The 72,089-nt window shown below is 43.2% G+C and overlaps 1 protein-coding gene across 4 annotated transcripts; it reads left to right on the forward strand.

The window, feature by feature from the left end:
- The first annotated feature begins 1,889 nt into the window (after positions 1-1,889).
- KCNJ16 (potassium inwardly rectifying channel subfamily J member 16) lies at positions 1,890-56,302 on the forward strand. 4 transcript variants are annotated; one of them, XM_069952656.1, is made up of 2 exons: positions 1,890-1,911; positions 53,623-56,302. In XM_069952656.1, exon 2 carries the CDS (start codon positions 53,678-53,680, stop codon positions 55,064-55,066), a length of 1,389 nt encoding a protein of 462 aa, XP_069808757.1. In that variant the 5' UTR covers positions 1,890-1,911; positions 53,623-53,677; the 3' UTR covers positions 55,067-56,302. The 4 variants fall into 4 exon arrangements, with proteins under 4 accessions (XP_069808757.1, XP_069808755.1, XP_069808756.1 ...); XM_069952654.1 differs by lacking the exon at positions 1,890-1,911 and adding an exon at positions 21,598-21,681; XM_069952655.1 differs by lacking the exon at positions 1,890-1,911 and adding an exon at positions 26,994-27,079.
- The last annotated feature ends 15,787 nt before the right edge of the window (positions 56,303-72,089 follow it).

Consider the following 72,089-nt stretch of genomic DNA (forward strand, 5'->3'; position numbering starts at 1 on the left):
GTTTTGTTTTTTTGCTCTTTGTTTTCTGAACAATATTGTGTTGTTTATCATCCTATACAAAATTTGTTATTTTCTGGTAAAAATTGATGGCTATTCTATTTTAGCTTATTCAAAGCAAAGTCACGCAGTTGTTGTGGGAACAGCGAGTAATCTAACCCCATTGTGTCTAGCACTACTACACCATGATTCATTCCACACTGTACTATTAGATTTGTATAGAACGCTTCATCTGACAGACGTTCCTATGTTCCCTTCATAGTTACATCTGACAGCGAGCTTGACATGACTGTCACATACTTTAAGTCTGTCTGATAAGCCTCACTGACTCAGTTATGTTCTGTTATATAACCAGCCTCATTTTATGCCTGCTTTGTCTCATAACTACATGGCAACCTAGAAACATACAGCAATGATGGATGTGGTAAAGGTCCAGTGATCAAGAGACACTCAACCTGTCAATCCAACATATATATATATATATATATATATATATATATATATATATATATATATATCTCACCCGCTAACAACTCATATCACATTTAGCCTACTGACATTGCTCATAGGCGGGACAAAACTGTGTGCAGGTCCCGCCCCTGAATATCAACATGTGTAAATAAGGGCTCAAAGGTCGTCCACTCTTACAAATGATGGGCTGGGGGTCCTGGGATTGGGTGGAATGGGTATGTAATGTCTTTATGACAACCAGCACAGGAGAAGTCTACATCTTGTACTGTACTTCTCAGGACAGAAAGGTGACAAAGAGGCACGGACAGTGGACTCTAGGTTTAGCCCCGACCACTGTCCCAGCCTCTTTGCCATGATCTGCCCTAAGAGGCAGCAAACAACTGGGTGACAGTCCCTGGCCTGGATAAGGGAACGCAAAACTAAAACAAGACGTACAAACACAATAAGAAGGGTTAACCAGTCCAAGTCACAACCAATGGCAGCGCAGTGCCAAAATTCACTACCAATATCATAAGGAGTTGACACATTTATAATAATTCTCACATTTATAACCATAGCAATAATGTAAAAGCATTAGAGTGGAGTGAACCTCAAGAAAACTTGAATTAGTCTGAACCCTTATTCTCAGCATTTGATTTGCGGTGGCTGAAGAATTTGGATGCCGCCCTAGGGCTGCCTGGAAAACAGCCATAGTCTACATCCATGTTATCCAGGACTCCCTACAGCTTCATCCAACTTCTGCACCACTAGTAATCAAATGCAGAGAGTTCGGATCCGGACCAAGCCAAGTGTGCTATAAGTTTGCTCATCTCTAAAAACCATCCTCACTTTGAGGGTCATAAGTAATCCTTTTTTAGGCGAGACCAGTGTAAATTTAAAAGAGAAGTCCTTTCTAAAAAATTTGTCAGCCGGCAGGGGCAACATAGTAAAGAATCACTACTTACCTCTCCCCGTGGCTTTGCAGCCCTGTCTCACCTCTCCAGGACAGCTGCAACGTCACAACCTGGTTGACTGGGGGAAGGGGGGGGACACTGATTGGATGATGGGACAATCAATCAGCAGGGTCAGGTTTTTTCCCCCGAGTTGTGGGAGTCTGTGATACAGTGTGTCGTGGGCATGGGGAGAGGTAAGTAGTGATTGTCTATTATGTCCCCCCCCCTCCCGTCCCTGATTTCTGCTTTTATGTGTATCTGTTTCCTGAAAAGTTGTCACCTAATATGGCTACAAATATTGCAGGGATGGCATATATGTCTATAAGTCTGTGTTTTATTGTAATCCATAGACTAAGCAGCAATCTCTTTTTGCAGAATTATAGCTGCTTCCAAGTTATTTCAGAGGTCAAAGTCTGAGCCAAGTGCCGAAGCGGAGCGTACCTGCTGGAGGCATGTGTAATAATTACATACAATTCACTGCTGTTTACATGAGGCCGATCTGCAGATACAGGTACAGGTTTATGGTTATTAACAGACCATTGTAATGTAGAAATGCTAAGAATAGGTTCCTCAATGTCAGATAATGTCATTTATGGATCTGTGAGTCTCTGGTTCCTGAGTGTCTGTCTGAAAGCATTTATTGCAGATGTAGCAGAGCTGAAAGTCATTTAACCTTTTAATAGTGCTGGGTTATAAAGGATTTTTACTGCAGTGCGGAAATCAAAGCTAATAGTATTAATTCATATCCACTACAAAGTACAAACAAAGGCAAAAAGAAGAAGTCATTAGGTGCAAAAGTGCCTACATAATACTGCCTACACCCAGGGCCGTATTTACCAATAGGTCCGGTGCCTAGGGCAGCACATTTCAGGGGGCAGCAACTTTTTTTGTTGTTTTTATTTTTTTAGTCTCCCACCTCCCGTTTACGAGACGATTATCATTCGAAAAATCGTTAAATCGTTCAGATAATCATTTTGTGTAATAGCACACAACGATTAAACGACCAACAAGAAATCGTTGGTCGTTTAATAGAATTCGGACCTATTTTTATCGTTTGATCGTTCGCAAACCTTTCGGTGTAATAAGAAGTCATAGCTGAAACATACGCAATAGTGACGACAAAACGACCGCAAGAACAATCATAAGTAACGATTGGGTCGTTTGCCATAGCGTTTTGAGTTTATCGTTAGTCGTCTAAAAATCGCTTGGTTTAATAGTACCCTTAATCTGGTGTCTTTTCGAGAGGAGGGGGGGGGGGGTACTTTTACACTGGTCGATTATCAGCCATAGGAGCGCTTCTAGCAACACACCTTGCCAATAATCAACCTGTGTAAAAGGGACTTAAAGGGAAACTATCAGCAGGTTAGACAAATCTAACCTACTGAAATCTCCCTATTGCACAGGAGACGCTGAGGATGAAGGTATGTGTCTTACCTCCATCCTCTGAGTTTGAGGTGTAATCCTGCATCTGATACGGCCATGCTGAGGATGGAGGTAAGACGCATACAGACACACGTATTAACAGCTACTGCTGCCCTCTGCATTCACCCCACCACAGGATTGGTACCACCACCATACCAGACATGACCAATACCGCCATACTGTGACAAGATAACACCATCATACCAGACATGACCAATACCGCCATACTGTGACTGGATTACACCATCATACCAGTCTCCCTCACTCTACTGTGTAATCACGCCTGTGCTGTCTGTTCTTGTCATAGATAAATGGGTCGCATTAAAGTCAATGCAAACAACGGACATTGTTCACACAGTGTATTGAACAACGGTCGTTGTTGTCATAGAGAATTATGTTGCATTGAAGTCAATGCAGACGTCCGTTGTTCGCACACAGTGTATTGAACAACGGCTGTCGCTTGTTACGGCCATGGAAATAATTAATATGTCAATTATTTCTGGCCATTGTGCATTAATTTCAATACAGATTTTACTATAACAATGGCCGTTGTTTGACACTCAGTACTTTCTCTCCTTGTCCGTATTAACACAGTACATTGTTGTCTATGAGTGCCAAACAACGACCGTTATATGTCCCTTTTGTGAACAGAGTCTAACACTGTAATAAAATGACAATAGTTCTCCTGACTACACCACTCCTTTACTAATACCTCTTATCAGGAAATTTCTATTCAGGCAACTGCAAGAGCAGTGTGGACGTGAATCAATACACGTGCCTGAAAATATCCCAGTGAGTTATCTATATCATGGTACTGTACTATTATACAACGTCGTCCCGTGTAATAGAAGGCAATGATCAGCCGACATGAACGATGTCGGCTGATCGTTGCTGTCGTTTGTCTTTCAACATGTTGAAAGACAAACGACAATGATAGCAGCGATCTGCCAGGTGACAGTCCTAATATACCTATAGCACAAGCTGTTATAGACAATATAACACAAGGCGCTGTTCTCCGCCCTTATTTTCTACACAACAATATTAGCTCAGCTACATACAGTATTCACATGTGGTAGTGGTAACTTGCTGGAAGAACACCAGTGCACAAGCACCTTCATGACCTTGTGAAAGGAGCGGCTGGTAAATTCCGGCTTCGCCTGGTGTGTAATAGTTGTTCTAACACACAGTGAATTGCAGGTTGTTATGTTAACCTGTTTAGGGTATTTGTTACAGGCGGATGAAAGGATAACACTGTGAAGGAGAGGAAAATATGTGCATAGGGACACTGACCAAGCTTGCCGTATATAGCGGATGTGTTACCTATGGTACCCTGGCACATTGTACCCTGTAAGAAATTATGGGAAAACAATAGAATAAATTATCTTAGTGGATAAAATATCAGGATTGGGGATTTGATGACACCTAGCATTGGGAGGAGGGGGGGCGTCATTGTTAATTTAGTTGTGGTTACGGTTGGCATCCGCCATGGAGAAGGTAAGAATCTACGCCTTCCCTGTGGCATACGCCAGGGGCATAACCTTCATAAGAGTCCCCCAATGTGTTCAAGTTGTAGGCTATGGTCACACATAGTATTTCCACCAGTCTTTTGGTCTTCCAGGAATGGAACTGACAGGGCAAAATTATAATGGAAAGATTTGCCCAGTTTCTGTGTTTTTACAACTCCCTCCTGGTGTTGGTTGAAAAAGACCAACGGAAATACTATGTGTGAACACAGCCTTAGGCCATGTGCAGACTACGTAAGAGACCGGCCAGGTCACGGAACGGCCGGTCTCTGAAAAGATCATCCTGGCCGGATGAATTTTGCAGCTGCAGAGTTCTGATGCAGGCGTATCTGTGCGCGCCCGCATCTGAGCTCTCCCCCTGCTCACTATGAAGCGTGCGGCAGGGTTTTCTGCGGCCGCTATTCCATAGAAGACAAGGCAATTGCCGATTGCAACAACGGCTGTACTTTTATGAAAATATACATTGTGTGAACCTAGCCTTAGGGTGTAATATTCACGTCACTGATTTTTTTTTTTTGCTATTTGTTACACCATCGGCCTCTGTATTACCATAGAGGAGCGGACACACCCTGACAATTGTTTCCGCAGTGGTTTCTCTTCAAATTGTAACCAGACCTAAAATTGTGGGGCCTTCGAGTCTGCGTATGAGTTATGAAGACTTTTACAGCACCCTTTAGTTGAAACCTATTTACAGCCCCCTGACTGACCGACAATGCTCCCACTTAGCTGTCCACCCACTGAGCCTACTGACAGCCATTGCTGCAAATCAATATCACATTAACACTTATGCAATGTGCCCATCAAACACGCTACAAGTGTGCCGATCCATTAGCTTCTCAAATCGCCTGTCTTTTCACTATTTGAAGTCATTCTAATAATGAGGGTGTTATGTAAAAGATGGAGGACTATAGAACTGGGTTAAGGGGACAGAGCTGACCGACTCCTCCGCCGCTGACGTCTGCCTTTATTTATGGTCCATTTTCACAATAGGGAGACGTTTTTTCTTTTTTCCACCTTGGAAGCTCAATATTGATTTCTGATCTAATTTCCTCTTATTCCAATTTCAACAAAATGTATCATGGAGAGAAGACGACCTTACGCAACTTACCACTCAGTACTTGCAGCATATAGCCTTGTTATTATTAGGACAGGACATGAAGATCACAGAATATCGGGAAGAACATACTAAAAACCACTAGTGTTAACATAAATGGGCAAACTACAACAACAACCGACTTTCTACAGTGGCTCAGACTGGTTGATGAATCTGGGGCATCTGTAGACTACTCTAGTCTAGGTTTGTAGAGTCTAATTCTAGTTTGTTTACACCAACTATTAGCTGGTTTACTATAGGCATATGTATTTTACCTGAATTTAGGTCCATTTTTTTTTGGACCACAGCATTTTACTTTAGGCCACACCCTTTACCCATACATGCTCTGCCCCTTTCCCAAAAAGCCACACCCACTTGTCATACACAATGCATTTTTCTGCATTTGTTTGGCATACACAGTGTAATAAATGTGTCTCAATTGCTATGTGCCACAATTCTGGCGTACTTGGAGAAAAAAAATTTATTGGTGTGATGGTCATAGTAAGGGTACCATCACACGGAACGATAATCGGTCGAATCGGCCCTATCTGGCCGATTATTGTTCCGTGTAATAAAGACAACGATCAGCCGATGATCGTTGTCATCGGCTGATCGTTGATATAGGTTCTGACCTATAATCGTCGGGCATCGATGTGTAATAGCGGTGCGCAGCTGACGATATGCAAAGAGGAATACATACCTATCCAGGTTGCAGGGCTCCTCTTCCTCTGTGCTTCTCCCTGGGTCCCGTGCGCTCCAGCTTCACAGCGGCTTGTCTCAGCTGACCAGTGATTGGCTGAGCCGGCCAGTGATTGGCTGAGCGGCCTGTCAGCTGAGACAAGCCGCTGTGAAGCTGGAGCGCGCAGGACCCGGGGAAAAGAACAGAGGAAGAGGAGCCCTGCAACCTGGATAGGTATGTATACAGCTTTAGGCTATGTTCACACTACGTACGATTCCGGCCGTAGTTCGTACACAGCCGTACATGTGCGGCTGAAACTACGGTCGTGGGAAAAATCGACATGCGGCCGGATGCGTACGAACCGCAAACATACTCATATAGTAGAGTTATGCTTCCCTAGCTTGTTTCGAAGCGACCTGAAACATGTCATTTACTTGGAAATCTTCGCCCAGCCCAATAAACCACATACCTTCTGGATCGAACCTTCTGGATCGAAAAATCAAGTTCAATTTGGCTGAAATAAGTACTTTGTACGGGACCGCATGGAAATCCACGGCCGTGAGTTGGAACATTTCCGTCCTCAAACAACGGTCGTGTTCATTTTTCACGGCGCCGTATACGATCCGCCCATAAGCTCATACATTGTGTGTACTGTGTGGCCGTATATGGTATACTTTCAAGGGAACGGCTGATGGACTTGCCACTCCAGTCACTGATTGGCTGAGTGGCCAGTCCATCAGCCGGGAGAGGCCATTTCCCCCTGAGTCCCGTGACGTGATCACAACTCAGGCACGGGGAGAGGTAAGTTCCTACTTCTGATCAAATTCCCCCCTGGCCCTGCCCGATTTAAAAAATGGCTGGACCTCTCTGTTACAGGAAACCTGTCCCATGAAAATGCTTTCTACACTATTGGACACGTGTTATAGAGCAGAAGGTGCTGAGCAGATTGATATATCACACAAATGTCAAAGGTTTTGATTGATTTTGATAGATAGAGCTAGGAGAAGTGAGTGGCTGAGCACTTCACTCCCTGGCTTCACTGCTTTGTCCCTTTATTGAAGAAGACAAATAGTAAAGAACACCAAGACCCTGTCTGTGTGACATGTCAAAAGTTTTTTTTTTTTTCCCTGAACATAGGGACTACAAAGTACAAATATTAATATCTTAATTCTTCTCAATGCCAGGCTGTTCCCTTGTTCCTGAAGCCTTTTCCACCCATCTCACATTCTCTCCTTTTTCTATAAACCCTTTCGAGAGGAGTGTCAAGAGAAGGTCAATGGGCACCAAGGTTGGAAATTTCCTCAGCTTTATTTTCGAGCTGCCTTAATTCAGTATATTCCTTGGTACTGGCACAAGGATATCGTTTTTCATTTTGCTTCTAACAGGAAGACTTGGTCTACCACAATAAAATCAAGCCTCTTATTTGCAGAATTCCCTCATCGCATTCCAGCTTTTAGAAAGCAGACAGGTTCACCAACCCAAGGAGGAAAACTTGAGCGCGAGTTCGCCGAGATAGACAAAACAAGGAGATGCTGAGACCAACTGGAGGTCTGACAATTACCTGATAGGAGAAAAAAGAGAGGAAGCTAGCGCGACTTAAATGAATGGAAAATTCTCATGCTGGCCTACATAATGCTAATTTCATTTATAAGGGCTCACTTTCCCAAGGTAGGAAAATTAATAGCTGCCAAGAGTAATAAAGCCGGTAGAGATTATTTTTCTTCTTCTCCTTTTTACAGAGACAAGATGGATGGAAACCTTAAACTTATGCACAGTTTAGAAAAGTGAGGTATCAGGTTAGCTGAAGAACATGTTATTAACCCTTTGTTAGGCAGGTACGCCATGAAAAGTCTAGTCTATCCACTGGAAGGCTTTTGGTACATCTTACCAGGGTCAGGGTCAGAATGCAGCTCCTACTTGACTCCTTTCTCATTAATACTTGGAAACTGTTCACTAATATAGTACTCCAAAAGCACAGCAATTCCAAGGGAAAGGCCTAATGTTCCTGCTGCTCTTTTCCCCTTCAAGAAAATGAAATATGAGAGAGAACGTAGTCCATTGTGCCCAGGAAAGATTTTTGGGAAGAAAGGATATGCAAAATAGCTCTCACACCTCTTGAGCAAAGAGATGTCCCTTCAAGTCAAGTCTTGCTCAGTCAAGGAGCCTTAGGGCCCTATTCCACGGGAGCGATAATCGTCTGAATCGGCCCCACTGGGGATTTTATGCCAAGCCAAACAATCTCTCTAAAAGGAAAGATTTTCCATCTGCATACAGCTGTTTCAGCGTTTTTGCCCCTCATCAGTGCAGAGCAGGGTGTTGGCTGGCTGGTGAGAGGTCTATCGACGTGGGTCAAAGGGGTAGTTACTCTCCTTAGGGAGAGCCCGTCATGAAGACGTGTGGAGACTTACAGACCATTGCTGCTCCACTGAGAATTCTGGGAAGGAAGTTGTAATGATCTTGTAATGAACAGAGCTACTTATTAAAGGAGAAGTCTGGCAAAAATCTTTATTAAAGTATTGCCCCCCAAAATTTATACAAATCCCCAATGTACACTTATTACGGGAAATGCACATAAAGTACTATTTCCCTGTACTTACTACTACATGAAGGCTTCACTTCCTGGATAAGATGGTGATGTCACTTCCTGGATAACATGGTGATGTCACTTCCTGGATAACATGGTGATGTCACGACCTGACTCCCAGAGCTGTGAGGGCTGTGGCTGCTGGAGAGGATGATGGCAGAGGGACACAGGGCACCAAAGGGACACTGAGCATTTCTCTGACGTCATCCTCTCCAGCAGCCACAGCCCGCACAGCTCTGGGAGTCAGTTCATGATATCACCATATTATCCAGGACGTGACATCACTATATTATCCAGGAAGTGACATCACCATGTTATCCAGGAAGTGACATCACCATGCTATCCAGGAAGTGACATCACCATGTTATCCAGGAAGTGACATCACCATGCTATCCAGGAGTGATATCACCATGTTATCCAGGAAGTGACATCACCATGCTATCCAGGAGTGATATCACCATGTTATCCAGGAAGTGACATCACCATGTTATCCAGGAAGTGACATCACCATGTTATCTAGGAAGTGACATCACCATGTTATCCAGGAAGTGACATCACCATGTTACCCAGGAAGTGACATCACCATGTTATCCAGGAAAAGAAGCCTTGATGCAGTAATAAGTGCAGGGAAAAAGTACTTAATGGGCATTTCCCGTAATAAGTGTATATTGGTGATTTGTATAACTTTTAGGAGGCAATACAATACTTTAATAAAAATTTTCGCTGGAGGTGTCTTTTAATTCCTAGAATGAATCTTCTCATCACCAAACACATTGTAAAACATTTTTACCCTCGATTCACACGTTGTAAGAGTGCGGCTGTATTTGCGGCTGTAATTGTGCGGCGGTATTTTTGGTGGTTCGTGTGTATGCTGGGAAGTATAGGATATGCGGCTGCACAGTGCACACTATGTATGAATCTACGGCCCTATCGTAAACGGACCCGTAAAAAATGAACAAGACCATTATTTGCGGCTGGACATGCGGCCGAGGATTGACAGGCGGTCCGTACGGAGTACTTCAAAAATAGCCGGCAATGATGCCGAATGCCGATGCCTCTAATAGTTACTATATTAAATTAATCAAAGACATTTTATTTGTAATCAAGACACTTTCGTTGATCAATAATTTATTTCTAACGAATCCATCATTTTGCAATTAAATATACTGTTAAAAAAAATAGATATATAAATAAATGTATATTTATCTATATATTTATTTTTTGACAGTATATTTAATTGCACAATGATGGATTCGTTAGAATTAAATTATTGACAAACGAAACTGAATTTATTTCCAAGAAAATGTGTTTTATTCATTAAATATTAATTAGTACAGGAAGCTCTATAAGCCGGTAATTCATATGCCGGCAATAGAGCATTCTGTACTAATCATCACTTTACTTTAATGAAAACATCAAATGTTTCTTCTAATAATGTTATTGTCATAACATAATTAGAAGAAACATTTAGAATTATATGTGCGCTCAGCTGATTGGCTGTTCGGCTGAGCGCACATATAATGAGCCGGTCCGCAGTACAGTGACTTCATTGTGCTGCGGACCAGCGAAGAGGACACATCGGGGTGAGTATAGAGCTCTCCCCACCCCCTCCCCGGCACTGCACCCCTCCCAGCAAGGAAGGGGGGGTCAGTTAACCCCTTCCTTGCTGGGATGGGTGCAGTCTGACATCAGTCTGGCCCCCAGGGGGTTAAGGGGGATGCAATACATCCTCCCTTAACCCCTTGGGGGCCAGACTGTAAGCAGCGATCTGTAAAGATGCTGCATACTGTAAGGTGCACAACACCGCTCACAATGATGGGTGTTGTGCTCCTGTTTGTGTGTTTTTTGTGTGTTTCTCCCTTTTTGTTTTTCAGATATCGGTATCCTGTGGATTACGTCGGATTCCGTGGACTACGTCGATGACCAGCGGTTGTTCTTTGAATTTTTTAAATAAAATGGTCAATGAGGGGTGTGGGGGTGTTTTTATTTGAATAAAAAAATTTGTAAACTTGTGTCTTGTCTTTATTTCTTTACTTTTTAGACTTAGTAGTGGAAGCCGTCTAATAGATGGAATCCATTACTAAGTTGGGGCCTAGTGTTAGCCGGTATAAAATGGCTAACACTAACCCCCTATTATTACCCCAGTACCCAATGCCACCAGGGGTACTGGGAAGAGCCGGGTGCCAGTGGTCCCGGAGCGTCAAAATTGGCGCTCCTGGACCGGGCGGCAGCAGGCTGGTAAGATTTAGGCTGGGGAGGGCCTAAACCAATGGCTCTTCCCACCCTGGTGTTACCAGGCTGCTGTCGTTTGGTTTTTAACCCGGCTGGTTATAAAAATAGGGGGGACCCTATGCGTTTTTTTTTAATTATTTATTTATTTAAAAAAAAAATTCGCATAGGGTCCCCCCTATTTTTATAACCAGCCGGGTTAAAAACCAAACGACAGCAGCCTGGTAACACCAGGGTGGGAAGAGCCATTGGTTTAGGCCCTCCCCAGCCTAAATCTTACCAGCCTGCTGCCGCCCGGTCCAGGAGCGCCAATATTGACGCTCCGGGACCACTGGCACCCGGCTCTTCCCAGTACCCCTGGTGGCATTGGGTACTGGGGTAATAATAGGGGGTTAGTGTTAGCCATTTTATACCGGCTAACACTAGGCCCCAACTTAGTAATGGATTCCGTCTATTAGACGGCTTCCACTACTAAGTCTAAAAAGTAAAGAAATAAAGACAAGACACAAGTTTACAAATTTTTTTATTCAAATAAAAACACCCCCACACCCCTCATTGACCATTTTATTTAAAAAATTCAAAGAACAACCGCTGGTCATCGACGTAGTCCACGGAATCCGACGTAATCCACAGGATACCGATATCTGAAAAACAAAAAGGGAGAAACACACAAAAAACACACAAACAGGAGCACAACACCCATCATTGTGAGCGGTGTTGTGCACCTTACAGTATGCAGCATCTTTACAGATCGCTGCTTACAGTCTGGCCCCCAAGGGGTTAAGGGAGGATGTATTGCATCCCCCTTAACCCCCTGGGGGCCAGACTGATGTCAGACTGCACCCATCCCAGCAAGGAAGGGGTTAACTGACCCCCCCTTCCTTGCTGGGAGGGGTGCAGTGCCGGGGAGGGGGTGTGGAGAGCTCTATACTCACCCCGATGTGTCCTCTTCGCTGGTGCGCAGCACAATGAAGTCACTGTGCTGCGGACCGGCTCATTATATGTGCGCTCAGCCGAACAGCCAATCAGCTGAGCGCACATATAATTCTAAATGTTTCTTCTAATAATGTTATTGTGATAACATAATTAGAAGAAACATTTGATGTTTTCATTAAAGTAAAGTGATGATTAGTACAGAATGCTCTATTGCCGGCATATGAATTACCGGCTAATAGAGCTTTCTGTACTAATTAATATTTCATGAATAAAACACATTTTCGTTTAAATAAATACAGTTTCTTTGTTCAATAATTTAATTCTAACGAATCCATCATTGTGCAATTAAATATACTGTCAAAAAATAAATATATATATAAATATACATTTATTTATATATATATTTATTTTAACAGTATATTTAATTGCAAAATGATGGAATCGTTTACATTTAATTATTGAACAATAAAAGGGACTTTATTAGACAGAAAATGTGTTTTATTAATTCAATATATTAACCATGAGAGACATCGGCTATAGTGCAGAGGATCGCAAACCCCGGTAATAGCGATTCATGTAAACTGTGTTCCCTGCTTTCCCAGATGCATCCAGAGGTGTTTGCATCACTTTCTTAACATTTTATTTGTTATTTTTAGTTGAACCAGATTTCCAAGTAAATGACCGTATGTTTTGAGCCGCATGTCTATTTTTTCCCACGGCCGGAGTTTCACCCGCACATTTACAGCCGCATAAAAAATACAGCCGCACAGTTACAGCGTGTGAAACCAGCCTTAAAGTTCATGTAGCAGATGGAAAGGACCACACTGCAGTTCTATGTTTTTATTACTACATATGTTTACTGACAATCAATAACCATTTGTTGCATTCAGAAAGATTATATCTTATGTACATAAAAGAGCACTAAAAGGCTATGTTCACTCACTGTACAAACAACAGTCATTTAGAGTGAACGGCCATTGCTAAATGCTACCTACAGGTGGAATTAATAAACACGATCATTAATTTGTGCTGTACACAGCGTTAAACGACAACCGTTCATGACGTAATGGCCGATGTTTGTACAGTGTGTGAACTTGCCTTATTTTGACACCTATGTAGAAGGCCATACCTGCTATAATTGAATCAATGCAGCGATACTGAGAGCTGGCATCACTGTAAGCTTTGAAGTATTTGAGTCTAATAGGCAATGTCTGGAAAAAATAGCCAAAGCGGTGCAAAGTGCAAATACAGGCAGTCACAAACTTGTAGGTGAGAAAAAGTGCTTGTACTCACCGATCTGCTGCATAAAATGTTCATTTATTCTGAAAAATCTTCACATGTGAATTGGGAGGGAGGAGAGCACAGATGCATCCAGGCAACAGCCGTTTTGTGCAGATTGCACTTGTTCTGACCAGGGACCCTATAAGGACTACTATAAAACTGCCCCTATATACAGGAATATAACTACTATATTACAGACCTAGAGACACAGAAGTGGTTTACAACAATGCCTCTCTGCTTCATTAAAAAACAAATGCCAGAATGTTGGTATGTAATTTGATCAAACCATATTGCCTCATGTATGGCGTGCAATTCTTCTGGCACACATGAGTCTCTTCTCTAACACAACACTGTGCCGGTCAACCCCGCAAGGTAAGCGCCAACAGGGGAGGGGGGGCACAGAATGGCCCTGCAACCCCACTGTCACAGAACCAAGCCCCATGGGCGCCACAGGCGCTGGCCGCGGAGAAGGCGGCCACCAAGCAACACGAGTGTGAACAAGGTCTTACAAGGAAGGAGTGCAAGCCACAAAGAAAAGAGAGAACTTTTAAAATACAGGCCTAGAGAAACAGAAGTTGCTGCACTTCACACCCATGGCTTGCATTAGTGCCTCTCGGCTATATTTAAAAACCAGCACCAGAATGTTGGTATGTAATTTGATCAAACCATATTGCCTCATGTACTGCGTGCAGGTCTTATGGCCCACAAGTCCCTACTTTAACATAACACTGTGCTGGTCAGCAACCGCCAACCCTGCAAGGCAAGGGCCAACAAAAGAAGGGGCCATAGAATGGCCCTGCAGCCCCACTGTCACAGGACCAAACCCCATGGGCCCCCCACACTCCGCAGGTGCCGCCGACACAGAAGGCGGCCACCAAGCAACACAAGTGTGAACTAGTGTGTGCCAGAAGACCTGCATGCAGTACATGAGGGAATATGGTTTGATCAAATTATATACCAACATTTTGGCGTTGGTTTTAAAATATAGCTGAGAGGCATTAGTGTCAGCCATAGGAGTGAGGTGCAGCAGCTCCTGTTTCTCTAGGTCTGTATAACAAGTATAATACTGCCCCTATATACATTTTTGGGTCTGGTCCTGTGATATAGGGGTCGCAGGGCAGTTCCATGGCCTCCCTTCCCTGACTGTGCATGCCTGCGGGGGTGGTGGTCACTGACCGACACAGTGTGGACTTAGTGTAGGGACCCATGTGTATCAGATACCTGCACGCGGTACATGGGGCAGTGTGGCTTGATCAATTCATACACAAAATTCTGATGTTTTATGCAGCCGAGAGGCACTAGTGTCAGCCATAGGTGTGAGGTGCAGCGCTCTTTTCTCTCCTATATTGCATTTTGCTTTCTTTCTTAGTGTTTTGCACTCCTCCTGGTAAGACCCACATGACCGCAATCAGCAGGAGACACCTGAGTGCACATGCTTTTAATCCCTCCTGTCTTTTCCCATTCTATCTGCAGTAGCTATGGTGAGCGCAATACCTCATCCAGACTCGTGCTGTTTGGGGGCGACCTTCTCCGCAGGCGGTGCTGGCCGGGTTCTGGCGTGGCATTTTTGGGTCTGGTCCTGTGATATGGGGGTCCCAGGGCCGTTCCATGGCCTCCCTTCCCTGACTGTGCACGCCTGCGGGGGTGGTGGTCACTGACCGGCACAGTGTGGACTTAGTGTAGGGACCCATGTGTATCAGATACCTGCACGCGGTACATGGGGCAGTGTGGCTTGATCAATTCGTACACAAAATTCAGATGTTTTTTATGCAGCCGAGAGGCACTAGTGTCAGCCATAGGTGTGAGGTGCAGCGCTCTTTTCTCTCCTGTATTGCATAAATACTATAATACTGCTCCTATATACAAGAATATAACTACTATAATACTGCTCCTATATACAAGAATATAACTACTATAATACTGCTCCTATATACAAGAATATAAATACTATAATACTGCTCCTATATACAGGAATATAACTACTATAATACTGCTCCTATATACAGGAATATAACTACTATAATACTGCCCCTATATACAGGAATATAACTACTATAATACTGCTCCCTATATACAGGAATATAACTACTATAATACTGCCCCTATATACAGGAATATAACTACTATAATACTGCTCCTATATACAGGAATATAACTACTATAATACTGCCCCTATATACAGGAATATAACTACTATAATACTGCTCCCTATATACAGGAATATAACTACTATAATACTGCTCCTATATACAGGAATATAACTACTATAATACTGCTCCCTATATACAGGAATATAACTACTATAATACTGCCCCTATATACAGGAATATAACTACTATAACACAAGCTTCAAAGAGACTGGTTACCTTTCTGTTGCTTTCCTACCTGGCTTGTGCATTATATAACTACTATAATACTGCCCCTATATACAGGAATATACAGTAACTACTATAATACTGCTCTTTTATACAAGAATATAAATACTATAATACTGTACATGCCTCAGTAAAATGTGGTTGGCTGGTCCCTATAAACTTAATAACCGCGTACCTGATGATTATATAATCCATTAGCTTGTGATGTATCATGTTTCCTTTGCTGGGACAATAAACCATTCATCTTTTTGGTATAATTCTATATTTACCGTGCTGTAGGTTCACTTTGTGCTTTGCTAAGCAGAACATCTCTCCCGCTGATACTGAGCGCTATGAGCCAGTTTCCTTGGAGAACACTTGAACATGTCACATCATCCACATACAAATTTTTTTGAATGCGTCATTAACCCATTGTGAATACAAAAGATGGCTAAAAAGAGTTGCACGTAACACAAGCAATCTACCTAAAGAAAGGAACAATCACCGGTGTAGTTAGCAATCTCCTAAAATGAGTCACTTTTTCTGGGAATATCAGAATAACATGGTGTGATATAGGGAGGGCTGAAATTACTCCATTTCAGACATTTCCATATAATGGAGTAAGAATGCTTTTACCCCTCCGCCGGCCTACTCTCCAGCTCCCGCCGCCCTTCTGTCCTCCTTCAGCCGTCCTATCAGCAGCTACTTTACTCTAATTTTACAATTTTCTGTGTCAAGTGTTAAATAAATGTTCTATAAAATCCCCGTCCCTTCTGCGTGAGTGGCTGCTCTAATGGTTACATAAATCACATCCTACTTTGTTGAGTTAATTTTACTAGCTTTAAAAGGCAACTCCAGCCCCAAAAAAAACAAAATTGTTCGATTTTACTTCTTTCAGAAAGTTATAAAGATTTGTATTTTACTTCTATTTAACCCTTCACGTCAGCAATACATACATATACATACCCCATGCAGGAGCCTATATTTATGTTCCTGAAAGTAAGAGGGGTTTGATGTGTGCGGGACCGCTGCACTGAGAGCGGTCTCGCACACATCAGTGTCCCTGGAGCCGGACATAATGACAGGCAACTGCGATTGCGGCCTTTAAGGTAGTCAGTGACAGGAGAAGCCACTGTCACTGACTGATTGGGAACCCCAATCCCAATGGCTTGTACCGATGGACGGGGAAAGCCACTTATCTCTGTACTGTCCGATCGGCCATCTATGTATCTCAGGCAGGCTCTATGCATAGATCGCCGATAACACCGATCTATGCTATGTTACGGCATAGCATAGATCAGTATATGCAATCTATTGATTGCTTGTTTTACAATTAATAAAAGTGTTTAAAAAAAAGGGGTAATAAAAAAGTTTTTTAAGTATTTAAAAAAACCATGATGACCCCAGCAATAAAAGTTTAATATACCTCCTTGCCCAATATAAAAAAAAAAATAAAATAAATAATAAACATATTATATATTGTAGCGTGCGGAATTGTCCGATCTATTCAAATAGAACATTATTGTTTTCGCACGGTGATTGGCGTAAACGAAGATGAAGGTTAGAGACATGCCATCCTCTTGAGTGCCCTGTGCCCACTAGGGAGCTATCAGCAGGTTAGATTTGTTTAATACGTAGTTCCCTTTAACCCCTTTATGACCGAGCCCATTGATGCACGGATGTCTAAATTAGAGATCATGGAACAAAAGATGACACCCCAACCAGCCCTGTAGGTGGAAAAATAAAAGCGTTATGGCTCTTAGAAGGTGGGGAGGAACATTGCATATAATATGACCCGGACATCGGTGCATCAATGGGCTCTGTCATGAAGGGGTTAAAGGGGAACTATGAATCTAACCTGCTGATAGCCCCCTAGTGGGTACAGAGCACTGTGGAGAATGGTGTGTCTCTTACCTACATCTTTGGCATTGTTTCCGTGCTGTTTATTCTGAAATTCTTTGCCTGTTAGGCCGTCACTGCTACTGTCCCTGGCCAACCCCCTCCATTGATAATCATTAGAAGTAGTTGGTGAGCAGGGGCCGTAGCCCGCCTCCCATGCACCCGCCTCGCCATGCACCCCCAATGCTTTTAACGGCTTACCGGCAGACAATTTCAAAGCTAACAGCATGGAAACTGCACCAAGGATCAGGATAACAGACATGCTGCCATCATTATATGTTTATTTTGGTGGATGGTGTTTGGTTTAAGGAATTGTTTATCTAATAGTGTTTAATGCAACTGGACCAGGGGTTTAGTATAGTAATGGTAAAGAGAGTGTCAGTAGGTATCTGGTGCTATCTCAGGGTAGAATAACCTAGTGACAGAGAAGCTGAACAGAATGATGGATCACTTACATTGTTCTGTGCAGCTGATCCAGAGATCTCCTCCTGAATAACATGGACAATAAGTAGTCCTCTCCATTATGTGCATGAGCCCAGAAGTTCTTGATATTCAGGAGAAGCAGAAAACTCCGCCCACCAGCTGCTGATTGGCAGTTATTTATCCATGCTGCGTATAGGTAGTCAACTGTCAATCAGCAGCTGGAGAGCAGGGGGAGGGGTGTGGCAAAAATCCTATTCTCCTGCATATTAGGAGAACGGCTGAGCAGAATGATGTAAGTAATACACTGATCTGTTCAGCATTTCTATCACTAGTTTTTGCTGCCCTGATTTCAGGTGGAATAAATTTAGATTCCCTTTAAGTATAGTGTACAGGTTCAGAATATAATTGGTGTTATTGATCTTAGTGCTAATATTAGTGTTGTTTAAAAAAAATATTGGAACATATAGTGCCAGTGTTTTGTCTGGTGAGAGTGAGGCTGGACCAGCTAGTACCATTAAGGACAGGGCCGGCCTTAGGGTAGATGGCACCCTGTGAGAAATTTCCTTTCCTGGCGCCCCCTTTGACAGATGATGCGCCCTGTGCCGTCATACAGGTCGTACACCCCTAACACCGACCCTGATTGTGGACTTTGGGACATGTATTTATTGTACAGTTATGTTTTATTTATATTGTTATGTTATTGTTTATTATTGTTGTAATGTTTTATATTTTTAAATAAAAAATCTACAGGATGTAACTTAGGATCAGTACAGGATCAGTAATGTAAGGTATGTACACAGTGACCCCACCAGCAGAATAGTGAGTGCAGCTCTGGAGTATAATACAGGATGTAACTCAGGATCAGTACAGGATCAGTAATGTAATTGTGGTGACCCCCGAATGATGTTGTAGAGGTGGGATGGCCGGTCGCTTGCTAGGTGTGTGCCGCCACTTCTTGTGGTGGATGGCTGAGGTACAGCCAGACCTTAAGGGTTTTGTCACGTGACGCCAGTGCCTGGTGGGTACACAGGTGTAATGGCCACGCCTGCTTTTAGGCTATGTTCACAATACGTAAAACTACGGCCGTAGTTCTTGCCGCAGAACTACGGCCGTAGTTTTGCGGTGTGTAACATAGTCTTATTTTCAATGGGATCCCGGCCGGAGCGTACACACATCGTATGCGCTCCGGCTGGGATCCCATGCGGCGCCGGAAAAAAGCCCTGTCAGCTCACACAGTGAAGCAAGCGGCTCCGGGCACTTGCTTCACTGTGCGCTATGGGAAGCTCTGATGCGGGCGCACACTGATGCGCACGCATCAGAGCTCCGCGGCTGGGATGATCCGGGCCACGGAGCTGGGATGATCCGGGCCACCCGGGTCACGGAACGGCCGGGTGTTCACGCAATGTGAACATAGCCTTAAGGTGTAAGGCCGGTTTTACCCTTATCCCCTGTGGTCTGTGTCACAGATGGCCAGAGCGATGTAATGACCCTCCCGAATAGTGGTAGGACCCGCCACCCACAGAAAGGGGAAATGTCCCAAGGTTGCGGTGTAGGTACTGTGCAGGTGGCAGTGAATAATCACAGACTCAGTTGATAACGTTGACTTGGTTTACTTATTGTTAATATGCAGCAGGTAATACAACGAATCTTGACATCCAAGCAAAGAGGAAAAATGAGGGCACTCACCATATAGCGTGATCTTCTTTCTTTATTTCAACTTTATACGTGCATTAAAAGTGCTGGACTCATCGGGCTTACCAGGTCTGGCGTCCGAGGTAAGCCCGATGTGTCCAGCACTTTTAATGCACGTATAAAGTTGAAATAAAGAAAGAAGATCACGCTATATGGTGAGTGCCCTCATCTTTCCTCTTTGCTTGGATGTTAGAAATCGCTGTGTATTCCATTCAGTAGTGAGCACCAACCAGTGATCCACTCCCCTATCCCAATCCACTCGTGGGATCCTACATCAGAAGCCGTAATAAAACAGTGCCGGTGACTGTGTTTCTCTCTGACTGGGTGTACAACGAATCTTGAAATATACTTGATACAGTTCCAATAAATACTGGAGTAGGATGTAGTAAAGTTGATAAGGTTGTACTGAGGTAGTAGAGAGGAGGGTGCCAACCCAATTAGTAATGTGCTCTGCTGGGAGGTTGGAGTGCATAGAAGAATACTTTTAGAAGAAGAAGTAGAAGAAACAACAACCTGTGACTGTGTTTTGACCTTTTCCTATAGTCTTCACACCACCTGATGCCCACTAGCTTTGGCGAAACCGTACCAATGGGTGACACAGGCCCCAGACCCTGTTACCTGGGATGAGCGGAATGATTAGGATTTCCTAAGTACACCCGCGCTGCGAGATAGAGTTCATAGACCTTTAGTAACTTTGCTCCACCCGAATCAGTTCTTAGCTCTTTGGCGGATACTGTCCTGCACTGTAGTGACTCCAAGTCCTCGGCATGGGTTGAGGTTATCTGCTGGCTAGTCCCCTCCTGAAGGGCATAACACTGCATCACCCAGCTTGTATGGTGCTTCCAGAAAGTGGTTTGTAAGAGCTGACTTTTCTGCGTCCTACCCATACGGAGTACTGGCTAAAACTCACTTGTAGAGGGGACCAGGCAGAAGGCCAGGGCCCAGGTAGAACCACAGTGCAGAGCTATCTGAGCTGCGTCCTTTCTCCACCAAAGCTTGGCTAAGACTCCTACTTCACCCAAGGGACTAACTTCCTAACCAGCATGTAAGATGGGCTGTGGTTGGGTGGAAAGAGTGCAATAGAGAAGGGGAAAGGAAAGAGAGGATAGGAGAGAAGAAAGGAGAAATTCTACTGGTGAACAGAATCTGGGACTCACACAAACAATAACCCTTTAAGACACTCCAGCTGTGCAGCTTCTAGACCTTAGTTATACAATACAGCGACATCTAGTGGTCATCTTTGGTAATACTGTAGCTGCAACAAGACCACTAACAAGTATAGACTTTTACGAGGGGTGTGAATAGAAGCAACAACCGTGGTGGGACACCACATAGTGTATGTACACAGTGACCCCACCAGCAGAATAGTGAGTGCAGCTCTGAAGTATAATACAGGATGTAACTCAGGATCATAATATAATGTAAAAAATTAAGGATGTAATCCAACTTTTCAGTACATAAAGGTGCGTTTACACGAAACGATAATTGGCCCGATCATATGATTAACAATGTCGGAGTAACGATTTTTTTTCATAACGATCAGCGTTTAGACGGTATGATACATCGGACGAAACATTCGCTTTGCGATCCTTTTGTGATCGCTTAAGCCTATCTCACACATTGTTTAAATCGGCGAACGACTGTTTACATGGAACGATCTGTGATTTTTTTGTGAACGACGAACAACAATTTGAGAACATGTTGAAAGATCAAAATGAACGATTTTGTTACGCATAAACGCACTTTTAGTTTTAGAAGTTATCTGGAAAATTGTGTTCACAGGTGGACATAGACTTTAAGGAATTGTTGTTATTCTATGCTTAAGTATAGGGTTTCTTTCAGCTCAATATAAGTTATTATAGCTGTGAAGTCAGTGCTTGGTTGGGTAACACAACAACTTATTGTGTTCCTTCTCGCAGAGCAGGTTACACAGCAGGAATACAAATAAGTGACACAGATCGACTGAAACGTCCCCAAGCATTCAGCCAGATCCCAATCACTTCACACACAGATTATCAGGGTCAGATGGGTTTCGAGAGTAAATATTTAACCCAAATTCCTGATTGTTAACTATACTAACAAGGAAGAGCCATTCCTGCGGTATAACAAGTACAGGTGAGCGCTGGGGCGGCCAGACCGACATCAAGCAACCCCGAGTAACACCAGGTAAGAGGGAGATCTCATCAGTTATACAACTGGGGGGACTGTGCCCACTGATCCGGAGTAGGGCTGTGTTCACACCACGTTTGGAGGGACTGTTTCAAATGTCCTGCAGAAATCTCCAGACCCAAGTGTTTGTCTATACTGCTGGATATGTCGGCCACTGGCCCCTATGGAATATACTATTTATTTAGTACTTTGTACAGTTATAGTGAATTGTGCAGTTAATTCTGCTTTGGATTTTGCACATATATAACATGGCTGCTGCAGATTTCATCCTTCAACTTTGCAAATAGTTGAAATCTACAATGAGTTCTGCAATGTAGATGGTGACATGTTGTGAGTAGAGATGAGCGCAGCTGGAGCATGCTTGCGTCTGACCATTTGCCATTTGAATACCGGAGGCTGAAGAAGTTGGATGCCGCCCTAGGGAGTCCTGGAGATGTGGATTTGAATGCCGAACACTCGGACTCGAGCATGCTCCAGTTGAGCTAATCTCTAGTTGTGAGTTTATAACCTTGAATCACAGGTACATTTTTAAACAAATTTTGCACAGTGTGAACAAGGTTCGTTGTTGGATGGCTGGAAGTATAATCTAGAGCGAGTCTGTTATTTCAGGGAAATATAACATCTACTTTGTTATGCAGTGAGGTGAAATATCAGCCCTTGGACTATAGTGGTGCTGTTTCCTAAGGCTATGTTCACACTACGTATGAGACCGGACTCTAAAAAGATCATCCCGGCCAGTACTGCAGTATTACCGGCCAGATGATCTTTAGTGCCGCTAAGTTCTGATGTGGGCGCATCTGTGCGTGCCCGCATCAGAACTCCCCACTGGACACAATGGAGCGTGCGGCCGGAGCTGCTCGCTCCACAGTGTGCACTGGCAGGGTTTTCTGTGGCCGCTATTCACTGAATAGCAGCTGCAGAAAACTGACATGTCAGTTCTTTACGGTCCCGGCGGGAGTGTATACTATGTGGCAGCACTACGTAAGTTCCGTGGGAATCACAGCCGTTGGAACTTACGCAACTTACGTTGTGTGAACATAGCCTAAAACTTATCCCCCATCCAGAATGTCTGGTCTTGGAATTCGACCTCTGGAACCCCCCCCCCCCCCCCCCCACACACACATACATTGTAAAAAAAAGGGTCCCTGACATGTTATAGTGTGTCAGCGTGCGCCATGCATTGTCTATAGGAGTGCTAAAGATACCTGATTGCTGTGTTCTATCCTGTCAATTAATGCTACAAAGCTGGGTGACAACCAATAGGCCCATCTCTACAGCTCTCAGTGCAGTTGTCACTTAGCTCAGAATAAGCCCTTCACACTAAAGCTAGAGCTAAATGGACATGTTGACCCCAACATGGGGTATGTGGTCAAAGGTCGCCATGGCACGGTCTTTGAATGGTGATGCATCCCTGCCAATAAAAGTGAGTTTGGTCTTATTGTGACCCAAGTGTCTCTGGCTGCAATGAGATTTTCATCCGGGATTTTTAGTGATCATCAGGTTGTAGTCACGACCTGATACAGCACAACCAGTGGGAGATAATGGTATTGGCCGAGCATCTGACGTTACCCGGTGTCCATAGCTTTAATTTGCCTGGTTATATAGTGATCAGACTGCAAGTAACCTATTACTGTATGTTCACTAATCGTTTACAAGGAACGATTATCGTTCGAATATTTTGCAATAACGATCGCATTTTAACAATAATTGGCTTGTGTAAACACAGAGAACGATTAAACGATGAGCAAGAAATCGTTCATTGTGATCTTTTAACATGTTCTCAAATCGCCATTGGACGTTCGCTAAAAATTTGCAGATCGCTTCGTGTAAACAGTCTTTCATAGATTCACCCTATGTGTGAGATGGGCTTTAGCGATTTTAAAAACAATCGCAACAAAGATTTTTCTATAAAAACTAAATAGTTGCTTCAAAATCGTTAAATGATCAATTGGGCGAATTATCGCTCCGTGTAAATGTAGTAGAATTCCACATTGTTCCTTCATTTGCTGGAATCAGATGGAGCAAACAATCCTAGTAATGATCGTAACTAACGACGATTCCAGGTTAACAATAATTTAATTTGCAATCATTTATCATTCTCTTCTCATCATCATTTTCCGATGTAAACCCGTCAATGATCAAACTACAAACGAAAATTTTTTCGTGTGTCATTGATCGTATCTTTTCAGCTGATCTCAAAATCAGTGTTAATCGTTCCTATGTCTTTCAGTGTAAACGCTCATCATTCAGAGTATATAGATACGAACACAAGTACGAATAAACAGTACATAGATCCGAACGCAAATACGATCACATTAACGACTTTTTATAACTATTTATCCTATAGTCTAAACACCTATTGTTTAAAAGAAAATATCTTTACATGTTTGCTAAAAAAGTGTGCAAAAGGACACTAAAGGCACTATTACACACGCAGATTTATCTGACAGATTCTTGAAGCCAAAGCCAGGAATGAGGAGAAAACTCAGTCTTTCCTTTATGACCTGTTCTCTATATATATTCTGTTCTTGGCTTTGGCTTCAATGATCTGTCAGATAAATCTGTCTGCGTAATAGGGCCTTTAGCCTTTTTTTGTTTGCTGTATTCATAGGGGAATCTTCCGATATGGCAAACTTATCCATAGACACCAACTCTGCGACTGAGGACAGAAAAGTGTAAATTTAGGTAGTTTCCATCAAGGTTACAAAGTGTCCTCCGTCATAGATATACTGCAGAAATATCCAACATGGTGCCCCCCAATATATACGCTTACCCCTGTAGACACCACAATAATGTGCTTTACAGGTGAGCTGTACCGTCCTCAGGGGGCATCCACACAATCCTGGATATACAGGGACGAGGTATACGTCTGGAAATTCCCCCCACCCCCTCATTACCTGGGTTTCTAGTCATAAAATTCTATTCTTTATATGCCTAACAACCTGTAATAAAGGCTATAAACATTTCAGAGGCCTATAGGATGAGAAAAGCCATTGTTTGCCACTGGCATACACAGTAAATAACCCTTCTCAAGCATTCCGGCTGGACTATCAGATTGTCACTTCACCCCATGTTTGATAAATCTCCCCCACTGTGTAAACACTCCGGCCGTGATTCCATAGACGGCAGCACAACGTAAGTTTCCTATTAATCACGGCCGTTGTTGCAAATCGGCACCAACGGCCGTGATTATTAGGAAACTTACGTTGTGTGAACATAGCCTAATGCAGCACAGCAGCCATTACTAGCTTTTACAGGAAAAATAATCCTAGGCATAAGATAAGAGTGCAAGTCCTTTAATCTGGCATCTAATAGTTCAATGCCTGTAACTAATGCCGCCCTGTCATCTAGGTCACAAAAAGATTGAGCAGAGGTAAATTTGCTTAGTATTCCTCGCTTGCTAAGAAACCTGTCACTTGTTTACAACCATCTCCTTATCTGCCCACAAAGAGAGGATAAGGGTACTATTACACCAAGCAATTTTCCGACGACTAACGATTAACGATAAACGATCTTAAACGACCGCTAAGGCAAACGACCCGAAATCGTTTGCCCAAGTACACGAAACGATGATTGTTATTTATAATCGTTCTTGCAGTCGTTTAGTCGCCGCTATTGCGTACGTTTCAGCTGTGAATTCTTATTCCACTGAACGATATGTGAACGATGAGCGAACGATCAAACGATAAAAATAGGTCTGGATCCTATTAAACGATCAACGATTTCTCGTTGGTCGTTTAATCGTTGCCTGCTATTACACGAAATGATTATCGTTCAAATCCGAACGATTTAACGATTTTTCGAACGATAATCGTTCCGTGTAATACCACCCTTAGAGTATGTTCACACTGAGGAATGAATTCTAAACAGAATCCCGCCTGCCTCACTGTCTCAATGTTATGTATAGGGCGCTGCCACTCTCCACTCATGGCGCGGAGAGCATAACTTTGAGACAGTGAGGCAGACAGGATTCCAAGTGGAGTCCACAGCGGGTTGGGGGTCTGACAACTGGGACCCGAAAACGGGAACAATCATCCCCCAACTAATGGAGCGCTCACTGTACCTGCACTCCATTCATTCGTTATGGAGCTGCCAAATCTTTCTGTGTTTAGCGCTTAGATACATTTGGAATCCCCATAGGGAATGCAGGATGTGGTGCCTGCGCAGGTGCAGTGAGCTCTTCATCCATTACAAAAATTATGTCCTTGTTGTTTGGATCAGTAGGGGTCCCAATGGCTCCCCTTTAAGAAGTCTGGGATGGCTGGGCATTGGCTGGAGAACGCTTTGGCAGGAGCCTGCTCTTTGAAGGGATAGACCAATCTTGGGTATTAAAAGCCTATCCACATTCTGCACAGGATAGGGTGTAACTTAAGGGTCCTATTACATGAAACGATTATCAGCCATACTAGGCAGATTACCGGGCGGTCCATCCAATAATCATTTCGTGTTGAAAGGCACCGATCAGCCGACATGCACAATGCCGGCTGCTCATTGTCTTTCAGCATGTTCTAAAATCCTGATTTCACCAGCGCAGTCTTCTGCCCGTCACTCCTTGTAATAGGTGCGATCTGCTGCTCTCTTCTATGGGCCACCTGGATCGACCCTGGGCAGCCCCTCCCGCAGCTCCCCCCCCCCCCACTATGTGTGCTATTACAAACCCAGACAGTGAGCAGGGAACGAGGAGGAAGCGATCGCTGACCCTCAATATCGGGCCCAAACTCTCGAGAACAGGAACCCAGAAATCCCCATCGAATGGATCTGTATTTGTACCTCCTGTTATATGACAGTAGAGTACAGTAGATGACATACAGTATGGTAGCCATCCCACTCTCTATGGTAGGTGGAACAAACTATTTCCAAATGTCCACCATCAGAGTTATAATGTGGTCAGTGACTAGAACAAGAAGTCTCTAGGCAAAGGCAGTAGTCAGTAGACCTTCTCCTGAAAGACAAATAGACAAGGTTCCATTGCTGAAGCCCCAATTCTTTACATATCTATTTCACTCTCTCGCCATCTTTTTTTCTTTGTTTTGCTTCTTAAGTGCAGAACAAAAGTCATTGTTACTTGGGCAAACAAGCTTTACAATGAGGGGCGGCCTTAGGTGAGCCACACAAATATTTGCTCATTTCCTATAACGCCTGGTAACTAGACTCACGGAACACGTTGGATGACTTTCTCTTCTGTAAGGTAGTTAAGTCATGCGTTTGTTCCCATGCATGCTGAAGAGGAGGACAGGAGCAGCGTGGAAACTGGCAAATATTTACAACAGTGTTGGGTCCAGCGTTGGGTGGGACACTTCTGAGCTATGACCTGGAGGAGGTGTGCTGGTCTAGTTCACAGCTGATCATGTGGTCATGTGACCCCGAACTTATTCCTCAGGCTGTGGACTATAAGGTGAGTGACTCCATATACAAGATATATGATCTGCAGTGGAATAATGACAGTCTGAGGTTTACAGCTTACAGATGGTTGCCTCGGGTGCATATGTGGTGTAGCCGTATACACATTATCAGCTACTGGATGAAAACAAAAGGGTTCCCTTCACTGAAAGCAAGAGAGGTTTTCGTGTATTATTGAAAAGATTTATGAGAAAATGACAAAAACCTTTCAATAGGCAATGATAATAACAGCTCTTGAGCTACTCTTAGGCTGTGTTCACACATTCACTCTTTTGTTGTGTTTTTCTGCTTACACAATTAGTCTTGAATAATACTTGATTATGAGGGCTTAGCAATTTGTCTACATTGACTTTATGGGCTTTCTCGTGTGTTCAGCATTACCAGGCTTCATCATGTGATCAGCATTACCAGGCTTCATCATGTTGCTGATCGCATGATGAAGTCTGGTAATACTGATCACATGGCAAAACTCAGTAAGTCATCCTAAAGAGACTCTTTCAGCAGGTTTATGGTGTACAATCTCAGGGTAGCATGAACTACTGACAGAGAAGCTGAGCAGAATGATGTATCACTTACATTGTTCTGTGCAACTGATTCAGAGATCTCCTCCTGAATAACATGGACAATAATTATTCATCATTATCATCATTATGTGCATGAGATCAGTATTCCTAGATATTCATGAGAAGCAGAAAACTCCGCCCATTAGCTGCTGATTGGCAGTTATCTATCCATACTGTGTATAGGAAGTCAACTGTTAGTCACCAGCTGGAGGGCAAGGGATGGGTGTGTCAAGAATCCTATTCTCCTGCATATTAGGAGAACGGCTGAACAGAATGATGGAAGGAAAACACGGATCTGTTCAGCATTTCTGTCACTAGTTTATGCTGCCCTCATGTAAGGTAGCATAAAATTAGTGACAGATTCCCTTTAAACACAACTGCAGATCCAATATACTCAATTATGTAAAGAAATGCAACAAAACTGCAAATGTGTCAACACAGCCTAAAGAGTGGTAGTAGAGTCGTGTCCATGGGCCCTGATGTGTAAATCGTTAGATCGTTTGAATTTGAACGATAATCTTTACATGTAATAGCAGGCAACTATTACATGACCAATGAGAACCCATTGATCTTTTGATAGAATCTGGACCTTTTTTTATTGTTAATCGTTCATAAATCATTCATCGTTCAGTGTAATAATGTGCCGTTCACTCATTCTCTAGTCTATCAGCCAGGAAAGGACGAGTGCAAGAATGACGGTAAGCAACGATCATCGTCCTGTGTAATAGGGTGAACGATTAAGATCGATCGTCATAGTGATCGTTTGAGATCATTTATCGCTAATCGCAGAAAAATCGTCCTGTGTAATACCACCCTAAGAATTGGTTGCTATTGGCACTATTAATAAAAACAGAGTTGTATAGGTACGTGCAATTTTCCGAAATATGCTGAAGATAAACCTATTGATTTGTCTGCTGCTTCAGCACTGATGCTCCGGTGGTCCTCACTGATTGCTGCAGACATCACCCCTGAGACCAGCGCTGCATTGGTTGGGGTTATATTGTGAAAAATATCTATACTTATAGGGCCATTTCTAATCTCTGCAACCCCCGCATCCCCAAAAAATCTGTTCCGATGCTGCCTTATGTATAACCTAATCTAACTTGTCCTTCTCCGCTGTGAATATGATCCCTTCTTCATCTTTTTGCCAACTGATGAAATCACTTTATTCAGATGTTGCAGCCAATTCACTTAAACACAGGAAAAGTTCAGACAGATAATTTTTCGCCGAGCGCGCTCGCTCTTTTTCATGTATGCGGCTCTTGATATTTCCATTCCATTGGATAGCGTCCAAGCCGGATAGTGTGGGCTCAGCCTGATAATATTTGGGTTATAAAACAGTATCGCTACTGTACATAAAAGAGCGTACAGATAGTCTGGACAAGCTTTGGTCTAGCTCGATATGTTAACGTGTCAGCAACTCCGCTGTACAACAAAGACCTTGTAATCCAGAATCCAGATAACAGTCTGAGCTGCTTAAATTAATATTTTTTCTAATATTTTGGGGGGATTTTTTTTAAATGGCTTGTGACAACACAGGCGAAAATCCTTGTTTTCAGTAGTAAATTGCGATATATTTGCAAGTGAACTGTTTGCCATAGTATGTATTTATTTTTGTATTGCCGCTGATGAAAGAGACTAAAGCTGCCCATAAATATTAAAGGGGTACTCAGGCGAAAATCTTTTTTTTTAAGTTAATTAGATTTGTAATTTACTTCTATTTAAAAATCTGAAGTTTTCCAGTAGATGCTGTTTGTCATGCAGGAAGTGGTGTATTCTTTCCAGTCTGACACAGTACTATACTTGGGTCCGACTGGCATTTTATTGCAGTGGCTGAAGAAGTTGGAAGCAGCCCTACGGAGTCCAGGAAAACATACATACAGCCTATGGCCAATGACTGTATCCATGTTTTCCAGGACTCCCTAGGGCTGCTTCCAACTTCTTCAGCCACCAGTATTCAAATGATAAACAGTAATCGAACTCAAGCACGCTCAAGTTGCTCTCATCCCTAGTTATGAGGGCACTGCATGGCGGTATTAATATTTTTGATAAAAATTCTGCTATATCTGACAACCCCAACTCCGCTCCATCTTCATTATAATTGCTATGTTGTGCATGACTCTGGTTGTTTTACTGCTGTCTTCGTCTTAGTTTTATAGGAAATAGGAGTAACTTTCTAAGTTTACTGCTGCGTGTGACACGTCTTTATAGTGACTTAGACTTTAGAGAATTTAGATTTAAATGGGAAGGTCAGAAACAAGGAAGGATTATGCTGACGAATGAACTACCAAGGTTCATAATGGTTCACTATAATAACATAAGTGACGAATGAAGCCCCGCTCATCATGATTCTTATTTATCGCATTCACCACAACCTGTTTCAAGACTGAATAAGGGCCGCATTAGACGGCCCGATCACTTGCACATTCTGCTAGATCAGCGCTCGTTTACTGGGCCTATTACATGGCTCGATTATCGTGCAGTAAGGGCTGTATATATACAGTATATATATATATATATATAGTTAGCAATGACTGTGCAGCTTTGCCTGTATATATAAATAATAAATAATAATAATAAATAAATAAATAAATAATAGACTGTATACATTACCTCTCCACGCTGTGCCGAAACAGCCTGATTCAGCATATTATTGCTTTGTGTAACAGGGCCCTTAGGGTGCGTTTACACTGAGAGATTTATCTGACAGATTTTGGAAGCCAAAGCCAGGAATGGATTTGAAAAGAGGAGAAATCTCAGTCTTTCCTTTATGTCCTAATTCCTGTCTATAGTCTGTTTCTGGCTTTGGCTTCAAAGATCTGTTAGATAAATCTGTCTGTGTAAACGCACCATATGTCTCTTTATCTATAACAAATGGGAGAGGCTACTGATGTGCTAGATTGCATCACATGGCTTTCAGCTTGCTCCGCCAAAACATAATTGGAACGGCTCCGGACAGCTGATTAACACACATTACAATGTTATATAACTTTGTAATGTGTGTTAAGGGGGGGGGAAGCCGGAGTTGTCCTTTATTGAAGGGACCAATCCGGTTGTACTGCCTGTGCACTGAATAAAAAAAGATTTTGAGCAGAGCGTCATTCATCAGCAAATATTTCCCTATATCTGATTATTGTAGTGGATGATCTGGTACCGTAGCTCAGCACGCTCCGCCATCTTGGTTACTTTTGAGTGCTTATTAGTGTTCTGCCAAAACCAAAGACGGTAAGGGGTTACTCTAGGAGGAGCTAAGAGACTCAAGAAAAAATGGTGGAAGCATAGACTCAGTAACAAAAATGGCTAAAATACAGATGGAGCATGGTCTTAAGGTATTCTAACAAAGAAAATTGTACTCCGGAATTAGACCGGGATAAGGTGCAAGCCCAAAGGTCTATAGAAGTATATGTATGTGCAGATGTTTATACTGCTGTCCTATGAGGGTAATCCGACAGGCATCCACAAGTTGCCGCATCGCTGTCCATTACTGCTGGAGCTGTGTACGAGGGCAGACCGGCCAGATCTAGATGAAGTCGCCTCAGTGTTTGTGGTTGCACAGTGACATGTCTTATCAGCCTATTCATCTCTGAGTAAAAGAAACAACTTGTCTTAAGTGGTAAAGACATGGTCGGTTTATGACAAGAATTGACTTTGTTAGTAGATGTGTTCTGTGTCTGTAGCCAGTAAACAGAGTGCGATACATGGATAACACTGGAAACCACCTCTGACTGGTCTACTAGTTTACTCGAACTGGAGAGAATAGAACGGCTGCACATCCCATCTATGGCTGATACTAATGCCGCTAGGCCTATATTAAAAATCAACACCAGAGTGTCTGTATATGAATTGATCAAGCCATATTGCCCCGTGTACCACCGCGCAGGTCCTCTGGTCCACACGGGTCCCTACGCTAACTCCACACCGTGTCGGTCAGCGACCGCCAACCCCGCAAAGCGTGCACGTGCAGGGAAGGGAGGCCATGGAACGGCCCTGCAACCCCAATGTCACAGGACCAGACCCACTCTACTAGTTTACTGATACTATATATATAAACTTGTGGCCAGAGGTGCAATACTGCCTCCAGCTACTAGAGAGACTGGCAATGGCTTCTTGCTGTCAGTCAGAGCACAGCAGCATTAAACTACAAGCGTTTATCATGAACACTTACAGTTAAAGGGTCAGATACCAACCTGGGCCAGCAAGCTCCCTCATTGCATGGGCCCCATAGCTGTGGCGTGGTCTGCCTTCATGGTACCCACACTACTGCTCCTGATTTCTCAGACTACTGATTACCAGACTGAAAAGAATATGGTACCTCACATCTGTTACATCACAAAATTGCTGATAAATTCTTTTCCTAGCATATAAGTGAAAGGTCGCTGAAGGTGAACTTTGTATTCCAGTTCTATGCTGAACTGTCATTATAGCTTGGGTCCTGTAGGGGTCACTCTTAGAGCTTTTCTATCTAAAGACTTCCTGGTAACCTGGGTGACCTGGGAGCAAGTAACATCTTGCCTTATTAAATGTACCGGCATTTAAAGGGATTTCTCGCTGGCATGGGTCTGGCATTTCTATCGCCATGGCAGTCAGCTGTTACCTACAGGAAAATTACATGGGTCCAATGCAGGGAAAATGTATTTATGAATGGCTGTCCTTGCATGGGGATAGCAGATACGCTAGATAGGGAGCAACTCTTACAAGTTCTCCATCCTCCTCTATGACATTCATATGCCCTAACAGGGTTCAAGGGTTGACTTGGTGAGATAGACCTTTAAGTGTCAAGGATGGAGATGTAACATCAAATTATAATTCGGAATTGATATCTTAATAAGCTACTGTATACTCATCATTGCGTATATACTGCTTTGGCTGTAGGCAAGGACTACATCCAGGACCCATTCATGTGTATGGTCAAGTTGTGCGTCACCTACACCCCCAAAGGGACAGGAAAAACAACCAATGCAACTGTGGCACAACACTGTAGTGTTCTGGGAAATAGAGTAGGGGGCCCTCCTGAGGTCTCCATACACATTAGATGGTCAGCAGTTTAGCCAAGATGTCTAATATGTATGGTCAGCTTTATTGTCTAAGGTCTAAAACCTCTCAGGTCATGTATGGTAATGAATTCTGGAATGGAAGAGTTCAAAAAAAGGGGGAAATACTGTATATTCTCTACCCATAAACTCTGCTATTGGAGGAGAGTCAGGTTGCTTTGTTTACAATGGATGCTCCGACAGTCCTATGGGTTAGGACCCTATTATGTCAAATGATTAGCAGCCATACTTGTCCAATTACCGGCCGTTCCGAATAAGTGTTTGGTGTAATAAGTCATGTTTATGTTGCGTTTACACGGAACGATAATCGCTCCGTGTAAACACAGCAAATTATCAAATGATCAAGCGACGAGCGAGAAATCGTTCATTTTGATCTTTCAACATGTTCTCAAATCGTGGTTCGCTAAAAATTTGCATATTGCTTCATGTAAACAGTCTTTCAAAGATTTACCCTATGTGAAAGATGGGCTTAAGCGATCTTAAAAACAATCGCAATAATGATTTTTCTTATGAATTTTTTAACGATTTTACTAAAGATTTATTTGTCTAAACGCTGATCGTTATAAAAAGCTTTTCATATATTGGCACAAAAAGGGGTTTAACATTTTTACTACATATATATTTATATATATATATATATATATATATATATATATATATAATTTATTTTTCTTTTACTTCTGGTATATCTCATTCCTTACTGTTTTGCACGCCCAGTTTAGCACAGTTATGTCATCTTGCTATTAGTTTTTATTACATTATATTCCCCCAGCCTTCCATTAGTTACTTAGGGCGATCTTCCGTCAGGACCATCAGGATTCCGTGTAGACGCTGTCATCTTGTTTGTGCAGTTATGTAATTAGAGGGAAACCTCAGAACGATCCTGATCAAAGGTGGAGGAGCAGCTGTAAGAGGCACACTGACGGAACGCGCGCTCGCTTGCGTAAAACGTCTGACGCTAACGCTGTGTATTTCTAGAAATCCTAGATGTAAAAGTTAGTCTGGGGATTTCCTGTTTTTTTGCTATATTAATATACACTGCCCATAAATATTTGGGATATGGCTGAACTGTGAGGAATGTCAGCAATGCATCTGCTGAGAGTGAATGGGGATGGCGTGTTACGTCCAGGCTCGCAGCAGATGCTGAGGACGTGACTTCAGCCTTTCCTTCTATCTTGCATGTGACTTTTCACCTATAATCTTATTGCTTATGCTTTGATAAGAATATTCAAGTTCTTATATGATCTACAATACTTTTTAGGGTCTCATTCACTGTGTTTTCACACTATAGACACACAGTTTTATTGTATTGTATAATATTTGGGCATTACATACAGTATACTTTTATTTGGCATCTGTATGGTATTGTTAAATGTTCACTGCTTTGTACTAATGTATGCTTTTGCAGTATTATACTCTTGGGAGAGATTTATTAAGGATTCGCCCCTGGAGAAGGCGCAGATTTATATGACTGATTATTGGCCGTTACGGCCAATAATCACTTGGTGTAATGGCTACTATGTACTATGTATGGTGTAATGGCAACATGCACAATTTCAGCAGATTGTTGTCTTTCAATATGCTAAAAAATATTTGAGCAATAACAATGGTCTGCTGGCCATCGCTCAGTGTAATCTTCCCTCCCACACCTCCCCTCTTACCCGCTCACTGTCGGTGCATGTAATAGCGCCGGCAGCGAGGGGGGGGGGGTGAGGAGAGAGCAAACTCTGCTCTGAAAAGTCAGTGCTCCCTTGCTCCTGCTGATCGACCTGTGTAATAGGGCCTTAAAGGGGTTATCCGGTGCTACATAAAACATGGCTACTTTTCCCCCTCTCTTGTCATCAGTTCAGGTGCGGTTTGCAATTAAGCTCCATTTACTTCAATGGAACTGAGTTCCAAACCCCACCCAATCTTGAGACAAGAGAGGGGAAAAAGTGGCCATGTTTTTGTAGCGCTGGATAACCCCTTTAACTTATTAAGGTTTATGCCTGGAAACAGGTGTAAACCAGGCAAAAGTCTACACCTGCTCCAGAGCAAGTGTAGATTTTTGTGCAATGCCTGCACCTGGCACAAGGCTGGCCACTTCTTAGTAAATACGGCCAGGGAAAAAGGGGAGAGGCTTTATTTAGCATTCGATAAAGGCTTAAGGCTCGATGACCACTTTTTTAGAAACATTTATCTAGTATAGTGTTGGACCAACTTTGCCCTCCAGAACAGCATTAATTTGCCGCAACATAAATTCCACTAGGCGATGAAATCATTCTGCAGGAATATCGGCCCTTGTGGACGGGATCACTTCTTGCATTTATTGCTACACATTGCGAGGAGATCCTGACATGTGACCATCCAGGAGATGTCTATAGGATTACAGTCTGGGGGTCAAAGACAACTGGGGAAGCAGGAACAACGTGCTGTCATGCACCTGGAGCCAATGCCTGACAATGCCACCTTTGTATATGCCCAGGCGATGTTTCTTCCTTGCTTAGTGGTATACTAATTTCTATAGACGACGGGAGTTGAATGCCAAGTGTTGGGCCATATGGCCAAACCCGGACACTTTTCTGAAGTTTGCCCAAGAGTAATTCTAAAGCTTGCTAAGTACTTTGATATATAGAAGTGCAGAAGCCAAGTGCCCACTACCTGTCTATAACCTGTATGAGCTGTAGTGGTTTGGCTGCGTTCTGTAAGGTCCCAAATATTGGCAGGTTTTATTACAATAATGTGTTCTATTGTTGTCATAAATCCAGGTGCATCTGAGCTGCCCGTGCGCCCGAGATGCCATTAAATTCAGCTACAATTTATGCCTGTGTGCAGCTAAGAATTGTAGTAAATTCAGCACAGGCGGGCGGCATGTCCTCTTCATGCCTGGTAGAGCCCCCACCTGGTGAGCCAAGGGTGGACCGGGTAAGCTTGTGACTGGTAAGCTGTAGACATAACTTTTTCTCTAACATCAGGCTTGGGGACACAATGTAAATATTTGCCATATTCACCATTAATTTTCCATAGACCTCATCATGGCTGTTTTTGCTGTGCATCAATCTCTATAAGGTTTGCATATGAACTGTCTAATTTCCTCAGGTGCACCTGCTGTAATGTATGGGCAGCAGCTTGTAAGTGGGATCTAGACTGATCAAGTGTCATGAATACAAATGGAAAATGTTTAAATGTACAATGATGATTATGGGAAAACGTACTAAAACTTGTTCAAACTGGATACAGACGGAGAAGACCGAGCGGGCATTCATATTACTGCAAACATGTGATATACAGGTGGTGTATTACTCGCTACATTACACGGAGACATAATGTCAGTGGCATATGGTAACTCGCAACCGCTGATCTACATTAAAACATGTGTTTACATCTGTATTCATGATGGACGATGACCAGTTCTGGCCGCATTTCTCCGCTATTAAAAATAACTTCTATTCAAAGTCTGACCATTAAGACATGAAAGCTTCAAAGTATTTATCATATACGTCAACAATCCTCATGTCTCATGCCTGCCACCCCGCTAACAGCAGATTTAGCAGCTCCTTTATATGACTATGTGGCTGATCCTTGTTCAATCTGGGTGAGTCGAGGACAGAGTAGGGTAGAAAAAAAATACGGCCCACGAGGTGGACGGAATACATGTACAACCTGTCCAGCTGCCCATACTCGTGTAGGTAAGGAGACGGCATTTTACTACAAGACTTCAGGTAAGGAAGAGAGGTCATCATTTTCATACTGAGAGACATAAGGGAGGCAAAGCGTATTGCAGAACAATGTGTCCACATACTTTTCTTGCCCAATGTACTTATTTGGACTGTGTCCACCTATGGTTCCCTCTACTGGCAAATGTAGGAAGAGAAAATATCTAAACAACCTGTGCTTTAAAGGATATTCCCACCTCAAAGAAAATGCAATAAATGTCTGATAGATAAATCATCGAATGTAAAGAACTCAGTCCACCTCATTCAGGAGAAGAAAGGCAAAGTGGTTGCAGATCCAGAAGTGAGTGGAGAGAGGTGCATGTCTACCTACACCTAAGCAAAGCCGTCAATGTCTCATGCTCACTTCAATAGGTGCTGAGCTGAAGTAACATGCCGTGGATACTACACAATGGATGGAGCCATCTGCTCCAGAACCTGTTCAATACCGAATTGAACATGAATCCAGTGGCAGATGTCTTGTAAGAACTTTATCCTTTTGTGACAAGCCTATGCAGGCTTATGCAATTTTTGGAAGTTATTGCTAATCTAAGAGATTCCAAAAAAAGTTACTTGAATAAGCCCTGCGGGTGTTCTCCTTATCGCAATCACTTATCTGAACTCTTCCAATTACAGAATCCAGGACCTTAGAGGACCTCACACGTTATAGACTATAGAGAAGAAAACTCTCCATACATATCAGATATGATTTCTGCAGAAAGGACTGACCATCTAACGCCTATGGTGGCCTCCTAACAGCACACATTTGGAGAGAAGGATCAGGCATGTTGGATCTCAACTGCCTAACCCTTTTTATTTCTTGGAGAAAAGCCACCATCATAGGAGCCTGGTATCTTTTTTCCCTATACATGGTTATGGGGGGATTGGAAGAGCTAGCAGTTGGCAGAATGATCATATAACGGACAAGTGTCTATAGATCATCAGTGTACATATACACCATCAGGAACTGTAAACTAAATATTCGTTCGTCCTACCCCAAACACATGATTATTTGGCCTGGCCCAACATTTCTGTATCCTTTATGGGGAAGGGTAAGCTTCAGCTCTGGCAGCGGCTTATCACTCTGAGAACATAGAGGTTGGGCGGTTAAATTTCACCAAAATCTCTCTTTTCCAACATTTTCACTTTCTGTGAGCGGGTTTGTCCAACATTGGTGCAAAGTGTATGGGGACCTTAAGACATATATTTGGATAAGACACATCCTTAAGGACTAACATAAGTTTATTATTGCTGGTCACTAGACATTTGCTCCTCATCAGATGCCTACCATGGGGGAGCCAAAATATGGGGACTGTCCTACATAAAAGAAAACCTTCTGCAGTATCAATCTGACCCTCCGTCTAACATTGCCCAGTTCATATTTCAACTGTCCCACAAGTCATAACGTGAAGCACTAAGGAGAGGGCTCTGCTCTGTGTGCCCCCAACATGCCTCCTGCATATGGGCACCCTCTTCCCTGTAGTCTCTGCAATGTTAGCAAACATCAGAGGACATGGAGGAAGGACATGCGAGAACTGAGCCCTTGATTCCGCAGTTAGGAGTATTAAGGAGTGAACAACAAATTGCCCCATATTGTTAATAATTATGATTGGGACTCAATTTTATTTTAACGTGTAGCGGGGGAGACGTGTCAGTGCAGGAGAGCTGATCATTGAATGGTAATATAGCATCTATCTGTAAGCTTTCCATGGGCTTCAAGTGGGCTGATCCTGCAAAAATACTGAGTTTGTGACAGCAACACAAGCAAACATCTAACGTTTTTGGTGATACTTAGGAGAATGGCTAGCTGCCATGTCCGTGCTACTACAACGTTACAAAGAATGGCCATGGAATGCTCGAGTTGTTGCCCCAGACATTGTCTTTGGCAGGAAACCTAGCATTCACTAGTTGTGATTTGTACTGGCAGGGAAAAGCCATAGGAGCAGCTAGTTTAACGTGTCCTTGTGTCTGCGGACCACTTCTCTCCTAGGGACTCTTCTATACACTTGACCTGAAAAAATGTATTTCCACTGGGATGTCTATTATTTTCAGTATCAATCCGAACAGATTTGAAGAACTTTTTGACATACAGCTCTTTTCCAATGAGACAAATTCTATATGCCAAAATATGGATTTAGTGTGGCACGTAAACGATCCTGTCACTGGCACTGACAGTAAAAATTATTATTCTGCCAGGGTGGGGGGGAATAGGAAAAAAATACATACATACTTATCGCCAGTCCCCAGCTGCTCCCAGTCATCTCCACCCAGTCCCCTGGTCTTTTCTCTTCCTTCTCCTTCTGAGACAAGCGCTCGGGAGCAAGACATAGGAAGACAACTCCAATTACTGTCTTGGTCAGTGACTGGCTGAGGCAGCAGGTCCTGTTCCTGGAAGCAGGAAGAGAGAAGATTGGAGGACCAGATAAAGACAAACAGGGGCTGCAGGAGAGTAGCGGGGAACCAGGGCTAGGTACTGTACGTATGAAGTTTTTTAATTTCCTCCTGCCCTGGGGCATAATATATATTACGGTAGACTCGGAAAACTCCCTTAATTTTACATCAAGTACGGATGTAAAATTAATTTTACAGTGGTTACAAATACAGCTGTAAAGTTGGAACTAAGAGATGCTTTCCCATTAAATTCAGTGGGAATGTTTTTTGTGAGCTGTTTTACGATTCAAAAAATTGCTCAAAACTTATTGTGAACATATTATAATAATGTTAGGCTATGTTCACAATTTGTATGAGGCTGGCCGTTCCGTAATGGCCAGTCTCAGAAAAGAACATCCCGGACGGTACTGCAGTTCCGGCCAGTCGATCTTTAGCGCCGCTGTATTCTGATGCGGGTGCATCCGTGTATGCCCGCATCAGAATTCCCCACTGCACACAATGGAGCGTGCGGCCAAGGCCGAAGGAGCCATTATGTGAACTGACAGGGTTTTCTGTGGCTGGCATGTCAGTTTTCTACAGCGCCGCTAGGGATCCCGGCCAGAGTGTATACTATGTGTATACACTCCGGACAGGATTCCCTCAGCCTTTAGCACAATGCAAGTTCCGTACTAATCACGGCTGTTGCAACAACGGACGTGATTACTAAGGAACTTACGTTATGTGAACATAGCCTTAGACAGGATCTCCCTAATACCTGAGGGTCTGAAATAAGTGCAAAAAAAAAGTATAATTCTGACCAGACTGCCCTTAATAGTATATTATAAAGATAAATAGTGAAGACTACGATACAATTTTGTAGCCTTTGGCTTTAGTTGGTGAAATTTCATGTATTAATGTAACCTACAAGCTGGTCATGTGCTCGCAGAGGGGCTTTGTGTGACTCGTGGCTGTTTACAGAAGGATGCCTAAGCTTGTCTATAGTCATCATAGGTCATAGCCAAACGAATCCATTTCCTTTTCATCTTTATTTTTCCACTTTTATTTAGAAGGTTCCTTGGCTGCTCCTTCTCCCTTGCTTTCCTGAGGATGCTTGGTGACATCTTCAGTTTGATTTCCCTGTTATTATAAAAGCTCAGCGAGTTGTCCATCTGCTTTCTGTTTTCTCCGGAGCTTCCTGCACCCAGCACTCTGTAGACATCACAAACTTCCGATATTTGTCGGAAGCCCAAGGTTATGAACTTTTTCCTTCTGTATAGATAATCTGCTGTATTCTTTTTAGTAACGTAAACTGCAACCCTCCAGACAGTCATCTATAAATACCCGCCTATTCTTGGTCGGATAGTCGCTAGGGTTCTATTTAGGGTTCTATTTATCGGCCTTTTGTCATGAATAGGAATAGAGACGTGACCTGGACGCTACCAAGATCCAAGATGCCAGCGAGTGAAGGTCTTGTTCCACTCACAATAATCCAAGCAGAAAGTTTCATGACACTCGCAAAAGGTCCGATGCTTAATGTGTATTGTAGTAAGGATTATCCCTTATCCAGGCTGAATGATCATTTGGCTGACAGCCATAACCCTCAATTTCCTCGACTGTGCATTCATGTGTAAGGAATGGAGAAGAGGAGTAAGCTGCTGGCGGACTCATTTGTTGGTGGCTTATCTCTCTCCATGAAATTCAACATGACTGAACCTTCTCTCCCTGCACATCATATGTCAGGGCAAACTCACACACATTAGCTCATTGGCCAGTCCCACTGAAATTGGTAACTTTGGCCTACACCTGCCTAATGTTTTCACTTGGACCTTTATTTAGGGTACAAACACACACATTGTATACGCAGCAGATACGCAGCAGATACGCAGCAGATTAGATCTTAATAACTGAACACAGCATCAAATCTGCTGCAGATCTGCTGCGTATTTGCTGCATATACAGTGTGTGTTTGTACTACAAAGAAAGTAATGTAGCTGATTGTAATGACTGTTAAATCGTTTCTGTCACAAAAAAAAACTGTTATAGATACATGTCAAAACTACTGGTCGGTTGCTTGTCTGACACCCATTGAATTCTGAGATGGTCTACTAATGTAGGGGTCCTATTCCACGGGCCGATGACAGCCCGATCAATAATGCAAACATGCAGATCGGCGCTCGTTTACTGGGGTTATTATACGGCCCGATAAATGTTTAGTGAGGACTGCAGGGACATTGTTACCGATGTTCTTTCATCCCTTGTTTAAACACAATACTTTACCTAAGCATGTTGCAGGGCTTCTACTGCGCTCTTTCTTCCTCCCAATCCCGCACGCAGCAGCTTCGGTGCGGCCAGTCTGAGCTGAAGGACTCTCTGCTGCCACCTCTGTCCATGTCAGGAACTGTCCAAAGCAGCCCCCCCCATAGAAAACCCCTCCTGCTCTGGACAGTTCCTGACATGGACAGAGGTGGCAGCAGAGAGCACTGTGTCAGACTGTAAAGAATACACCACTTCCTGCAGGACATACAGCAGCTGATAAGTATGAGAAGACTGGAAATTTTTAAATAGAAGTAAAATACAAAACTATATAACTTTCTGACACCAGCTGATTTAAAAGAAAAATATTTTTGCTTTAAATGCTTCTGTCTGGGATACCTCTACTACCTATATGCTAATGCTCCAACATATATAGGGGGATTGCAGAAATAAGCAGAGGTTACACCCATCACTGTATAAGGAGTCTTCAGTACGGAACTGGTAAAATGCCATATTGTTTGTTTCATTACAAGCAGACAATAGATTTTAATTGCTAAAGGTTAAATTATAACAAGGTAAGTATCCAGTAAGCAGACAGATAAACAGTCTTACGTAATGTGCTGCGTAAGCAGGAAAACCTGTTTTATGTCCTTTTTTTTTTTTTTTTTTTTTTTTGAATACTCGATTAACACTTCCGTTGCCAAGAATTTGTAAGGTAATGGATGAGGACTAAGTGTGGAGAACATAAAGCATGTCTACGTGGCACATAGGGTGTTATGGATCCTACATAAGTTACATGCCCCTGCATAAAGCTTCTGTATAGCATTGTCATACAGGTGGAAAATGGCATTATTTTTTAAGTTAAAATCAAATCTGGGTCCCATAAAGTATCTAAATAGTAAATCAGCTACATATATAGGTTTTATGACACATAGTAGGATGACTGCATTGTGTTATGTGAATTATGTGCAATTTTGTTTGAATTAAAGGGGTACTCCAGTGAAATCTTTTTCTTTTAAATCAACTGGTTCCAGAAAGTTGTATAGATTCGTAATTTACCTCTATTTAAAAATTTTAGGTCTTCCAGTACTTATCAGCTGCTGTATGTCCTTCAGGAAGTGGTGTATTCTTTCCAGTCTGACACAGTGCTCTCTGCTGCCACCTCTGTCCATGTCAGGAACTGTCCAGAGCAGGAGAGGTTTTCTATGGGGATTTGCTGCTGCTCTGGACAGTCAGGTTCTAATTACATAAACAAAGAAACACGACAAAGCAGTAAATGTGCGAAGAAACTCTAATAGTAGGTTTGTTAATATAACACCCACATGGGTCCCTGTATCGAGTTCACCTGCACGGCCTTATTAGCTTTCACCGCAGATTCCAGCGTTGTCCTACTCGAATGGAAAATATGACAACATCAGAATATATAAAGTAAAAGAGCAAAAACAAGGCCATTGAACTCATCCTGAAAAACACAGATCTGTGGAAACATCTGGAAATTTAAGACAAGGAATGAAAACATTCCTTGACTCGGGACAAAAAACACAACCCGAAAACAAGGCTACAGGCTGCATAGAGGTGTGTGTCCAAAACTCCGATGCGGCACGTTTCCTTTCATGCCTTCCAACATGTTCGGGTAATGAGAGGAATTGTGATGGATTATGGCTACTGGAAGAAGGACAAGCTAAAACTGGCTGAGGAGTGTGAGGAATGGAGGGCTCCAGGGCTCTCAGCCTCAACCTTGTGGTCTTAAAGGAGAAGTCAGGCAAAATTTTTTATTAAAGTATTGTATTGTCCCCAAAAAGTTATACAAATCACTAATATACACTTATTATGGCAAATTCTATAAAGTGTTTTGCACTTACTACTGCATTAAGGCTTCACTTCCTGGATAACATGGTGATGTCACTTCCTGGATAACATGGTGATGTCACTTTCTGGATAACATGGTGATGTCACTATCTGGATAACATGGTGATGTCACTTCCTGGATAACATGGTGATGTCACTTTCTGGATAACATGGTGATGTCACTTCCTGGATAACATGGCGATGTCACTTCCTGGAGAACATGGTGATGTCACTTCCTGGATATCATGGTGATGTCACTTCCTGGATAACATGATGATGTCATGACCCGACTCCCAGAGCTGTGTGGGCTGTGGCTGCTGAAGAGGATGATGGCAGGGGGATGCTCAGTGTCCCTCCAGTGCCCTGTGTCCTCAGTGTCCCCCTACCATCATTCTCTCCAGCAGCCACAGCCCGCACAGCTCTGGGAGTCGGGTCGTGACATCACCATGTTATCCAGGAAGTGACATCACCATGTTATCCAGGAAGTAAAGTCACCATGTTATCCAGGAAGTGACATCCCCATCTTATCCAGGAAGTGACATCACCATGTTATCCAGGAAGTGACATCACCATGTTATCCAGGAAGTGACATCACCATGTTATCCAGAAGACCTGATCAGCAACACCTCTTCCCTGCCTTGCCGCACCTAAATGCCCCCCGCTCGGGAGCAGGGGGTACAGCTGATGTACACCATAGAAAAGGGGCAAATGTGCCCCTTTTCCGTGGCATACGCCGGAGAGCATGCCGTTAAATGTCATATATATATACAGCTTTTATAGATGAAGTCTATGGTTTATTTTTGGAAAAGTCAAGCTATTTTCAAAGATTGCTTAAAGTACAGGGGCTTTTAAAATACAATAGATTCAAGTGTGATCTTTTCCCATTATTTAAGAAATGAACAAAGTAAAGCTAGTGCTGCTGAACACATCATGGCTGTAGGTGGACCGCCTCCGTACAAAACCGAGGTCACATATCCGACATACTCAGTGCTCAATAGAAAGTCTTGAGCAAATGCAAAGTTCATCGAGCAGGGATCCTCAGATACTAAGTGACTTCACTGCTGTCCTCCTGTTTGTCTCAGGAACCTTTGCCCCTCTGCACGCTCCATAACCGCACCGCACTTGGTATGTGGTTGCATATAGATTTCTGGATACATTGCTATAATTGTCAAGTGACCCAAAGTATAAGCTTACTGTGAGACCCCTACCAATCTATCCAAGGAAGGTGGGATTCAGCACTGTGACGCTCACCCTTTATAAACTGACTGCAAATTATAAGAACATAACATCATTTTATAGAAAGGGATATCCCTTAAAATTTTAGGAAAGCCCCATCTAAAATTACATACACTCAACAGTGTTCACACGTTGGCAGTTTTGCTGAGTTTCTTGGTTTACATAAATTACAGCCTAATTTATTGCGTAAACTCTGCAATTGTGTCTATATTGACTGTCTAGGCTTTGTGATGTGATCAGCATTACCAGGCTTCATCAGATTGCTTAGGGCAAGAAAAACCCCTGTGATGAAGCCTGGTAATGGTGATCGCATCACAAAGCCCAGACAGTAAATTTAGATGGGTTTGCACATAATGAAGTAGGTTCTAGTAATGTAAACCAAGAAATGCAACATCAAGGAGAGAGGGTCACCTGTCCCAGCAGATTCATCCTTCTATGGACACTTCACAGCTATGGTTGTTATTGAGAGGTTAATTATTTTACCCTGTCGTCTTTGCCTGGCTAGTGTATCTGTTTCTGGAAATCTAGTTTGTGATAACATGGCTACCAATATCGCGGTCACAGGGGTTATCACCCAGTTTTACTGGAATTCCGAATGCCAAATCTACTGTACCTAGTTATACAAGCCTGTATGAGCAGGAATGGCATCATTGCACAAGTTACAAGATTTGCTTGCCAGGCTGTATGACAATGACTATGCATGTTGTGATAGTAGTAGAGATGAGCGAACCTCAAGCATGCTCTGGTTCATCCAGTGGCTAAAGAAGCGTCCTTGAGGTTTGCTTGTCTCTAGATAACAGCAATATTGGTTTTACATTTCAGTTTTCACACTATAAGGCCATGTTTACACAACATAATGTTTTTCAAAGCAAAGGCCGTTCTTTTCATACCGCAAAGAAATGCATTGAAGTCAATGGGACAACGGCTGTTGTTCAATGCATGTGTGAAAACAACGGCTATTATTCTATTGGCTTCAATGCATTTCATTGCAGTATGAAAACCACGGCCGTTCTTTTAAAAAATATTAGGTTGTGTGAACATAGCCTTAAAATGGGATGCCATAAATGTATGACCATCATCTCTAGGGATCTGGAGATTAATCTCTATGAGCGCGTTCACACTACGGAATCCATGTGGATAACATCCCGCTGATTCCACCTCTTGCCCCCTCTTGACTCTCCGCCCGTGCCATAGACTCCATTCTATGCTCAGGCAGATTCCGCCATCCGCTCAAACAGTTGACAATAGAATGGAGTCTATGGCATGGGCAGAGAGTCAAGCGGGGGGCGAGCAGGGATCCGCGGGATGTTATCTGTGTGGATTCCGTAGTGTGAACGTGCCCTATAAAAGATATAGAACGAAGCTGGACTGTTTCCGTAGAGGTATTGCATGTGAGCAAGGAGAATACTACACTCTAGCAGTGTGACATGTTAGATAAAAATACAGCAGCAAACAGGACATCCCCTTTAAGATGTTACTTAAAAGAGGAACTAAACAGGGATTGGGAAACATTAGTTCCCTTGTGATGGTCTCTAAACGTTGAAAGCAGCATTGACAAACCTATTGCCGTAGAAGAGGAGCAGCGGCACTAGCACCGCCCGGCTTTGGCAGCCACACAGTTGTGTTTAAGTAATGATATCACATGGGAAAGTTTCCTAAGAAGAACCACACCTGTGCCTGGGACAGCAATCCCTATCATTTCAGGACAACCTGATTACAATGACATCGGCCCAGAGAATGACAGCCTCACCAGATGATCTGCAGGGCTGTGGCTTGTACTGAGGAGATAGCTGCCTCTGCACCAGGTAGGACGGAGCCGCGCTAGAGCTCTCTGTTTTCAGCCAGGGCTATGGTTTGCTGCTCTATCAGCTGTTATGTAATGCTATTATCACTGTTTTTCGCATGGAGGTAAATGTATCACCTTGACTTGTCCTTGTCTTTAAAGGGGTTGTTCAACATTTTTTTTTCTTTTAAATCAAAAAGTGCCTGAGATTTGACTTCTATATCAAGTCTTCCAGTACCTATCAGCTTCTGTATGTCCTGGTGTATTCTTTCCAGTCTGGAGAGCGGGAGAGGTTTTCTATGGGGATTTGCTGCTGCTCTGGACAGTTCCTAAGATGGACAGAGGTGGCAGCAGAGAGCACTGTGTCAAACTAGAGAGAATACACCACTTCATGCAGAGCATACAGCAGCAGATAAGTACTGCAAGACTGGAGATTTTTTTAATAGAAGTAAATTGAAAATCTGTGGCACTTGTTGAGGCCAAGGAAAAAATATTGGTGAGCAACCGCTTTAAAGTTACTTAGCTTGTTCGAAGTTTTATCTTTTTCTGAGAAAAGCTATGCGTCAACCAACATGGCTACATATACGACTCTTTTAAAGAAGTGGTGGGAATCACGATGTTCACTGCCCATCCTAAAGACCCCATACAGATTTTACATCACAAACAAGAAGCCTCAACCAACGCCTGTCAACATTAAAGGAGAAGTCCAGCGATTTATAAAATCTAGCAGCCAGCAGGGGGGACACTTATTACAAGTGAGAAGTTACCTCTCCCTGTGCCGGATTTGGAAACCCCAATGGAAGCCATTTTTCCCTGAGTTGCGATGACGGGGGGGGGGTTTGATGGACTGACCGCTCAGCCTATTAGTGACTGGAGCAGCATCCGGCCCCAGTCACTGAATGGCTGAGCGGCCAATCCATCAGTCCAGTCGGGATGTGTCAGCTCCGGAGATCCCGGGGGTCCTGATCACCATGCGCACGGAGGGAGGTAACTTAGTACTTGTAATCAGTTTCCCCCCTCCTGGATTTTATAAATCACGGGACTTCTCCTTTACAATAAGGATACAAGGGTTGCCCGGCCAAAATCATGTCTTGTGCGCCTGTGATCCTGATTCTAGCAACTCATGCACGTGAATGGGGTCAAGTTGCATTCAAATGGCCACCACCCCGAAGTCCCAAAAAATCCATCTTGGATTAGTATGGCTTATAAAGCATAAATATGATATTTAAAGGGGTAATCCAGCAATGAATACCAGGTACAGATTTTTGCATCCCAAACAAGATGCCTCAACCAACCATTGTCCCCAATAGGGTGGAGATACATGGGTCTTAGTCCTCATTAGTAAGATTATTATAAAGTCTACTTGCTAGAAGCTAAGGGTGCACCTTTATAGGATAAGTGATATTACACGGTGCCTAATTCAAGCAGTGTGTAACCAGGTTAGATAGAGTTACTATTTACAGCTACCTGGGGCCATGATTATGGGGACATCTAAAGCCCCTCGTATTCTGGGGGTAAAGCGTCAAACAGAACATTATGTTAGGATTAAAGGTTGTAAACAAAGCGTTCTGCCAGAGCGTAAAGTCCACCGCATATCCTGCAAAAGTACAGGTCGTACCAGACTAATCACATTTCCGCAAGCATCTGTATTTTCATTAGAGGGTAATCTGACATGATGGCGGTCGTGCACAGGGGTTTGTTTATATACTGGGTGACAGGCGTTCATGCCTGCAGCTCACACTGCGGAGGATGAACGTGCGGGGGGGGGGGGAGCAAATTTTGTAGGTTTTTTGCTTTCTGGTAATGCTGGGTAACCATAAAGATGGAGTGTCAGGGTGGTCCTAGATATCTATCATGCCAACATCCTTGGACCTGTTATATACTACCAATAACATGTCATAGATCCATATGGGAAAGAGAAGAAAAGTTCTAGACCAGATAATAACAATGTATTCATGTAGTGTGTTCTGCAATATATGAATTCTCCTTGATGCCAGTTTGAACTTGCAGAACTGTTGTAAGATTTATGATGAATTAGCATCATGCTGTCAATCCTTTTTGTTTTTTCATCTAGTGTATGTTACATACTGGGTGGAGTCAACTAATTTCAACAACATTTTAGGGAGTCTACACCGCCAGAACGCTGGTATACAAAGCTGGATAAATCCCTCCTCCCCATGTGTTTTAATATCTTTTAAGATCTCAGCACACAGGAGATTCCTTGTTTATATCCTAAGACCCCGTTCACACTGAGCAAGAACAGAACGGAATCCCGCCGTGCTCAGTGTGCTGCTTTGAGTGAAGTAGAGGACACGCGCGAGTCCGCTTCCTCCCCTCTCCGCTTAAAGAAATGACATGCGGTGGCAGAGGAGGAGCACGTGCCCTCTCATGCACTCAAAGCAGCACACTGAGCACGGCGGGATTCCGTTCCGTTCTTGCTCAGTGTGAACGGGGTCTTAGGGCCCGTTAACACTGAGCAAAAGTGGTGAAATTTTAAACAGAGCCCCCGCTTAAAAATTCTGCCTCTCATGTGCCTCGCCATGGACTCCGCTTGAAGTTCTGCCACTTTTGCTCAGTGTGAATGGGCCCTAAGACTATTTATATGTATATGTACCGTCCTGGTCTTTCTTATACACATCTGCAGTGAAATGAAATATTCTGCAACAGCTTTGGGCAGGGAGGTGGCAGGAGTACTGTGCGAGGAGGCAAGGCGGGTGGATAGAGAGCTGAGGGAAATCAATGAATTCTGGGACTTGTACTACTACTGACCAACCAGGAAGTATAACCACGAAATACAAAACTAAGACCTCAAAACAAATGAATTTTTGGTAGTTTCAGAACTGGGGCAGACAAGTAAGTAAAATTACAATTCCCATCATGTCTGGGCATCTTTAGCTTCAGCTGTCCAGGTATGATGGGACTTGCAGGTCTGCAACAGTTTTAATTGTAAACAGTGGCCGTTTTTGTCATTTGTGTGAACATAACCCCAAAGATGAACACGGCTTTTAAGATGATTGATCAAGCAGGACAACTTCTTCTATAGAAGAACAAGCCAGAATGCTTCAGCTCTTAAAATTCTTTCAAATTTTATTGCAAATTTTTAAAAACGACCGACACGTTTCTAATCAGTCCGGTTCCTAGTCTTGGTATCTATATCTAGGTTTAATCAGTGTGGGATGAAAATCCACCTATCCATTCACCATAAATTGGGTATATTCCTGAACATACTTGGAGAGGGAGCATGCAGGTAATGCTGCTGTAGCTACCCTGTCAACTGCAATGCCAGATATAGCGGTATGCTATATACATCAGTACTGTAGTGAATGAAGCTGTGACCCTCCAATCAGTGACGGTGCCCAGGCGTTCTGCCCGTCCCATAGGTTCATAAAAAACCCGATTCTTGTCATTGTGTTTTGCAGGAAAAAATGGGTTAATCAGATTCCCGTAGAACAGTACTATTACGTGCTAAGCCGCTGGAATCTCTGTGTAGATCTAGAGGGAAATCGAAGACACAAATAATCGGCTAAACTATACACTTCTGGTGCTTATTATAGCGTCAAACTACGGCGGTTCCCTGGCGTTTTTTATGGAGTCTGGTTTCACTTAGAGGAATTAAATGTCGCTGTGTTTGTTTCTCTAAGATATTCGAGTGCAAATTGCTGCCTCGTTGCATGACTTTTACGTTTGTGTAAGTGTCTGCCGCTCCGTGCTATTTATGTCTGAGTTCTTAATGTTTAAATAGAAATTCTTTTATTGTGATAATTTCCATCTCCAGACCATTATTGAGGGTTGGAATTCCCGATAGCGCAAGATATAAGACCCTCATACTGCACAGAACTGAATTCTCTATGAGAAATAATATCCGTGCGCGCCCACATCAGAACTCCCCCTCGCTCCATAGTGTACACTGACAGGGTCTTCTGCAGCCGCTATTCACTGAATAGCGGCCGCAGAAAACTGGCATGTCATCCCAGCCGGAATATATACCATGTGTATACACTCCGGCCGGGATCCCTTCGGCCTGCAGCACTACGTAACATGGACGTAACATGGACATCACGACTGTTAAAACAATTTCCACGGAACTTACGTAGGGTGAACATAGCCTTATAGTAGTTATATTCTCGTATATAGGAGCTGTATTAGGCTATGTTCACAATACGTATATTTCCGGCCGTAGTGCGAACCGCGAATATACGCCCGTAGTTTTGTGGTTGATGCGTACGCTGGAAAGTATACGATATACGGCTGCACAATGCACACTACGTATGAGCTTACGGCCGGATCGTATACGGCGCCGTGAAAAATGAACAAGACCATTGTTTGCGGCCGGAACTGTTCCAACTCACGGCCGTGGATTTCCATGGGGTCCCGTACGGAGTACTTATTTCAGCCAAACTGAACTTGATTTTTAGATCCAAAAGGTTCTGTGTGTTTTATTGGGCTGGGCGAAGATTTCCAAGTAAATGACCTGTTTCAGATCGCTTCGAAACAAGCTAGGAAGCAGAACTGTACTATGGGCGTATGTTCGCGGTGCGTACGCATCCGGCCGCATGTCTATTTTTCCCACGGCCGTAGTTTCAGCCGCACATGTCCGGCCGTGTACGAACTACCGGACATATACGTAGTGTGAACATAGCCTTATAGTAGTTATATTCTTGCATATAGGAGCAGTATTATAGTAGTTATATTCTTGCATATAGGAGCAGTATTATAGTAGTTATATTCTTGCATATAAGGAGCAGTATTATAGTAGCTATGTGTGAATGGTAGATGAAATCAGCTGATCTACGATACTGGGTGAGTGCTGATTTCATCTACCATTCACACATTGTGTTCCTATTTTACTGTCTTGCACCCCGGTCTTCAGCCCAATCCCCACGGAGAGACTTGTTTACCAACACATACCATGGATCCCTAGACACTGGTGTTGCAGAGCATGGTGCAGGGCAGCTTTGTCTGCTAACCGCATTATAGTAGCTATATTCTTGTACATAATAGCCAGTATTATAGTAGTTATGCAAAACTAGAGAAAAAGGAGCTGCTGCACCAACACCTATGGCTGACACTAATGCCTCTTGGCTATATTTAAAAACCATTGCCAAAATGTTGGTATATAATTTGATCAAACCATATTGCCTCATGCAGGTCCCTTGGCTCACATGAGTCCCTACGCTAAACCAATACTGTCGGTCAGCGACCGCCAACCCCGCAACCCCACTGTCAAAGGACCAAACCCGCCCCCACACCCCGCAGGTGCCGTCAGTCGGTGGCTGGCATTCCTTATTGTAAGACCCATGTGACCCCAATTAGCAGGAAGAACCTGTGCACATATGGCAAGTACCTCCTCATTCTCCCATTCTACCTGTTGGTGCAATGGTGAGTAGTAACACCTTGTTCACACTTGTGTTGCTTGGCAGTGCCTGCGGGGTGTGGGGGGGGGGGGGGGGCGGGGGTTTGGTCCTGTGACAGGGGGCTGTTCTGGGGGCCCCCCACTCCTCTGTTGTCACTTGCTTTGGGGGGTTGGTGGTCGCTGAATGACACAGTGTTAATTTAGTGTAGGGACTCATGTGGGCCAGGGGACCTGCATGTGGTACATGAGGCAATATGGTTTGATCAAATTATATACCAGCATTCTGGCATAGGTCTTTAAATGTAGCCGAGAGGCATTAGTGTCAGCCATAGGTGTGAGGTGCAGCAGCTCCTTTTTCTCTAGTTTTGTATTATGGTAGATATATTGTTGTAAACTGGAGGCAGTCCAGTCCCATCTAAAAGTCTAAAGTCCCATCTACAAGGGACATGTCAATCCTTTGAGCGGAGAGCGACGGAAGTGGAGGCGCACGAGCCATCCCATAGAGACACTGTGTGACACTGAGGCAGGCGAGATTCCACGACGGTGAACCCTGCTGCGGAATGCCGCCTGTTTTGCTCAGTGTGAACGGGCCCTAAGAGAGCAGTAGTAATTGCTGGAGGTATGTTCTAGGAACAGGTCTATGTTCTATGAAAGGTCAACTATCATGATTAAACTGCTGCTGTTAAAAAAAACTCTAAATTATAAGAAAAAAAAAATCCAGATCTCTTTATGTCTTCTCGGGTTGTGAAAGCTATCTGTTCTGAAGAATAATTTGCTGCTATATTTGGCGCTGTCCCCGGCTGTGCTCTGCAGCTGCACTTTTTGTGCAATTGTGACAATTAGGAAAATGTTCCTGGTATCATCTGCTGTTTTGTTCGTCTTGTTGAGACATGAAAACTTCATCATGCAAGAACCAAAAGAACATTTATTTTTTTTTATTTCAGGAAAGTGGTGTTCTAGCATTTTTATAAACCGACACAATAGATGTAAAAATATTCTCTCCGTAATCCAAAACAGAGTCAACCAGTAGCTTCTGATTTACGTAGATTTATTCCCTGATGTTTGTGGTTCTTTTTAAAATAACTATTGTTTGAAGCCGTGAACGTGAAAACAATTAAAACCATGAGCGTGTTTTCCATCTGAAATCCCATTTCCTTATTTTCTACTCATAGGTTGTAAACTTCTAGTTTCAAAAATACATAGCTTCAAACGAGAAACAAGAAGAAACAAATATGGTAGAAAGTTAAAATTGCTTTGCTCTTGTGTATGTAAAGGAGTTTCCCAATTTCCTTAGTTAATGGAGTAATCCATATATTCCAAGGTAATGCCACAGGATAGGGGATAAGCAGCAGATTGTGACGGGTTCGACTGCTTGGACCAAGGATGAATATAGTTGTACGTTGGACTATCGCTCTATGGCCAAAAAGAACATGCACCAAAATATACAAGAAAAACCTGTATAGACAAGTGTGGACCTATCTACAATATCTATAGGATAGAGCATAACTACTGTAAGAGATCAGAAGTCGGAGCCCCCATGGCGACCCCGAAATCATATCTGAAAGTTGTGAGCCACCCTATTCATTCTCTACAGAGGTCCCAAGCTGAATGTAGCTTTCATTTCTTCTGTAGAGAATAAAGGGAGCGGTGGTGGGTCTGCAGCTCCTTTCAGGCAGGGTTTTGGGGTCAATTTACTCCAGATCACGGTAGGGGCCCAACCTTAGTTATACCCTATGGATACTTTGAATAGGGAATAACTACTCTATTGCTGAAAATTCTTTGCTGACAGGTCATGGTGTTCAATAAATATTTATGGTGGTTGTGCACTTGCTGCAATGAAAGCTTCTTCTATATGTTTCTACCTATGCGCCAGTGAAGCTATCCTAAGGATACGATGCAAAGACCAGCAGAAAGAAACAGCGATGCAAAGACCAGCAGAAATAAACACAGAAGGGGGTGCAGCACTCCCACCCACCAGAGCCGTTGATTCAAACCGCTTCTACATTCGTAGGCTCCTATTATCTTATAGTTTACTGGGCCACTGAACACTGTTGTCTATTGACATGATCGAACAAATGCAAAAAAAAAAAAAAATTTGTTTGGGTGACCAAGCCTGTTAGGGCTATATTACAAGGAGCGATAATCGGGCAAATCAGGCCAATTCGGCCGATTATTACTCTGTGTAATATGCCTCGTGGGGCTCGCTTACAGAAAGTCATTGGGCAGCATAATAGGGCCTTTTAGTCTCCAAGAAGGCTCATCCAGTATGGTCACAAGTGATCCAATATATGTGAAATTATTATTTGGATGTAACCATATGTTATAGCATAAACATAAAATGGAAGATGACACATGAATATTAATTTTCATAAAATAATTTCTTTTTCAGGAGTTCAGTGAAGACGGCATATAACATTGCGTAAATATTTACCCTGAATACCAAGATGAGTCAAGCTGCAGATACCTGGAAACTGGTCAACGTGAAAGAGCAAACCTGGTACCAACACAGTTTAGTCTACAAAAAATCCTTCCAACACCGCTTTATGCAAAAAGATGGCAGCTGCAATGTCTACTTCAGAAGCATCCTCAAAGAGTGGGAGAGCTACGTTGTCGACATCTTCACCACCTTGGTTGATATCAAATGGCGCCACATGCTGATCATATTCTCCTTGTCGTACGTCTTATCATGGCTGTTGTTTGGCTTCATCTTCTGGATCATCGCTTTCCAGCATGGTGATCTTAGCAACATGGACATAACTCCATGCATTGACAATGTGCGCACATTTGCAGGAGCGTTCCTATTCTCCCTTGAGACGCAGACAACCATTGGCTACGGTAACCGCTGTGTCACGGAGGAGTGCTCTTTCGCAATTATATTGGTCACTCTTCAATCAGTATTCAGCTGCATTATCGACACGTTCATAATAGGTGCAGCTATGGCCAAGATGGCTACTGCCCGGAAGAGGGCGCAGACTATACGTTTCAGTTACTTTGCTCTTGTGGGCGTGCGGGATGAAAAACTGTGCCTTATGTGGAGAATTGGTGACTTCCGCTCAAAGCATGTGGTTGAGGGAAATGTGAGGGCCCAGATGCTACGTTATAATGAAGATCATGAGAAAGGGATAGTAATGGACTACAAAGATCTCAAATTGGTCAATGACCAAATCATATTGGTCACGCCGGTCACTGTCGTCCATGTTATTGACCAGGACAGTCCTTTTTATGCTTTAGATCGGAAGGCGTTGGCTTCGGACCGATTTGAGATCTTGGTTACCTTTGTATATACAGGGGATTCCACCGGAACCTCCCATCAGTCCCGAACATCCTACTTGCCCCGTGAAATCCTTTGGGGCTACAGATTCAACAATATTTTGGAGGCAAAGAAAAAATATTATAAAGTTGATTGTGAGCAGTTCGAGGAAATGACAGAATACTATGCCCCGTTCTGCAGTGCAAAGCAGCTGGACATCAATAACACGCCCGTGAGTCCTTGTACTAGCTCCAAGTCCAATGGCTTATCTAACGTGCCACCTCCGAGACCTAAAACTAATGTCTTGTCCACTGTTGAGTCAAACAGCTCAATGAACCATATCTTACATAATGCTTCTTCTACCCCTTCATTATCCAATGACTTACTCAACATTGCATACCCAAGCTCAATGCCCAATGGGTTATCCAGCATGTCCCGAAGCATTACCACGGTGTCCTCACTGGGTACTACAGACAGCAACTGTGAAGACCACGCAGACCCTAACCCAAATTTACAAGACCCCGAAGGCAGTTCATACCAAAAAGTGTTTAAGACTTTGAGCAAAATGTCATTAGAATGCTAAATGAAGAGGATCATTCATTACATTGTAGTAATGCTTAGCTACCTTATCCTCGGACACCTACCAAGTGTTACACCTTCCCAGTTAAATATGCACCCAAGACACGCAAAGCATATTATAGGTGACACTAATGCTACTATATTAGCAGTGGAGACTTTGCAAAACTTTCAGTTAATCTCAACTTATATAACAAAATCTCATGGAAATGCTGAATTAAGTTGAGTCCGGAACATTTGTGTAAAAAAAATGAGATATGATCAGGGACATTGATATTGATGCTTTGTGTCTGGATGTTATATGCCATTATCTTGTCATTTACTCATATAGAACCCATTTAATCCATCAGGACTTGTATATAAAATTTTACCAATTCGTATATACAGCAGTATATGTGACCACAATTTAGTGTTTTAGGTGTCTGTCACTTTAAGAAACGTTGCAGACGTCATGGAGACATGTCAAAAGTTTTGACTGGTCAAAGATCGTTCACATTGGACAGAAAACCTCACATTTATTTCTGTGCTGGAGTAAAAGGAAGTAACAGGAATGGATCCTAGTGCGGGTGCCACCCGAATAAGAGACATTGGGGCGGATATGTTCTTTGAAGCCAATCACTCATGATGTAAAAACTCAGGAGGGACTCCGATATCTAACTACACTTCCTTTTATGTTAAAATCACAAGGGACAAGGAAGCTGAGACTTTTTGGTGGGGTCCTTATACTCTCTGTCTGCCTGTGCCATACTGGGAACACAAATGACTATATACTGTATATTTTTATATGAGGAAGGAAATGAAGGGGGATGTCTATAGCAGCTATAAAATATGAGGACCCCATCATACAGCTAGTCATATCTGAATTTTTTGTGGTATTGAGGACACATACATAGAAGTATACTACACAATGTTATATCATATATACTTTGCATGTAGTAATGGCCGCAGGCAGCTAGAGTGTTATCATTTAGCTGTATGTCTATGCAGGGGACTTAAAGCTTTGTACAAAAAAAAAACAACCTCAGCTCTGACCGATATAAAGATCTAAAGGAATATGGAGGACAATGGAAAATGGTCGAGATGTGTATCTCTGTCTTTACTGCACAACTGTGTATACATAGAACATAGCATACATATATACAATTGTATACAGGCTGTGATTTTGCCTAATGGCTTTTCCACTTGTCGTCACTGTACGGACATTCTGCACATCAATAAAGATTAGGAGCACGTTGTAGTATGACTTTTGGAGGATTATTTGATTACAAGCAGGGATGGGGAACCTTTATTATTATCATGACTGCTTTGGCTGTCCAGGCATGATGGGAGTTGTAGTTCTGCAACAGCTGGAGGGCCAGAGGTTCCCCATCCCTGGCTTAAAGCGTTATTTTGATATATCACCTGTATATAAAAATCACTTCAGTGCTGATATTCATTCTGAGGGAGATGCCATGGACTTGGTACACTCTAAACCATACATGGTCTTCATATACTTAAAGGGGTATTCCCCCCCAAAAAAACTTTTCCCCTATGCATAGGAAGTAAGAGGTCGAACCCCCAGCGATCTCCATATCAGCCTGTGGCTACTTTGTTAGGAATACAGCCCTGGGTAGGGCACGTGACCCGTGTCTCCATTCATTTTCTAAGGAGCTGCTGGAGAGAGCGAGTAGCACTCAGTTCTTTCTGGTGGCTCCATAGGAACGAACAGAGCCGCGGGTCACGTGCCGTACCCAGGGCTGTATTCCTAACAAAGTAGCCACAGGCTGATATGGAGATTGCCGGGGGTATGGAGGTCGGACCCCCAGCAATCTCTTACTTGTCCCCTATGCTGTGGATAGAGACAAGTTCACTTTTCTTGGAATAAACCTTTAAGTAATTTTGCCCTGATTCACTGTCTGCTGGTTTTTCATATGCCCTTTACCTCTTCAGTGAATCTCATGAAATCCTGGATAAGATCCTGCCCTTGTGGAGATGGTTTCACATAATGAATCTGCAAAAAAAACAACACAACATGTAAACAACATCAACTTACTAGATTAAAATATTACTATATAGCATTTATTCTCATGCACCAGTTCCCAGCCTGATGGCGCTGACAATCTGCATTTATCAAATGACACACATTATGCACAAATATATAGAGCCGCCCTTCTCCTAAATATTCTGCATCCATTGAATGTCTTGTGCTCCTCTAGTTTAACCCATGAACGCTGACATTATTCCTAAGTTCCAGTGTTCTGTCAATAAAGCCTCAGGGGGTGATCCCCAAACCCTCCTCCTTATGGGAGTCACCGCTGACCTGCCACCCCTCCAGTCAGATGTAGATGTAGTTGGCCATGCTTCACCTGGAGAAGAAGAAAGGCCATAGGGACAACCCAGAAATCCGGATCTGGATCTGGCTATAATCGTCTAAAAACAGTTTTCATAACAACAGATGACAAATCAAAATGTTCACAGGTGCGTTTTGCTTGCTGATGCATTTCGGCCCTGCACGGTCCTTAATCATAGCCATGAAATGCGTCAGCGTGCCATCTGCACCTTGTGAACATTTTTTTTAGACATAGCTACATCTAGTGCTGGATTATGTCTATGGGACTTTTTCTTCTACATAATTAATTTATCTGTGTCCCCGAGCACCTGGTAACTACACAGAGGGGGTACGCCGACAAGACATTTCGGTATTTCTATTTACCTAGGGCACAGATTAAGTTTATTGCCTTAGGCCAAGTTCACACTACGTATAACACTGTCCGTTCTGTGACCCAGCCTGAAGATCATCCCGGTCGGTACTGCAGTACCAGCCGGATGATCTTCATTTCTGTTGAATTCATATGCCGGCGCATCCATGAGTGGAGCTGCCGCTATTTAATTAATATCGGCCGCAGAAAACTGACTTTGTGTATACGCTCTGGCTGGGATTCCATTCATTCACATACAACATATGTTTTTGTATAAATCACGGCCGTTGTTGCAATGGCAAAACATACGCTGGGTGAACATAGCCTTAAAGAGTAACTGTCATTTAAAATTTTTAAATTACATTTTTTGTTAGCAGAGATCAATAGTACAAGCAATTTTAAGCAACTTTATAACAGGTTTTATTAAGCAAAGGAGTTTCCTTCTGTGTTAAAAAAAAAGCTGTTTTGCAGCCTCCCCCCTCACTCATCTGTGTCCATTATGGTCTATGGAGGCGGAGGGGTCGAGGGGGGTGAGAGAGCACGGAGAGGAGACAAACAGCTCGTGTATAACAGGGAGCACAACACAACATCCTGCAATCTTCTCTCCCCAAGTTCCCAGATAAGCACTGACATTTCTGACCTCTGAATCCAACAGTTTCTGTGCCCAAACAGTCTCCAAACTGCACAGGCTGGCGCTGTCCTGTTCCTGCTCACTCATCCCCCTCAGCCCCTCCCCCCTCCATAGGTTATAATGGACATAGTAGAACCCCGCTTCTCTGCAATGAAGACGACTTTGCCTGATATTGAGCAAGTAAAAAGTATGTGGGGGGGGGGGGGGGGAGGCTGCAAAACAGCTTTGTACAGAAAGAGGCTTTTTTGACTAATAAAACCTATTAAAGTGTTTCTTATTCTTAAAAAAAACTAAAATGTATTTAATGACTGTTACACTTTAAGGCTGGGTTCACACGCTGTAACTGTGCGGCTGTATTTTTTATGCGGCTGTAAATGTGCGGGTGAAACTCCGGCCGTGGGAAAAAATAGACATGCGGCTCAAAACATACGGTCATTTACTTGGAAATCTGGTTCAACTAAAAATAACAAATAAAATGTTAAGAAAGTGATGCAAACACCTCTGGATGCATCTGGGAAAGCAGGGAAACAGTTTACATGAATCGCTATTACCGGGGTTTGCGATCCTCTGCACTATAGCCGATGTCTCTCATGGTTAATATATTGAATTAATAAAACACATTTTCTGTCTAATAAAGTCCCTTTTATTGTTCAATAATTAAATGTAAATAATTCCATCATTTTGCAATTAAATATACTGTAAAAATAAATATATATATAAATAAATGTATATTTATATATATATATTTATTTTTTTACAGTATATTGAATTGCACAATGATGGATTCGTTAGAATTAAATTATTGACCAACGAAACTGAATTTATTTCCACGAAAATGTGTTTTATTCATTAAATATTAATTAGTACAGGAAGCTCTATAAGCCGTTAATTCATATGCCGGCAATAGAGCATTCTGTACTAATCATCACTTTACTTTAATGAAAACATCAAGTGTTTCTTCTAATTATGTTATCACAATAGCATTGTTAGAAGAAACATTTAGAATTATATGTGCGTTCAGCTGATTGGCTGTTCGGCTGAGCGCACATATAATGAGCCGGTCCGCAGTACAGTGACTTCATTGTGCTGCGGACCAGCGAAGAGGACACATCGGGGTGAGTATAGAGCTCTCCACACCCCCTCCCCAGCACTGCACCCCTCCCAGCAAGGAAGGGGGGGTCACTTAACCCCTTCCTTGCTGGGATGGGTGCAGTCTGACATCAGTCTGGCCCCCAAGGGGATAAGGGGGATGCAATACATCCTCCCTTAACCCCTTGGGGGTCAGACTGTAAGCAGCGATCTGTAAAGATGCTGCATACTGTAAGGAGCACAACACCGCTCACAATGATGGGTGTTGTGCTCCTGTTTGTGTGTTTTTTGTGTGTTTCTCCCTTTTTGTTTTTCAGATATCGGTATCCTGGGGATTACGTCGGATTCCATGGACTACGTCGATGACCGGCGGTTGTTCTTTGAATTTTTTTAATAAAATGGTCAATGAGGGGTGTGGGGGTGTTTTTATTTGAATAAAAAATATTTTAAACTTGTGTCTTGTCTTTATTTCTTTACTTTATAGACTTAGTAGTGGAAGCCGTCTAATAGCCTGGCTAACACTAACCCCCTATTATTACCCCAGTACCCAATGCCACCAGGGGTACTGGGAAGAGCCGGGTGCCAGTGGTCCCGGAGCGTCAATATTGGCGCTCCTGGACCGGGCGGCAGCAGGCTGGTAAGATTTAGGCTGGGGAGGGCCTAAACCAATGGCTCTTCCCACCCTGGTGTTACCAGGCTGCTGTCGTTTGGTTTTTAACCCGGCTGGTTATAAAAATAGGGGGGACCCTATGCGGTTTTTTTTTTAAATAAATAAATAATTAAAAAAAAACGCATAGGGTCCCCCCTATTTTTATAACCAGCCGGGTTAAAAACCAAACGACAGCAGCCTGGTAACACCAGGGTGGGAAGAGCCATTGGTTTAGGCCCTCCCCAGCCTAAATCTTACCAGCCTGCTGCCGCCCGGTCCAGGAGCGCCAATATTGACGCTCCGGGACCACTGGCACCCGGCTCTTCCCAGTACCCCTGGTGGCATTGGGTACTGGGGTAATAATAGGGGGTTAGTGTTAGCCATTTTATACCGGCTAACACTAGGCCCCAACTTAGTAATGGATTCCGTCTATTAGACGGCTTCCACTACTAAGTCTATAAAGTAAAGAAATAAAGACAAGACACAAGTTTAAAATATTTTTTATTCAAATAAAAACACCCCCACACCCCTCATTGACCATTTTATTAAAAAAATTCAAAGAACAACCGCCGGTCATCGACGTAGTCCATGGAATCCGACGTAATCCCCAGGATACCGATATCTGAAAAACAAAAAGGGAGAAACACACAAAAAACACACAAACAGGAGCACAACACCCATCATTGTGAGCGGTGTTGTGCTCCTTACAGTATGCAGCATCTTTACAGATCGCTGCATACAGTCTGACCCCCAAGGGGTTAAGGGAGGATGTATTGCATCACCCTTAACCCCTTGGGGGCCAGACTGATGTCAGACTGCACCCATCCCAGCAAGGAAGGGGTTAAGTGACCCCCCTTCCTTGCTGGGAGGGGTGCAGTGCTGGGGAGGGGGTGTGGAGAGCTCTATACTCACCCCGATGTGTCCTCTTCGCTGGTCCGCAGCACAATGAAGTCACTGTACTGCGGACCGGCTCATTATATGTGCGCTCAGCCGAACAGCCAATCAGCTGAGCGCACATATAATTCTAAATGTTTCTTCTAATAATGTTATTGTCACAACATAATTAGAAGAAACATTTGATGTTTTCATTAAAGTAAAGTGATGATTAGTACAGAATGCTCTATTGCCGGCATATGAATTAACGGCTTATAGAGCTTCCTGTACTAATTAATATTTAATGAATAAAACACATTTTCGTGGAAATAAATTCAGTTTCGTTGGTCAATAATTTAATTCTAACGAATCCATCATTGTGCAATTCAATATACTGTAAAAAATAAATATATAGATAAATATACATTTATTTATATATCTATTTTTTTTAACAGTATATTTAATTGCAAAATGATGGATTCGTTAGAAATAAATTATTGACCAACGAAAGTGTCTTGATTACAAAGAAAATGTGTTTGATTAATTTAATATATTAACTATTAGAGGCATCGGCATTCGGCATCATTGCCGGCTATTTTTGAAGTACTCCGTACGGACCGCCTGTCAATCCTCGGCCGCATGTCCAGCCGCAAACAATGGTCTTGTTCATTTTTTACGGGTCCGTTTACGATAGGGCCGTAGATTCAGACATAGTGTGCACTGTGCAGCCGCATATCCTATACTTTCCAGCGTACGCATGAACCACCAAAAATACCGCCGCACAATTACAGCCGCAAATACAGCCGCACAGTTACAACGTGTGAACCGAGCCCCCGGCAGTATCTAAATGTGTGTTTTTTTGGCGCCCATTCATTTCAGTCAGCGCCCACGGCATATGCCCTGATGCTGCTACCTCTGGTCACGGTCAAGCAGACGCTTACAGGGGAGATGTCAGAACTGAAACAAGCGGTATAAGTTGTACCACTTCTCCTTATGCAATGATTAGTCTTGATTTAAAGGGACACATCAAACACTGTGATCCAGGAAAGTCAGGGCTAAGCGCATTCTCTTGACTACACAGCTGCAGAGCAGGGAGTGAACGCACTTAGCACTGACTCATTCTAATGAATGGTCGATGACCGAACATACAGAGCCCAATCGATCAGAACTTCTTATGCAATGACATAATTTTTGCAATTTTATTCCTTAACCACAAAGCTACTTAAAAGTGAGGATGTGTCATAGGTCAACACTGCGATCACCTGTGAACAGAACACGTGTGATGGACAAGTCTCTACAGCTCTGGTGCCCATGTGCAAGGCATTAGGTTAGCAGCCGTAGGGTATAGTTTAGTCTAGGAGACATTGCTTCTCCAGGAAAGAGGGGTCATACAAGGTAAGTCATGCATCTACCAGGAAATCTGTTAGGTCTCATCTGGTGTATGTAAAGAGGGTTTGCTAGAAATGTTTTCCAAATTTATTTACAAGATTGCTCCAAATCAAATTACTGAATGTGGTACAAGGACAGAATACTGTACAGGCTCTTAAAGGGTAGGTCTATCACTGGAAACTTGTCACCCCACACACAATATGTAAATGCTTCTACAATGCAAGATAGTAACACAATCCAAAAAGGATTGGTCTAGCCTGTCACTGTGCCTCTTTCGTAGCCCATTTTGTCAAGACCCAGGTTAGTATATGTTGTAGATATAGGTCATGGCAAGTTGAGTCGTTTGGGCATTTGCAGAGCTGTGTCGAAAAGTTTTTTTCCATTATCTTTTCATTTGTCCAAAATAACCAAAAACTTGATACCAATTAAAATGAGGGGTATAGGTGGGGTATTTCTGGCAGGTCATGTTACAAACCCTGGCATGAAGAAGGAAGAGTATAGTTAACTGCTTGAAATATAGGATTATAAAACACTCCAGACTACAGGCTCAACATTATATGGAGGTAGAATATTGTTTCTCAACGTTTATAAGCAAAGCACCCTCAAGGCTTTGCTCCCACATTTTGCTGCAGTTTAAAGGGTCGGCTACTTCTATGACATATATGACCATGACAATGGTAACTCACTTACAGTTACTGGGACTATTAGTCATGGTCCCCACTCTGCATAATACAAAGCTTCATCTCTCCCGATCCACCATTCTGATGCGGCCGGCGGGGATCCCATCTATATCATGGCGTCCTATGGAGGGGCATGTAACCGTAGCATCACTCAGCCTTCTCCATAGCAATGCACTCTACACATAAACGTAGCACAAGCACAATACAGGAGGCTGAGTTATGTTGCACAGTCCTACACTCCCCCATAGGGATGCCAAGATATAGACAGGATCTGACAGGTTCAGACAGTCTAATGGTCTAAGGAGCTGTGAGTTATCATTAATATGGCCTTGTCATGTCATAAAAGTACCTTTAAAACCCTAACATGAGGACAGTGCACGGACCTTCTGAACTTTTTCCCAAGAAGCACTGCCTTGCCTCCAAGACTCCTTATACAAGTTGGTAAACTTCAGAGGTAGAAAGAGTCTTACTGGAGAGCAGAATTGTTTAGCTGGCGATCCCTAGTCATGTTTCACAGCTAAGACATTGACTTACAGGGTAGCTACAGGCACAGCTGATTTCCTAACTTTTTTTTTTTTTTTACCAGGGAGCACTACCTGCCCTGTAAGACGCCCTATGTCAGCAGGCCGTGTTTACAAGATTAAACCGTACCACCCAAGATCTACATTAAAGGCCTCTTATTCTACGATGTATCGATGAGGGGTAAGGACCATGAAACAGCTGCCTATGGTTAACCTTTTGGAGAAGATCCTGGTTTTGCTTACAATCCACAGCCAGCTTAAAGAGCTCACCTATGGGTTAGATATTGACTTATAGGGTAACTGCCGCTAAGCGGCAAAAAAGAAACCTTAAATTGTCATTTTTGACACATCACAGACACATGTCAAAAGTTTTGATCAATCCTGGTCTGAGTGTTGACACCCGCACCAATCAGGACAATGAGCCGGGAGAAGACACACGGCAGAGTTAGAAAAAACTCTCAGACTCATAATGGAGCACTATGGAGCCCAACTGATTTTTATAACTCAAAGCGCTCAGACCTGGACCGATCAAAACTTTTGAAACGTCTCTATGACATGTTAAAAATTTTTTAAATACTTTGTAATACTTTCTAAAGACATGGTGCATAGCTCCTTGGGTGCAGATGACCCTGCCTTCTGCTCTCGAATATTAGAAGAAATGAACTGCCTAATTAAAAAGAAATTTAAGCAGACTATAAGGGGTTAGCAGCAGGTCTAGTTTCATTAATGGCTTCACGAAATTTTCTTCTATTTCCTTGCTTCAGAGTCTTGCCGTCTTGATACTGGAAAGGGAAAATATGTCAGCTTAGCGTGACTGAGTTTTGGAAAGAACTGTTCTGGCAGAGCTTGAGTAACTTTTGGCCAATCATGGACGTAGAAGGAAACTTAGAATGTCCCTACAGAGAAAATAACGCATGAACTTGTACCAATAATCTGTTTGCTAATGTGGGAGGTAAGATTAGAAAGCGTGAAGAAGTAGACTGCACCTGCTGCAGATTTAACTCTGTCAGGAGCACGGTCGGAAGTACAAAGTTCTGTCAGCTGTTTATACTGCACCGCTCAATAGCTGGCTGAAAATGACAGCCGGCCTCGAGCAACTCGACTTGAACTGTCTGTGCACCAGACGTGTGCAGGAGATATCCGCCACAAGGCCTTTGCACTTATGTTTCCTCAGTACAGGAAAAGAAGGCTTAACCCTCTGTGGGAAAGGAGAATCTCCAACAAAATACATCTGCACCAAAGGGCCAACAGTACGTGTCCCATCAAATCCACATGCGCCCGCTGAGCATCTCTATCAAAAACTAAGGTTATAAACTTGGTCACCTTTTACCAGACTTTAGAATGTAAGGGCAAGGACCCAAAGATATCAATCCACAGGACAATTAGTAAGGGCCCTATTTCACGGGACGATTATTGTTCGGATAATCGTTAAATCTTTCGGTACGAAGCAATAATCGTTCGCTGAATAGCAGTTTACAATTAAATTACGAATGAGAAATCGTTTATCGCTTAACCCCTTCGGGACCAGGCTAATTTTCGTTTTTGCGTTTTCGTTTTTTCCTCCTTGTGCTTAAAAGACCATAGCACTTGCATTTTTACACCTACAGACCCACATGAGCCCTTATTTTTTGCGTCACTAATTGTACTTTGCAATGACAGGCTGAATTTTTGCATAAAGTATACTACGAAACTAGAAAAAATTTCAAAGTGTGGTGAAATTGAAAAAAAAAACGCATTTCTTTTATTTGGGGGGCATGTGTTTTTACGCCATTTGCCCTGGGGTAAAACTGACTTGTTATGCATGTTCCTCAAGTCGTTACGATTAAAACGATATACAACATGTATAACTTTTATTGTATCTGATGGCCTGTAAAAAATTCAAACCATTGTTAACAAATATACGTTCCTTAAAATCGCTCTATTCCCAGGCTTATAGCGCTTTTATCCTTTGGTCTATGGGGCTGTATGAGGTGTAATTTTTTGCGCCATGATGTGTTCTTTCTATCGGTACCTTGATTGCGCATATGCGACTTTTTGATCGCTTTTTATTACATTTTTTCTGGATTTGATGCAACCAAAAATGCGCAATTTTGCATTTTGGGATTTTTTTGCGCTGACGCCGTTTACCGTGCGAGATCAGGAATGTGATTAATTAATAGTTCGGGCGATTACGCATGCGGCGATAGCAAACATGTCTGTTTATTTATTTATTTATTTACTTTTATTTATAACCTGGGAAAAGGGGGGTGATTCAGACTTTTATAAGGGGAGGGGGCTTTTTACTAATAACAATACTTTTTTTTTTTTTTTACACATATACTAGAAGCCCCCCTAGGGGACTTCTAGTATATATACTTTGATCTCTCATTGAGATCTTTGCTGTATAGATATACAGCAAAGATCAATGAGATCGGCACTCGTTTGCTTTCGGCTGCTGCAGCCGAATACAAACGAGTGCCGAGCCGGGGACGGCGCCATCTTGGACGAGTCCCTGGCCGGCATCAGACAGGGAGATCATGTTTGACAGCTGCATCTGATTACTGTATTAGCGGGCACGGCGATCGGACCGTGCCCGCTAATACCGGCGGTCCCGGGCTACAAGCGGCACCCGGGACCGCCGCGGTTCAGAGCGCCGTTCTAAACGGTTCAGAGTCCCGTTCTGAACGCCCGCACCCGCTTGAGGACGTACAGTTACGTCCTCGTGCGGGAAAGGGTTAATGAGACCTGGACCTATTTTTATCGTTGCTCGTTCGTACATCGTTTGCAAGTCGTTTGGAGTAATAAAACATAGTCGTTCCTTGCTCGTTAGTGGGTGCGTTCAACAGATTAAGGCCATGTTCACATGGCGTAAGAGACCGGCCGTTCACGGAACGGCCGGGTCACGGAGCGGCCGGTCTCTGAAAAGATCATCCTGGCAAGTACTGCAATACCGGCCGGATGATCTTTCGGCCCGTAGAGTTCTGATGCGGGCGCATCCGTGCGCACCCGCATCAGAACTCCCCTTAGCCGGAGCCGCTCGCTCTATTGTGTGAACTGACAGGGTTTTCTGTGGCCACTATTCACTGAATTGCGGCCACAGAATGTCAGTTTTCTACGGCGCCGCATGGGATTCCAGCCGGAGTGTATACCAAGTGTATACACTCCGGCCGGCATTCCCTCAGGCTGCAGCATTATGTAAGTGCCGTGGAAATCGTGGCCGTTGTAACAACAGCCGTGATTTCCGCGGCACTTACGCAGTGTGAACAAATCCTATTGGCTAAACACATTGATTGACAGGGACCATACTTCCATTTAAAACTTTATTTAGCATTTTCATATTTTATTCTATTAATTTGTCAATTATTTCTGTTCATTAATAAGATAGTTGTGGATTGACGAACACCACTAAATAGCTTAAATATATGAAATATAAATTCTCTTCTTGCAAACACCCCGTGCATCGGACTGTTTGAAATCACCATTTGTCCGAATGCAATGTCTCGAGCGCACAGGGGGAAAAAAATTAATTCGCCCCACCTACTTGAATGATAAACTGTTGTTCATCCTTCCGTGGAATCACTCAGAAGCGAACGATCAACGAGGTCAGGACGACCACAAGAACGGCAAGAATTAAAGACTATCGTTCTGTTGGATTGTGTGAACGATCTCAAGAAGCTAGCTAAAGCGGTCATTTGAGATTGTTTATCGTTAATGATTATCTGAACGATAATCGTCTCGTGGAATAGGGCTCTAAGGCTCCCAGTCACCAAAAAGTGATCATAGATGGCTGGCCAGAAAGGTGTGAGATTGTGCATCTTTTTGTCTCCTTACTTGTGACTTTTGTACCATGAGGTTTTAATACATTGGAATAAAGTACATAATTTTTTAATCTCAGGAGGGGCCGACCTCCCTTTTCTTTCTTTTTTTTATACGGATCAGTACATCATACATAGAAACTTTAGACAAAATTCCGTAGTAGATTAGGATACCACACAGGGATGTTTTGGTCCTTACACCTTTTTCAACAGGCTATACGTGTGGATAGAGCAGAGAAAGTAAAGAGGAGCTCCGGCCAAGCTACAGCATATCCACATGGTCCTGCTATGAGCGTCACTTCACTATTTATTTCCTCTGCTCTATCCACATGTATACCATGTTGAAAAAGGTCTAATGTTTAATGTTTCTAATGTCTAATGTCTCTATGCATGATGTACTGATCCATATAGTATGGAACTAAACTATTAAACTCTTTAATAAATTACATGGCCTAAGAGCAATACAAAAGTGTGTATGTGCAGTTGACAATTAAACAATATCTATTCTATGGACTAGCACCACCAGCTAGGAGTGCAGTACCATAATCCCTCCATAGTACCACCCAGCCATTCTTAACAATGCAACCATTCAACTTCAAAGAAAGTGTGGAGCTAAAAGCAGAAAGCCCTGGGCTGATAATCTTCCACTAAAACTGTACATGAAGTCTTCTTCTGGTATTGGCCTCATTCATCCATCAGATGTGACCTGAAGTACTACTGCTGGAATCCAGTGTTGCTGTGCTTTACCCCAGTCCTCCTGACAATCTTTTTGCGTAAAGCTCTAGTAAACAGTTCTTGTGCTGTTATTGTGTCTCATGGCTTTGCTCTTCTCCACACGTTCTGTGAATACAGTCTGTGCTTGGGCCGGGCAGCTGTATCAGTACAGTAGTGGGAAGATCCGAACTGATTTAGAGCTCCCGGCATTATCATGATGCCAGGAGCTCTGAACTCCGTTCCCTGTCCGTTTATCAACTGTACATGGAACGTGTTTTACAACAAACTGGATTAGTGTAAGGTGGCATCCTCTGAAGGTGGCAAAAGGCTTCCGGTTTGAATAAAAGAATTATTTTTTTTTTATTACATGCTGGTGCTACCATCTGAGTGGTATTAAAGGGGTACTCTGACATCAAGTAAAAAGAACGTACAAAACATGCTACAAACATTTTGTGGGTATTAGTTCTGTATTTCCTGGGTGAGCAGTTGCTCAGTACTACAGTTCCCAGAATGAAGTTCTCCCACCCTTCCGGCTCTCCCAAACCATTCCTGCTCTCACCCCTAGAAGTAGTATAAGGTGGTGCTTAAAACCCACAGACACTGCTCAGATAGTGCACCTCATCCAGAATGGCACAATAATGTGAGCTGCGGCAAGAAGGTTAGTTGTGTCTATCAGTACAGTGTCCAGAGCCTGGAGCCAGTACCAGGCCAGTACACCAGGAGACATGGAGGGGGCTGTAGTGTCCAGTGCAGGAGCAGATACCAGTCGACAGTCCAGTACATCAGGAGACATGGAGGGGGCTGTAGTGTCCAGTGTAGGATCAAATACCAGGAGACAGGCTAGTACACCAAGAGATGTGGAGGAGGCAGTAGTGTCCAGAGCATGGAGCAGATACCAAGAGACAGGGGAGTACACCAAGAGATATGGAGGAGGCTGTAGTGTCCAGAGCATGGAGCAGATACTAGGAGATAGCTAGTACACAAAGAGATGTGGAGGGGGCTATAGTGTCCAGTGCAGGAGCATATACCAGGAGACAGGCCAGTACATCAGGAGACATTGAGGTGGTCGTAGTGTCCAGTGCGGGAGCAGATACCAGGAGACAGGTCAGTACACCAGAAGACATGAAGGGGGTCGTAGCGTCCAGTGCGGGGGCAGATACCAGGAGACAGGTCAGTACACCAGGAGACATTGAGGTGGTGGACTCCTTGTGAGACCATGCAGGTGCAGTGGGTCCTGGCTTCCTTCTGATGCGTGACAATGCTAGGCGTCATAAGGCTGGAGTGTGTCAGCAGTTCCTGCAAGAAAGATACGAAAATCAAGCTATTCAGAACGCACAAGTGTTCAGATAATTGATAAACCACCACCTCTAATCCTGGATAATCGCTTTAAGGTTGCAGAAATGTGAGTGACAGCAAGTGCCCCATTGTAGGCACACCAGGTATCTGCTCCTGAACCTCATCAGATAAGAAGACTCCTAGTATGATACTAAGACCACCATCAATAAAACAACCCCAAAAATATCTCCAACAACCAATGCTGCAACACTCCAAACCTGGGAGCAGTGCACGTAACACCACGATCACAGCAGGTTAGAGGAATTTAGCAAGCTGCATCCCAGTATTTGGTATCGGCTTTGTGCTGCGCCCTCTTGTGGAGGAAATGATGAAACTGCATCTTATACACAATTCACAGGGAGTATAAATACTTTGGGCAGGAAGGAGCTGCTGTACTTTATTGATTTAGTTTTTTCATCTGTCGACTACTGTGTGCTCGATATATCACACATTATGGGGGACGGCAGTGAATATGTAAGTAACGACTGCTGCACATGAGAATGAATGCAATGAAGGCTGTCAAGGAGTCTAATGGGCGTCTGATGTTGAACAATGTCCCCCTGCAGGGCAAGTGTTTTTTGGTGCTAGCAGGTAAACCATTTATACGCAAATAGTTACACAGCCCCTGTACAAGGCTATAAGCATTACAGCACCTCTTCTGTGGAACCATCAATGTCCCTTAAAGGGATTTTCTCGGAGAACCCAGTCGGCTGTTTCTTTCTTTTTTACGGGAGATTTAGTTAGGCGGCTAATTCTTAGTCTCTTTAATGGGCCACTGACTTACAGATTTGTTACCTATAAATGGCACTTAGGTAGGCTAAGACAACAGACAACCTTCAGGAAAACAAGGGAAGGGTGTCAGTGCCCAATAGAAGCCTATAGGTCCAGAAATTTATCCAGATTTCCTGAAGAGAAATGTGGACAAATTTACTGGATGTGTGCATGAGGCATAATATGGTATCTGTCTAACAGACTTGCTTTTTAAAGAATTCCTTAGTCTACTATGCTATTTCATCCTGTAACAACTGGAGTCATAGATCCACTAGGCTGCCACTAGCGCTGGTGCAGGCCGCACCAGGGACCGGAGTCTAAGGGGTCGTTGGTCTTCAACGGAGTCCGACAGAAGGCAGGATGTGCTTGCTGCGAAAGGCGACTTCCCGGATTGGCTAGCTAGCGGTAGCAGGCAAAGTGCATGAGGAGACAATGTAGAAAGGTCAGCAGACAGGAATACAGCAGGGAAAACGGGCGGGAAACAGGGGCTGGGACCATAGTACTTATGGTAAGCATGTAGAGGCTCCAAAAGAGAGCCATGAGAGAGCTGGATAACAGGTTTCAGCCAATTAAGGGGGCATTGGCCCTTTAAATCTGCAAGAGCCGGTGTGTGCGTGCCCTAGGAGGCAGGGATCCGTGGTGAGGCCCCCCAAGGGGCTGAAGAGAAAGAGGTGTTGAGCCCAGCAGCTGCGGTGTCCGCTAGAAGAGAAGGAAGCAGTGAAGCAGTTGCAGCAGCAGAACCACCACCACAGATGTAACACATCCTTCCATTTTTTGTGCTTTACCAGCCAAAAAAGGAGACCGTTTTGGTCTCAGTATATGCCGGATTCCGTCGCTCGTACCCACTCGCGGCCGCGCGAGTCTCCGCCCGTGCCATACATCATTCTGTTTAGCTTCTCTGTCACTCGTTTATGATACTTTTAGATAGGACAGCACAAACCTACTGGGTCTCTTTAACAAAAGTTAAAGCGAAATATACAACGAAAACCAGTTACAACTACAATGGATCTAGTTTCTAGGCAGATTACCTCTATTCCTGACCTCAGCAATATCAGATCCGTGTGTATTTATACACATGCTATAGTTTTGCTCACACGGCATATTATTAGCTTTCTTTCCCGCAAGTGTATTCAAGAAAAGAGTTGGAAAAGTTAAATATATCATAAAGAAGAGTCACCATGATGCCTAGGTCTAATGTGATCCCTCTGTGATCTACATATAGTTGCTGGACGCATGCCGCCGAATGCTTCTTTTATTGTGAAAGAGTTAATGGATATATAATGTGCATTAAGAGATTACGACCAAATCCCTCGCAAGCCCTGTCTGCTATCTCCTGTAACAGAAAATGTGTTAACTACATTGGACGTCTCTTTTAAAAATGTTTCCTGCCGCATGTAATCCTCCTGTTGTATCACTCTGTACTCCTTCCATGTTGCCATAGAGTAAAATAGATGTTGGGCTTGGAGACTGTTATTTAACTGGCGGCGAGGTCTCCATAGATCTTAAGCTTGGTTATATCCAAGTACTCAGCAACTTCTTCAATGATAAATTCACACCCTTGGCTTTGTGGGTTTTCTATTTGGAAGACGTGCACTAAAGTAAATCCTGGTAAAGGATGTCTCATTCAAAAATTCCAGGAATGGCGGTGGATTCGCAGAGTAGGTTTCCAGCAAAATACATACTGGTGAAGCCAGACCTATCATTACTAGACAACAACAGCTTAAGAGGAGGATGGAACTAATGAATGAGGGTTTTCCACCAAAACACATTGTAAATGACTGTCTGCAGTAATGCAAGGGGATAAGCAGGCTTGTACATGCATTCTCTTAGGCCGTACATACTCCCGGTTATCCCTTGTATGACAATACAAATGGGTCTTGTAAGGAACTTACCTAGCCATGGCCCA

Source organism: Dendropsophus ebraccatus, chromosome 14, assembly GCF_027789765.1.
Source record: "Dendropsophus ebraccatus isolate aDenEbr1 chromosome 14, aDenEbr1.pat, whole genome shotgun sequence".
Classification (NCBI taxonomy): domain Eukaryota; kingdom Metazoa; phylum Chordata; class Amphibia; order Anura; family Hylidae; genus Dendropsophus; species Dendropsophus ebraccatus.

Bases quoted from the DNA above. Each gene is read 5' to 3' on its own strand.
- KCNJ16 (XM_069952656.1), top strand. From the start codon at position 53,678: ATGAGTCAAGCTGCAGATACCTGGAAACTGGTCAACGTGAAAGAGCAA.